Source organism: Haemaphysalis longicornis, unplaced genomic scaffold (genome assembly GCF_048455015.1).
Source record: "Haemaphysalis longicornis isolate Haplotype H1 unplaced genomic scaffold, Haemaphysalis longicornis Haplotype H1 scaffold_13, whole genome shotgun sequence".
NCBI classification, from domain to species: Eukaryota; Metazoa; Arthropoda; class Arachnida; order Ixodida; family Ixodidae; genus Haemaphysalis; species Haemaphysalis longicornis.
In genome coordinates this window covers 100,475,567-100,547,655 of record NW_027526233.1, presented here as the reverse complement: position 1 = coordinate 100,547,655, position 72,089 = coordinate 100,475,567, and the positions used below count along the sequence as shown (strand labels likewise).

The window sequence follows — 72,089 nt, the reverse complement described above, 5'->3', positions numbered from 1 at the left end:
TTAAGATGGTTCAACGCTGGTCGACCACTCTCCACATGTTGTAGACACTCCAGTCACGACCCGGGGGTTAAAAAGCTTCACCCCGAGTAGTCCGAGTGGCGCACAGGAAACAAAAATACCTAAACATAAATACCCCAGAAAGTTTAGGGGAAAATCGCCCCGCAGGTGGCGTAGTGGTTATCACACCAGACTGGTATTCTGGAGGTCGTGGGTTCGGTTCCCACATGGCGCCAGTTTTTCTCCACTTTCTTTCCAAATTCTTTATCTGTTTCAATGACCTACCCCATCCTCCCCTTTGCTTTACAAGGTTTTCTTGACTGCCAGCTCTTAGTCCTGTGTTATTTTTAAACAACCCCCTCATTTCCTCTTCTGATTAGCCATATATATATATATATATATATATATATATATATATATATATATAGGTTAGTAAGACAGAGACACACGAGAAGGACATGGAAAATAACAATAAAAGTTTACTGGAGTCCTCTCCCTGAAACGTCAGTAAACTTTTATTTTTATTTTCAATGTCCTTCTCGTGTGTCTCTGTCTCTACTAACCTTATTTTTTCGCGCTCTGTGTGAGTTTCTGATTCTAGACTATATATATATATATATATATATATATATATATATATATATATATATATATATATATATATATATATATATATATATATATTTATATTTATATATATTGTAAAGGGGAAAAGCAGTCACGACGGTAGTTCATCGTGGCGGTTTATTTAAGGGGTAGCGTAAGGCAACAGGCCGAGCGCAGGTCCAGCCGGTTTGAGCTCGTGAGCGTGAACGTCCGAGTCGGGCCTTCGTCGTCTTCATAATAATCATCGGGGCATACCCGATTGGCCAAATGGCGCTTCGGCATCTAAAAGTGTTGTGCAACGTTAACTCTTCTTGTTACAATGGCCCAAGGTGCAAAACGAGCCATCCTGGCTACTCAAGGGCACGAGAAATCTAGAGGGTCATAGTAGGGCTTTAATCGATCCACTTGAACAATTTCACGCCCTCGGCGGCGATGATCTGTAGTTTTGAGCAACTGGTTCCACAAGCTAATTGACGGGCGAAGTCCGCTCAATGACTCTGTACGGGCCACGGTACTTAGTGGTCAGTTTTGGGGAGAGACCGGCTGTTGAGCAGGACACACATAGCCACACAAGGGACCCGGGATGAAAACTGCGATCTTTGACGCATTCGTCATGACTATGCTTCTGGCGCTGCTGGTCGGTCGATGTAAACGAACGGGCCAGTCGACGGCATTCCTCGGCGCTACGACTAAGGTCTTAAATCGGCGTAAATATGGTGGCGTAGGGCCTGTAGGGGAGTATCGTGTCGATACAACAAGAAAAACGGCGAGAATACCGTGGTCTTCGGCGTTGCCGTATAGTAGGCGAATGTTACAAACGGGAGTGCGATGTCCCACTTCGATTGGTTGGAAGACACGTACATGGATAGAATGTCACCAAGAGTCCGATTGAAGCGTTCCGTGTTCCCATTAGTTTGTGGATGGTATGATGTGGTAGTCAGATGAACGACGTGGCACTCAGACAGAAGTGCTTCAATAACCTCAGACAAAAAAACCCACCCTCGACCGCTGAGAAGCTCCTGAGGTGCCCCGTGTTGAAGAACAAAGCAGCGAAGTAGGAAGGAGGCTACGTCGCTAGCCGTGGTGGCCGGAAGAGCATAGGTTTCAGCGTACCGAGCACGGCGTACCGATCCAGGGCGTACCGATCCACGGCGACAATGATCCATCGGTTTCCGGCTAAAGTAGACGGAATCGTTCCATACAGGTCGATGCCCACACGTTCGGAAGGCTTTGCTGGGCATGGTAGTGGCTGCAAAGGACTGGCAAGGCAGGGCGGCGGCGATTTTCGGCGTTGACATTCAGGGCAACAGCGCACGTACTTGCGCACGAAGGTATACATGCCACGCAAGTAGTATCGCAGACTAAGACGCTCATAGGTCACTAGTACGCCAGCATGACTGCGACTTGGATCAGCGTGAAAGCAGGTGAATATGGCGCTGCACAAATGACGGGGTATGACCAGCAGCCCCTTTCTGCCATCGGAGCAGTAGTTGCGGCGGTAGAGTAGCTCGTCACAGAGCGCAAAGTGAGAAACCTGCCGGCGTAGGGCCCGAGATCCCCCAAAAGGCCATGTACAAGAGAGCATCCCAATGATAGAAGCAATCCACGGGTCCTTGCGTTGCTCGGTTGACATGTTGCTGACTGCAAGAGGCGACAGACGTAAGTCACCACCACTTGAGGCAAGGCAGGAAACTTCAGCAGGCACTGGTGAGCGTGAAAGAGCATCAGCGTCGGAGTGCTTGCGACCTGAATTGTAAATGACCCGGGTGTCGCATTCTTGCAGTCCTAGAGCCCACCGACCAAGACGACCTGATGGATCCTTGAGGGCGGAGAGCCAACAGAGTGCATGATGATCGGTGATGACATCGAATGGGCGACCACACAAGTAAGGGCGGAACTTGCCCAGTGCCCAAATTATCGCCAAGCACTCCTTCTCTGTAACACAGTAGTTCGACTTGGCTGACGTCAGCGTATGGCTCGCGTATAGTACGACGTACTCGTCAAAACCAGGCTTTTGTTGGGCAAGCACAGCACCGAAGCCGATCCCACTAGCATCAGTGTGGACCTCGGTTGGGGCGAACGGGTCGAAGTGCCGCAGTATCGCCGGGGATGTGAGGAGACGCTGTAGCGTCAAAAAGTCTTCGTCGCAGGAGGGTGACCACGCAGATATGTCGCTGGCACCACCGAGGAGCTGCGTTTAAGGCGAAATTATTCTGGCGAAGTTGCGTACGAAGCGTCTAAAATACGAGCAAAGACCGATAAAGCTCCGAAGCGCCTTTATAGTGGTCGGCTTCGGAAATTCTGCTACGGCTCTCAGCTTCGTATCATCTGGGAGGATCTCGTCCTTCGAAACTGCGTGGTCCAGGATCGTCAGTTTGCGCGCAGCAAAACGACACTTTTTTAGATTCAGCAGCAGCCCAGCTCTTGCAAGGCACGTCTAAACTTGCTGCGAGCGGGCCAGGTGCGTTTTGAAGTCCGAAGAGAAAACAACGACGTCGTCCAGATAGCAAAGACACATCTTCCACTTTAGTCCGCTCAAGACACTGTCCATCATTCGCTCGAATGTTGTAGGACCGTTGCAAAGCCCGAACGGCCACACATTAAATTCATGAAGACCATCAGTTAACAAAAGCAGTTTTCTCTCGATCTGCTCCCGCCATCAGGGCCTGCCAGTAGTCGAATCGAAGGTCTAGCGACGAGAAGTATTTTGCTCCCTGCAAATAGTCGAGGGCTTCGTCGATGCGGGGATGGGATACACGTCCTTGCGGGTTATGGCGTTCAAACGGCGGTAGTCGACGCAAAACCGAATGGACCAATCCTTCTTTTTCACAAGAACCACGGGTGACGCCCAGGGACTCTTGGAGAGACGAATATTGTCACGCTGAAGCATGTCATTGAAGTGGTCTTCAATGGTGCGTCGCTCTGCCAGTGATAGATGATACGGTCATTGTCGAAGCGGGGAATGCGAGCCAGTATCGATGGCGTGGCTCACAACGAACGTTCGGCCAAGAGAACATTGCCCACTATCGAAAGACGAAGAAAAATGCCCCAGAAGTGCAGTAAGCTGCGCTCGCTGAGTGGCGTCCAAATTTTCGTCAATTGAGCGGCAGAAAATCTCGGGACATTGTTTGTCCAGTGTGCATGGCATAGTAGCACTCAGCTCGATGACTTGGAGATGGGGCGCGTCATCAAGAAGCTCCGTAACAGGACGGGGATCGACCGACTCTACAAGGCCGCCTGTTTTGCCATGTAAAAGAGCGCACGAAGTCGTCGACTGGTCCATAGCCATCGTTGCACTCGCGCCATCGCTAATTGTCAAAAGGGCGAGGGGTAGCGGAAGACATCTGCGGCGGAAGAAAATGTCGGACGGCATAAAAAGCACCGAGGCCTCAGGAATAGATGTGCAGCAAAGAGCAACAAGGAGGAAAGAACGGGGTTGGACGACAGTGTCTTCGGTGATGACCACCTTGGCGTTGGGAGCACTGAAAGAATCTTCCAAGAGAGGCGAAAACTCGACTTCAGGTTCACACCGTATGACGCCATGATGGCACGACAGAAAGTCCACACCCAGGATTACATCATGAGAGCAAGACAGCAATACGACAAATTCAACGGTGTAGAAAATATTCTGAATAACGACTCCGGCCGTGCAGGCTGCTATGGGCTTAATCTGTTGTGCACTGGCGGTGCACAAGGATAGTCCGGAAAGTGGCGTCAGAATCTTTCCAATTGAGCGGCATAGGTCGGCGTGACCGACAGAAACAGCAGCTCCAGTGTCTATTAGGGCAGTAGTGAGGATACCTTCAACAAACACATCAACAACATTTTCGGACACGACGTGAGGACTTTTAGCTTTCGAGGGCGACGCAGCTCTTGCCTCGGGAACTGCGGCTGTTAGTTCTCCTCCCCAGTGCTGGCAGAGCGGCGCCGCATAGGCTACATCGAGCGACGACCTGGAACAGGAGATCGGCGGTTGATAGACGTAGTAGAGCGGTCAGGCGGCAGCGACGTCATTAGCGGATCAGAGGCGAATGGGTACATTGGCTGCGGAACAATATACGGCTGGGCGTAAGCGGGGTAGCAGTACGGAGCCTGTTAGAAGGTGTTCGGAGGTGGCATGCGACGGCGGCAGTATCGAGCTACATGTCCAGCAATTCCGCATACAAAGCTAATAGGGTGATTGTCCTGCGTACACCACGTGCGCGTAAGAGGATTACCCACAGCCATTGAAAGACGGTTCACCGGCACGAAATTCGGAATCAGATTGGTCTGCAACGGATGCAGTGGCACGCGAGGCTACGCTGGTGGAGCAGGCGGGTGCATCACTCGAGGGTTGACCCAAGGAGCAGGCCACACAGGGGACCTCCCTGCAGCTTCGGCGTACGTTATGGCGCCGGCCACTGGCGCCTTGTAGTGATCAGTTTGTAGTGCCTCAGCGACATCTTCTTGTATGACTTAGCTCGGTGCAGGAGCTAGAGGGGACTACGGTTCTGCAGAGTACGGCAGGAGCGACACCTGGCGAGCCACCTCTTCCCGAATAAAGTATTTTATCCGGGTGAACAGCGTCGGGTCATTTGTGTAGGTCGCAGCCAAACTCGACAGGGGCTCGGCGTGAGCGCAAGCTTGCCGAGTTAGGGCCCGTTGCTTTTGAAGCTCGTGGAAGCTCTGACACAAACGTACGACGTCGGCTATCGTTTGGGGATCCTTGGACAGCAGCATCTGGAACGCGTCATCACCACTCCTTTAAGGACGTGCCTGACCTTGTCCGTTTCCTTCATCGACGGGTCGACCTGCTTGCACAAGTCAACCACGTCCTCTGTGTAACTGGTTAATATTTCCCCGGCTTGTTGGCCACGTACACGCAAGAGCTGCTCGGAATGGAGCTTGCGTACAGCTGGGCGGCCGAGTGCTGCCACAAAGCGGCTGCGGAAGGCAGACCAGGTAGTAATGTCTGATTCATTATTCGCGTACCACCACCGGGCGAGCTTATCAACGGCGTAAAACACGTTATGCAGCTTAGTCAGATCATCCCATTTGTTGTAGGCACTCACACGCTCATAGGAACACAGCCTGTCTTCTACATCAGTGTCGTCCTCACAAGTGAACATGGTTGAGTCCCGCTGTCGCATCACGCAAGAGCAGATCAAGGGTGCGTCCGATAGCGCAGGGTGCTGACCGGTCTCTCGGTGGTTCATCTTGGGCAGTGTCCAGTTGCAAAGCTCCACTGTGGAACCGAGACCCTTGACCTCCACTACTTGTAAAGGGGAATAGCAGTAACGATGGTAGTTGATCTTGGGTGTTTATTCAAGGCGTAGCGTAAGGCAACGGGCCAAGTGCCGGTCCAGCCGGTTTGAGCTCGTGAGCAAGAACGTCCGAGTCGGGCCTTCGCCGTTTTCATGATAATCATCGGGGCATACCCGATAGGGCAAATGGCTCTTCGGCATCTAATATTGTTGTCCAGCGTTAACTCTTCTATTTATACATATATATATATATATATATATATATATATATATATATATATATATAGAGAGAGAGAGAGAGAGAGAGAGAGACAGAGAACAAAAGAACAAAGTAATAATTTGGAGAAGGTAGCGGCCTCAGACCTCAACCAACATTTCGCCACGGCAACTTTTCTTTTTCAAGGCATCAGATTTCATCTCTGGCACACTGTTTTATGATAGAGATTGAGTTGGAAAGATAGGGCGGAAGTTGTTTAGAGCGGGGCTGGAAGGGGGACAGCAGAGTGGGTCAACGGTCGGTTGAAAGGAGCGAAATAGTGAGAGAAACGGAGGTGTGGTTCTGCAGTCATACTTTAGGTCTCCAAAGGACCGGAAATACTGAGACTCGTACTTAATCCACAAATCCAATTGCCTGGAGCAGGCAGGAATCAATGCTTCAAAAGGCAAGTCAGAAAACTTATGATGTCTGAATCGAATAGAAAAATAATGCTCTAACAAAGAGTGGGCATCCTGACTAGCAACAAGCCTGCCAATCGCCAAATCTGTTACTTGAATACAATTTCTGTCCTCTTTTTTTTTTTCTTTTCCCTCTTGCTTCTAAGCGATTTCGACATACAAGGCACGCTAGCCTCCCTCGACCTTTCGCATTTCGTCTTACTACGTGCTTTACACACACACACATGCAAAAAAGAAGTAGAAAAGATAGAAAACAGGAAAGAAGTCCGTGAATCTATCGCAAAGCTCGCCCTGGATTGCACCTACTCATACCCTTTCTATTCTTCGAACTCTGGCCTCCCTACCCGGAATTCTTCGTACTATACGGGCTGTTGTTGTTTACGAGTTTTCTCTCTTACACACAGACCACTAACCTTGCAATTGCACCCGGAAGACGCCCCTTTTCGCCCCAAACTTCCGCGAAGCCTCCTTTGAGGTCGCCCGGCACCACCGCAGCCCTGCTTAAACCTTCACCCCTGTTTCCACAGACCCTCTCGTAGTCTCCTTCCTTTCTCTCTTGCGGGGTCCTGTTTGTAATAACCACACCGCCGTTTCTCTCTCCCTATTTCGCTCCTCTCATCCAACAGTTGACCCACTTTGCTGTCCTCCTTCCATCCCCGCTATTAACCGCCTCCCCCTTCTCTCTCGAACTGAACATCTATCTATAAAACAGTGTTCCAGAAATTAACCCTGATATCTTGAAAAAGATATGTTCTTATTCGAAACGTTGGCAGAAGCCTGAGGCCGCTACCTTCTCCAAAGTATTATTTCTACATGGTGACAATCTTCGAAGCAACATATACATATGGTAAGTAAAGACAAAAACAAACGAGGAAAACATTCAAAGATAACTGTTTACTCACGTTTTAGGAAAATTACTTTGTTTCGTCAGAGACAGGGTAAGTGGTTTCAGTAGTGTAATCTGAAAGGTATAAAGATAGAGGGCTGGACAATAAAAGGGAGAGTTGGTAGAATCAGATCATGGTTAGAGAGCAGTGAAAAAAGTGGGGGAAGTGGACGAGCGAAGAAAAAAGGAAAACATACAAACATCACAAAAATAAATATCACGTGTTTCGAACTTGAGAAAAAAATAACTGAAACGGGTAATTGCCAGTTTCAGCATTCCCTGGCAACAGAGAAAAGGAGGCATCAAAAGAAGATATGCCCATGCACGCATATGGCGCCCATCTTACCATGCACATCCAGTCTAACGAATTTAGTATATTGAATAAAACATGAGACAGTACTACACTTGGCTTGTGGTGGAAGGAGGAAAGGGAAGCGCACACAAAGAACGTTAAGCAGGATGTTTCGACAGGAAATGAGCGCGCATTCCAGCAGCAAGAGAAGGGGGTGGCAAACACGCCAAGACAAGAAAGATAACAGTAGGCAGGTGCACGCACATGACGAGCCCCTGGAGGTACACATCTAGTCGGCACGTCTGCTCGGCTCCCCCGGCAAGAAAAGAGAGTCATCCTGAACACTCATGGCGACCATGGAACCACCGGATCATAATAGGGCTGTAGTCACTGCACATGCACATTCTTATGGCCTCGGCGCCGAAGATGCCATGAGGGCATAACTGGCTCGACGATATAATTCACTGCCGAAGTGCTTTTGATAACACGGTAGGGAGCAGTGGTATTTAGATATAAGCTTCGGAGAGAGACCTGGTGTGAGACATGGCACCCAATGCCAAACAGGAGAGCCCAGAGAGAAATCACGTGAAGCACTGGATGTGTCACAGCAAGACTTCTGTACGTTCTGGTGTTTATATGTAAATGAACGAGCAAACTGGAGAAATATGGGAACTCGGTGTGCACGAGGAGCGGTTAGGGTAGTGTGGAAGTACCGTGTCCAGCGCGCAGGTTGGTTCCCGTCCGTAGAGGATAAAAAACGGCGAATATCTCTTAGTCGTCTGCGTTGCGGTATTGTGCGCGTATGTTATGAACCGAAGGACCTGATCTCAGTTTGAATGATCTGATTAAATATATATAGACAACATGTCTCCAAGAGCGCGGTTGAAGCGTTTGGTTAGGAAATTCGTTTGCTGGTGGTACGCTGTGGTAGTGCGATGAACTAGGTTGCACTCGGCGAAGCGCGCTTTGATAACTTCAGATAAAGAGACGTGACCTCGGTCGCTCAGCAACTCTCGTGGCGCTCTGTGTCAAAGGAGGAAACGACGGAGGAGGAAGGATGCCATGTTCCGCGCTGTGGTGGCTTACATGGCTGCTGTCTCAGCGCATAGCGTAAGATGGTCAACCGGAACAAAAATCGAGCGGTGTACTCTGGATATGCACGGTAGCAGCCCGTAGAGGTCGATGCCCACTCTATCGAAGGGGCGCGCAGGGCACGGAAAAGGCTGGAGTTTGCTCGTTCTTGGTCGCGGGGGACACTTACGACACTGACAGTATGTACAAGAACGAAGTCATTTCGTGACGAAGATGTGCATTCCTCGCCATTAAAACGAAGGCGAAGTCTTCGATATGTCTTGAGGGCACCTCCGTTGGCACACTGCGCGTCAGCGTGGAACGAATAGCAGATGTGCAGGCGTAAAGGACAAGGGATGACGAGGGGGCATTAGTGACTTTCGGACGAATAGTGTCGGTGGCAGAGGAGTTGGTCTGGGGCAGCGAAATGGACAGCTTGACTGCGAAGAGAGCTCGGTGCGGCTGCTTGCAACGGTTGTGACAAAACTTCAACAATGGAAGCTATCCACGGATATTTTTGCTGTTGAGCTGTCATGTGGGTGATATCAAGGTGGCCCAGAGTGCCCTCCACAGAAGACAAATTCTCGGCGTCGACCGGTGGGGGAAACCGAGAAAAGGCGTCTGCGTCTGTGCGCTTGCGGTTGGACAGGTATACAACTGGTATGTCATGTTCTTGCAGCCGTAGATACCATCGAACATGGCGGCGAGAGAGACTTTTTAGGGAACAGATCTAACAAATGGCGTGCCAGTCCGTCACTACGTTAAATAGGCGTCCGTAGAGGTACGGGCGGAATTTTGCAATATCCAAAACGATCGCTAACCATTCCAATCGGTGGCGGAGTAGTTGACTTAAGCTTTTGTTAAGGTACGGCTGGCGTAAGCCACGACGTACTCTTCGAATCCGGTCTTGCTTTGTGCTAGTACTGCGCTCAGGACCACAGTGCTGGCATCGGTATGAATTACCGTGGGAGCGTTTCCATTGAAATGTCATACCACCTGTGGCGAGATCAGATCGAGGTTAAACATAACGAAGGCTTTGTCGCAGGCGGGTGACCCATCGCCGATGACATTGTTAACTCGAAGGATCTTCGTCAAAGGCGCAATGATGGTGGCGAAATTTGGGACGAAGCGCCGGAAGTCACAGCTAATTCCGACGAAACTGCTAAGTTGTTTCGTTGTCGTTGGTTTCGGAAAATCCGCAACGGCGCGAAGTTTTGCTGGGTCTGGGAGGGCACCGTCTTTGACACCACGTTGCCTAAAACAGAACGTTTTCTAGCAGCAAACCGGCATTTCTTCAAGTTTACCTACAGCCCGGCTGTGGTAAGGCTAGGTGGGTAAGATACGTGGCAAAGTCAGGTGAGAACACTACTATGTTATATAAGTAACACAAGCATGTTTTCCACTTCAGGCCGCGCAGTATGTTGTCCATCATCCTTTCGAAGGTTGCTGGCGAATTGCACAGCCCAAAGGGCATGACGTTAAATTGGTATAGCCCATCAGGTGTGACAAAGGCTGTTTTGAGACGATCCGCTTCTGCTATAGGGACTTCTCAAGAGCAGCCATACCTTCAATCCACTGAAGAGAGGAACTCAGCTCCTTGGTAGCAATTGTTGCTGTCATCTATACGAGGAAGCGGATATACGTCTTTTTGTGTTGTCTTGTCAAGCGCCGGTAGTCCACGCGGAAGCGAATTGAGCCGTCTTTTTTGTCCCAAGTACTACGGGCGAGGCCCAGGAGCTTGTCGAGGGGCGTGCGACGTCAAGATTGAGCGCGTCCGCGACGTGCTGATCAGTGACTTGCGCTCAGTGCGGGGCACACGGTATGGCTGCTGTCTTAGGCGTGCGTAGGAACCGGTGTCAATATGGTGCGAGACACTGGATTACCGGCCCAAAGTGACGTGTTGTGCATCAAAACAGTATCAATGCCCAAGGATGCCCAATATTTCAATAGAAAGCTCTTTTCTGTTCCCCTGACAGGCCATTGTAATAGAAAAGGAAACATCCCAATATAAGCCCGTCAAATTCGGAGTACTCATCCTCTGCTGTTTATTATTTTTTCTTTTTTATTATTACATTGTTAACATCGACGACTCTCGAGATTTTCTGTTTATACAGACGGAACCACCTTACGGTTTTCTGCTGAAGATACTACCAAATTGTGATGTAATGAAAACAATGTCAATGTCATAATGAAGATGAATACTTTGAGCACAGTAAACTCTTTAGCAATAAACATGACCAAAACACAGTTGGGATCTTCAATCAACAAAATTGTGAAGCAATAATTAGCGACTGCTATGCATTCGCTTTTCGAGGCTAGACATTCCCCTAATATGAAAAGCCTCGGCAATTATTTTTAGGACACCCAACGTAGAACAGGTCATAAACAATATTTCGAAGAGACTTCAACAAGACTTTAATATTCTCACAAGGTTACTTTTTTTGTACCTCTGAATATAAAAGTGTTCATTTAGCTTTGCTCTTTTCTTTTATGTGAAGTACGCTGTACTATGTGGAGACGTACAATCAAATCATTATTACTAAACTGAAAGAAAGCAGCGCGAACTGTCTCTAACGTTTCTCAGGATGTTCACAACGAACGTATTTGTCAAAACCGCGGTGCTTATACGGTTCAATGTCTACAATATAACAACCCATGAAAAGCTAGAAGGCTAAAAGAAACCAAATTTTAAGTTTACTGGAAAACTGTCCAACCTTACAACACGTAATACCAGTGATAACACGCCACCAGGAAGTTACATTTTGGCTCAAAGTACTAGTTCCGAAATACAATTATTGGGCGATACGTCAATATGTTGTTTTAATTCTGCAGAACTATGTTGGGTTTATAAATAACATATTTCCGCATTTTCATTGCTCGTTTCATTGCTTCTTTGCAAGCCTCTTGTAGCATTGAGCTATTATGCTAGTTTTAAGACAAGTCGGTTATTCTGTTTCTGCTAGGGACTGAATTTTTTAAACAACATTGCTTCATCTGTGCACTTTTATCACTGTAAAAGTGTACGCATTTGGAAATGAACTGATACGGGGGCACGCGCACTGTCAAGCCACTTTTGTTGGCTTTTGTCTGCTCTCGAGGCACCGGTGTTCAGTTGATATTGCATAACGTTTTACATTGAGTGCCCAGTGATGCGCCTTCGGCCTCTGCTCCACCTCTCACTACAGATGTGAAACAATTTACCTAAGGTTAATTTTTCTACTGGAAATAGGATGGAACAAGTGCCGAACAAATTCGACTTAACACAGTCAAAGATCGTGTTTGGATTGCGAATGCAAAACAGCAAAGGAGTATATTGGCTCGCACGCCCCCGCAACAAGGAAAAGGAGACCTATTTATTCATACAGACATACTGACACACATACGCACATGCAAACATATACACCTCCACGAAAGTGCATTTGAACAAACGCACTTGGACATATACGAGCGTACCTGCATATATGAATCCGTACAGGTAGCCACCAAATAAAGCGGACCGAGCAAGAAGTGTCCCAAAGCAATATGGCAGCGACACATTCAGGCCGACCTACTTCGGTCGAAAAAGCTGAGGCCGTATGCGGGCATAACGTTGATGATGATTTTGGTGTTTACCATAGCGACGCGATACCGAGGCTGTGAAACGAACCGTACTGCAGGCCGAAGGTTTCCTTTTGACCTCCTGGGGTTGTTTAGTGCTCGCGGAAATCCCGGCCCATGATTTGCTTGATTTTTTTACTCCATCAGACAAGAACCTACAGAGGTTGGTATTTAACCAGGGGCCTTCCGTTAAGCAGCACAACGCTTTAGTCACTCAGCCACCACCGCGAGTGTGGGTGTTATTGCTACTGAATGGATATTGCTTTTCTTAATTTGGGCGCCAGTGCTTCGCTTTTTTTGGATGTCGAGCCCTGACGTGTCGCAACCTGGTTTCTGCAGCGGGGGCAGGATTGCCGGTAGCAGCCGGCCGCTTACCGAGTAGGCCCAATACTTATAATAAATGGCTCTAAACTTACAGACATATCGTGAGCAGAAAGTCGCTTACTGGAAATATTTTTGATTCTAAGCAAAGTCTCCTCCAATAAACGAGACGGTCTAGGTGTAGGACGACGTAACCATAGCCTGTTTTTATATATGCTGTCTGCTTGTGCAACCAAGGCAGCAAGGATTCGTCATTGCGCAACCTTTACATCGACTTCCTCCAACGCCAAATTTGAGTACACTGAATGTAACTACAGTAAAATACACCTGACCAACATGCTTTATTGAAGGTAAACAGGATGGTCTCACGATTGTAACACGTGGCGGTCACTGGAAGCATTCACGGGACTTCTTGGGCGCGCTACAAAAAGAAACGAGCAGCTACGACCGAAAGCGGGAAAATGCAGATGCCTCAAGTACTACAGATGCACATGTCCACGGAGATATCTCGAAAGAAGGTGCTGCCACACAAGTTGTTGTAGCAATTGCCTCTGTGCGTCGATTCCTTTGCTGCGTTTTATCTGTGGTAACTTGCAAATAGGCACAAGGTATGCAAAAAGCTTTGGTGTTGGTAATGTAATATATATAAGTATTTTAGATCATGCAAGAACAGACATGAAAAATTTACACCGCACTTGGGGATTCAGAAATACCTAACTGTTCCTCCTACAAAATCTTTTATACTGCGAGTGCATAGTAGATGAGACTGCTGGAAATTAATTCCAAACTACTTAAGAATCCACAGAAGTAATCTCGAGGCTTCCAATTTCAGCTAGAAATACTTCGTCAATGCAACATTACAATAGCATCGATTATATAGTTTTTCTAAAAAAAACGCACTTTAGGCAACTGGGATTTCCTTCATAGGATCGGCGAATACTTTGCGTGGTAATATAGTAGGGCTTTGAAATTGCGATAAAAATGTGTGCTCCTCCGCTGAACTGATCTATGCCTGTGAGGTTTCATCCTTCCAGCGAACACGCAACATGCAGACGTCATTTTTCAGCTGCATACGAAGGCTTGTGCAAAATAACTCTGTAAAAAAGTACGAGGAAGGCCGCCTCTAGGTACAATACATTTTCAAATGAATGCTCCTAGTGGAAGTAAAATATCTATGTCAAAAACTGCTTATAGGTCCTAGAAAACGGACGTGAATGATTTTACATTCGAGAATTCCTTATACTGCAGTACGAAGAACCAGTCGTCTTTATACAAACCATCAACGGTGTTTTCCTGTTCTTTGCCACGAAAAGCCAAGTTCCTGTTTATCCTGCGAATGAAAGGAGCCGATATACCTTGTAGTATATTATGTAAATATATATAGACATATACTTATATGACAAGTTGTTTATGTGGAATTTCTCAGAAATAGAAATGAGTCCTGGAAGGTGCCCAGGCAGATGCAGTGCGATACCTACACGTTTCATGAAGCTAACGGCACAACTGCTTTTTAAAATATATCGAACCACTTGTGAAACAAAACGTTTCATAAATTTTCAGCATCCGACACATATGCTCCGCAAATGACATATCACAACACGCTAATTTATTGTCCTCTTTACAAGCGAGGTTACAGAAATGCTGCCAGATCTAGCCGAACAGTCCGCATTTTTGAGCAAATACATTTGCTCAATACATTTGCTCAATGCATTTTTGAGCAATGAAAAACGGGAAAACTGCGCGGTTCAGAAACACGATGAAAAGTCACAACAACACAACACTCCTGCTGGATAAATGCGAAGACATCACAAGCACTGTGTCTTTCTTCCTTTGCGTTCTGTGTTTCTCCACGACGTTTCGCCATTTATAGTTCACGCTTCCACCCAAAAAACCACGTAAATGTAGCATGATAAACGCATTAAGCGAACGTTGAGCCGAATTATTAATTTACCTTAATTTTTACTATGCACACAAAGGGCCGTCGTGAGTGTTGACATGCACGTCAGAGTACCTACTAGAAATCTGTCGCCTTGCTTTTCGGCATGCTACGTCTTTGTTACATAATTGGTCGACCAAACTCATAACATCAAAAGTTCCTATTCCGAAAGAGTATAGCATCAATAAAGAAACTGTCAGTGACGTCGTTGTTTTAGTACGAATAAATGATAGACCAAAGCAACCTTGTATTTTGCTTGTTACAGTAATTTGTTTATAGAGATTGTCATGAAGCATGACAATTGTCGGTATGCAAAGCCGTCACTGTAGTTGAAATTATTAGAAATCGAGATATTTTTGGTCTCTTCTATTTATGCATTATTGGCCATTACGGTTCGAATATAGACGCATCGAGATGAACCGAAATTGGTAGTTCTGGTCAAGTGACAAGCATTATTACAATGTTGAAGCGGCTTGATGGCAATTATTTTTCCCAGTAGACACCTATTTTCTCTTACAAGCCAAGTGCAGCGTAACGATTCCACATGTGTTATAATAAAATGATCTATGCTATTACAAACCTTCTACCAGTAAAGGCCAACATAGCCATCTCTACGTCAGTGCATGCTCTTCAGTTGGTACCAACTTCTGTGTATATTGTTTTTTGAGCTCACCTAAGGTAGACGTCCTTAATAGATGCCACGGTGATTCCAATAGACTGAATGCCGAGCCGCCGCGAATTGTTCTCCAGCTTCTTGAACATGGCTGAAAATCCAGTAGTGTCAAGAGTCTGCAGTGCTATCATTGCTTGTTCTGTGTTGTCGTCTTCTACTTCCGCATGTGGCACTGTTCGCTTAATCTCAGAGAGAGCTTCCTGAAGCCTCAGCCCAGTTGATGACTTGGCCAGAGTTATCTTGTATCCTACGCCTGCGAATAAATTTTCATTTATTGCAGACAAAGTTTGGGAATATTCTGGGCAATACTCGCGCAGAGAATGTGACGAAGGGCACAGTATACCATTTAAATGGGGTGGCTAGTTTTTTTTCTTGTACTTGAACCAATGTTGCACACGTGTGTGTAAATTTGAGCTTGTGCAGCTGCAGAAAAAAAAACAAGTCCATAAAATCGTAAGACAGGCATGCGCAGGCGTTTAAACCGTGCATACTCGGAATGTATTACATAGATAATGTTTATCCAGTACTGGAGGCGTATTGTGAGACCGCAAAAAATGCTTTTGGCCACCTGTGCAGCACACAGCTGTCTTGGTTCTCCTTTTACAATTACATAGGTCCTCTCTCACCCCTCTTGTTTATACTAAAGCAAAGGCAATCTGTGTTTGGTCAGTATTGGTTTACCGCGTTTGGTCTGCTGGAACAAGTTCTGTTAGTACCTTTTATTCTTAGTTATTCTATAGTTTAGGCCAAAATCTCGGGCGTGCGTTTTTTTGTTATTTTTCAAATTTTCGGCATTGTTTGTATCGAATTTTTATTTGGTATCGAAAAGACCACCACAAGTGTAAAAAATATTGAGCGAAGGGCTTGTATGTCGTGAACGTTTTTGCACTAAATATCCCCAATACTTTCTTCAGGCTGTGAGGTATTGGTATGCAAAAATCACACCGGCACATTGTTTACGATTGATCGTTCGTTCAAATATGTACACGGTATTAAAGCTTTTTCTCAATCATTTTTCCCCGGTTCTTCACCTGAGTTACACCAACAAACTAAGCTTTCCAGATTTATATTTTTAACAGAGGTTGCCTTATTTAAATAATGTTCATTATATCAATATCTTTACTAAAAGTACGAAATATTGGGACAGCTTGCAATAGTAGTGCAAGGCTGGCGATACGGCACAGCTGGCGGCTCTTGTACCTTCATCGGCAACCCAGCTGGTGCATACCCACCATCAGTAACCGCTCGGTCCGTTACTGGAGATAAGCCGCTCCCATCGACCTTGAACCGCTCCTGTCCCATGCTATTCGAGTTTCATCTGTGGTTTCGAATTTCATTATGTCGTGCCTACATCTAGTAATTGGCCGTCCTCTTTTTTTCTAAACTCGTCTCCCGGAGTTCACTCGGTCACCCTGGTAGTCCACTGAATGTCATTAGGCCTAATTATGTGGCCCGCCCTAGTTAATTCTTTTTTCATTATTTGAGGTATGATATCTCTTAGTCTAGTTTGTTGTCGTATCCAGTGACGTTTTTTACTGTCTCAAAGGCCACTGTGATCATTATTCTTTATTTGGCCCGTTGAACCACCCTGTTTGTTTTCATGTTTTGTAGGGCGCCATGCTTGCGCTCGTGGTGTCAACACTGAACAGTTATTTCTTAACTTCCCTCTGACACTTCCTCATGACTGGTAGGCCCGGATAATTTCGTTGGCTGGTTTTCACATTTCTACCAAAAGAAACCACGCTAGAATTCGCGAGAACTCGAGTCCAAAGCCAACGTTCCACTATGAACCCAAAGGAAATGTTGTGCGCCCAGAGTGCGACGACAGCTCAATTGGATCGCATCGATTTCATAACACGTGAGACTGACGCTCGATCCCCTCTACGCGAAACACTTTTTCTTCCATTGGCTGCTCTTGCTATCATCCTTCACCGCTGCTAACCTGTAAGCCTCAACCCTTTGCGGTTGGCCAGTGGTTAGGTTGCTTGTTTCATGACGGTGAGTTCACGGGTTCCGTCCCTGGCCCACTGTAAAGCAGAATATTATCTTGAGGCTTCGGGATTTTCTGTCTTCTACGTAGAGATTTGTGTATGCGTAGCCAGCTATGCAGTTAAAAGATACTGTTCAGGGACATTCTTGTTTATAAAGCTTCTTCCCCATTCGCCTTTCATGGGGCACTTCTCTACTCTCTCATTACTCTTCTTCGCACGTACGCCAGTGGTTCTGTCGTTTGTAGTCCCTTTCTTGACTAGTTCATGCGCTGCTCTGATGCTGACATCGTAGTCGTCTGTTATTGACATTACTCTAGTTCGTTTTTGTTTGTCTCAATTCTGCACGTTTTTGTCCTTACATTCCTATCTCGTTTGTTTTGGTCGTGTGTTAGAACCACAGGATAACACTCCTTTTCTTTCCCGGATCAGCATGTTAATTAGCAGAGTTCTTACTGCCTCTTCTTGTCCTTTGTTTCTCTTCGAACATGCTGCTCGGCACTCTCCGCTATCATTTGAGTGTTTTTCATAACGTCTGACGTTATATGTACTTTTTAATTTTCGCCAATCCAACTCCAGCTTCACTGCTCATTTGCTATGATCATCTAACGTGACCTCTCAAGTATCTAATAACATGTTACTCCCTTTAAACAAACTGTTTATTTCCCCCTCCTCCCATCTGCGATTCGTACTAGAATATTTGTCTGCTATTCCTTGCCTCCTTAAAACAAAATATTCTCTCACCTTACTTCCTCACTTTTAAGTGCGAATGCACTTTATAAGCGACCCCAAACCATCCACCGCCGGCGGCAGCGGCGGCGGCGGCGGCGTCCGCAGTGCTCCTCTATATTTAAAAAAGAAACAGCATCCGGCGCCAGGTTTCGATCCGAGGACTTTGCGGCCGCAGCGCGACGCTCTACCGACCAAGCCACGGCCGCGACGCTGATATCACTGTTAGTGACGCGCCTTATATCTTTAACGCATTCAAACTACGTCGTCAGCGGCGTGCGTTGGCGACTCAGCGGCGTTATAGCGGCTTGATAACTGCGTGGTGTACACGTGATACTACAAACCTGATGGAAGAGATGGAAGAGAAGGCGGCGAGGCGGTGGGCTGCGGGGGCCCAGCGCAAGCGCCGCAAGCGGGCCCACAACCGTGCATTCGCACTTTCACATTCTCCCCCTCGTGGAAATGCGGGGGAATTTTTTTTTCCTCCCAGTACCCGCAACTTGCCGCATCTCAATAGAGCAACTTCACACCAAATCGGGCCATTGTCTCCTTCTCGGCAGTTTTCTGTTCTTCCGTCCGATTCAAATTTCTCAAACACCCTTCGCAGTCCTTGTTTACATTTCTCATCACATCTCCCTCCGGTATTTCTAAACTACGTTCATTATAATATTCCTGCTCCGTCCCGAGTTGTGCTCGGTTTTATAGAGCTTAAAATGTGTCAACTAGCTGGTAAGTGCAGTTTTCTGCTTTCCACCCGTCTTCTTTCTTCACATTGGCATGCAAAAACGGGGGCACCTAAAACCATGGCTTCCAATCTCCAAGTATTATCATTCCTTCTATCAACTCCAACCTTGATACCACTCATTACCAGGCCATAAAGAGGAGTGGAGGGGTTATCTTAGCATATTATGGCAACGTCTTTTCGGGCGATTGCTGATAGAAGCAACAAATGAAAGACAAATGGAAAGAGTCCTACGTTTCTTCATATCAACTCACTTCACCTTTTCAATAGCTAAAGCGCACCGTGGCACCGGGAAATCAGTGATGCCCTTGCGCGAACTAAACAAACCCAGTGCTTGATCAAGCTCACAAGTTTGTATTCACTAGTTCATTCAACCACGAGTACACTACTCGCGAGTACAGTACTCACGAGTACAATTCGTGCGTACAATATGTGCGAGTACTGTACTTACAAGGGCATGCTCTCACGGTTGTACTCACTCATTACCCTACTCACATTTTGTGCCAGGGCCGGTAGTGTGCCATCCTCGTACTCCATTTTTTCGGTGTCCGCACTCACTCAACATCTCACGCACTCGTCGGTGAGCGCAGATGAGTATACCCACAATTGAAGGGGTCTAACTATGCTAAAGATCATGATGTGGTTAACAGAAGGTTACACACTTATCATAGCAGAAACCTCTGGTTAATATGCTTCAAGATGGTACGGAAGATAGTAACAGCCTTGAGCACCGCAAATAATATCAGAAATAACACTGCACTCAAGTCGCATTGAATTATATCTGCCGTAGTCTAACATTGCGGTTCTGTTGCGAGCGGGTCTCACTAGTCATTGCAGTGTTCTTAGAAGCTTGTGTCGGTGGGTGCTGCTTTTCATCCAATGTATTTTTGGAGCTTTGTCAAACAGTAGATGATTTTTTTTGTAGCAATAAGCAAAGCTGAAGACTGGCCTAGTTGGTAATTCTTGGTAATCATATGTAGAGCAGAAGAAACACACAGGACGGAAAAAATACACACTAAGTCAGCATTTTTTCCCCCTTTTTTTCTCCTGCGAATGGAGAGCTTATATATTTTTCGTTCCTCAAAAACAATTCACTTGGAATTTTAACGATCGTGCGTGTGTGTTCTTCCCTGCCCGTGCGTTTCTTCTGTGCTACAATTGATCACTGTGTAGTATTGTCGTGCGAAGAAAGTGATGGCAAAAAACTGCAAGGTGTACAAGAAATTTCTGGATTGTTCTGTGGTGGCGTTGTTCGCCTTCAATGAAATACCTCATATGTGCTGGAAAGGGTTGAGGATTTTTCTTCCATTAGGCGGAGAAGGTCTAGGTTGTTACCTATCACACCTCACACATGAATTCAGAGGTACAGTGTTTGTAGGGCTGCATGCCTGTGCCTAATTTGCATCGCACGGGCTCATTCGGGTGCGTCGCAACAAGATGGTGCATTTGATATTTGAAGCACATTGTTGCAGTTGGCAAAACCTTGGCGCCCATACTCTGCAAAAAAGGATTGCCAGCGGATGTGTTCTGCGGTACGTTAGAGTCGTCGTAGCGGCTACTTGTCATTTAATTTGTCTGTAGAAAGGGCCGGCCCAATTAGAGCAAAAGCCTTTTCCTTTAACTACCAACACCGCGTAAATGCTCATGTATTGGCAGCACACAGTGATTCTGTGCCGTTGAAACTTCCTTCTGAATTAATTATGACAAGTGAATAGCACTCATTGTAATGACATGGCCATCTTAGTGGGTAATTTTCAGATTATGTGCTTCAGGATACTCTAAAATAAATACGGTTGTTGAACCAGTCTTATTCAGACTTCTTTCGTAGATGACCATGCTTCGCTGTCCAACGTACAGTGGGGAAAAGGCAGCGCACAGAGGCTAAGAGAACAGTTATTCCCGAATACTCGGCTTAAACTCTGAACACATACTTTGCTGGGGCGATCTTTTGCGGGGGCAATATAGACTCTCTGATAGTAAAATATTAAGGCGTTAGGACGTTGATTTTATTTTATGTGTACGATAAATTTCTATTCGCAGAACGTTTGGCGCAGTTTTACGATCCCGGTGTTATGAAAAGGTCCTTGAGCACGGTGCTACACTCCCAAACCTTTCTGGTCTACATTGCTCTCTTTCCGGGGGTAATCTGTTGGAGTGCTGTCTTCACTGTAACAGTCCTGAATGGTGTTACTGGCGAAGCCTTGGCGTATGCGCTTTGGTAATGCAGAGCCGTTTAGGAACTCCAAACGGTTTTTATTCAAGGGACGACCCGGCACTATGCCTATTTCTTTTAGAGAATTAGAGACCGGCCTATTGACAGATGTGACTTTTTGATCTCTATCATCGAAAAACATTTCTCCGCCCGTGTACTCAAAAGGCATTTCGTTAATTTTTCTAGATGTCGTTGTGTGGGGACGCATTAGATGTGCCTAAACGTTCGAGCAAACCTGCTCAGTTAAGGCGAGAAGACGGTTGACAGCCTTGATTGAAAATACCATGATGAAAAGACAGCCCTACTTGTTGAAGCGATGTGTACGAACGCTTTCCTGCCGTACAGGCTGACATGCCCAGAAAGTCGGTATTTATCCTATATGAGGAAAAAGCAGCTCGATTGTTCTCTTCAGCTAGAATGGCGCTTACCGGGGTGTCCTGTTGTAGTTCCTCGGTGGCACGCTTTCTGAATGATTGCGGGTCATGTTCCTCGGGTAAGATATTATCTGGTAGTGCTAATGATGTACGCTGGTGTCATAGCTTTTCACACATAGAACAAGCTTCCAACATGGAGTCATGAGGAGCCAGTGATGGCGAAACCCCGATTGGCACCGGCGACTATCGGTTTTTACTGCCAACGACTTTTTGTAAGAGTGTTGATATAGGTGGCCCTCCTCAGAGGTTACAGCGGTCACCTTCATTTGAAGATTGAATTACGATTTTGCAATACCTTAAAATAAATTAAAAACCAGAGCGAGCAAACCGGAGAACAGGGTGGCGCTTGCATCGCATCCTTCTCAACGCAACTCACAGCTTTCATATACATGTCTGATGCCTTACCAGTAAACGGCCTCGGGTACTCTGCGCCACAATATTTTATTGGGTTTTTGAATTGGGTATAGCAGTAGCATATGCCTGAGGGTGGTACGGCGCCTTGGTCTTATAACGAGGTGTGGAGAGACATCGTTTCCTATACCCGGGTAATCACCCCAGCTTCTACAGCCAGTCAAGAGAAATCAACTGATGCGAAATCGTGTTATGCTACCATTGGAGCAAAGGTTGCCGCAACCGAGGCCCTCGCTATGCTAGCAGCCTAATGTGGTTTAAAGAAGGAACTGGTTCAAGGAATGAACAAAGAAAAGCCAGCCATATAGAACGCCGAGTAGAGCACAGGGCGATGTTTCTCAGTGTTAGACTTCCTGTTTTGCATAGGTAACCCTTTTCTTATTTTGTTAGGAAAGGAAATGCAGAAAACATGTGTCAAAGTGTGAACCGAACCCGCGCATTTGTATTACAGATGGACGCACGGCCACGCGCGCAGACAATCACATACAAACGCATACGCATACCCACACGCACTCGCACGTGAACACACACAAAAACATATATTTATAACAACTGGCAGGCAGAAATAAATAATATGCACAAACTAAAAAGAATGCCTCAAAATAGACTGAAGTAGGCTATTACGGTCGTACAATTAGGGCTTGGTGTTTTTAATATTAGAAATAATAGTCTAAGCACTGGACTACCGGAGAAGTAAACAAGCCAAAGGAGAACTAGCAGCAGAATTTCAATGGCGACGTTACAATACAGTTTCAGAAGCAAGAGTTTTAGCAAGCTTATCTCGGTTATAGCAGCGCCAGAGGGCAGGAGGGCGTTCGACTGATTTGCGGTCTCTTGAATCAACCAATCATAACATATATTTTTGCGGGCGCTAAAAACGCCGACTTTAAACTGATTGTTACTACATACACGACAGTTGCTGCAAGTGGGAAGGTTTACGAATTAAATAATTTGGAAAAGGCAACGGCGATTAAATAAATGGCACATTGCAAGATTGGGTAAAAGAAAATGGCCAAAACTCGGCTTCATGAGGTTATTCAGCCAGTTACTCTCATTATCCGGTTATGATGAGGCATGCCCGTAGTTAGCCCTTCAAAATTTTTTATGAAGAAGGGAGAACCATTTTTTAGTAAATTTTATGAAATTTTGTTGATGCTTTTTATTTCTGCCTTTTGTATAAGTATTTTATGTGTAACGTTTGGAAGAGAAAAAATAAAAGTGGTGCCAGTTCTTAACCTGGTCAGTTTAATTATGCCGGACTGGTTTGACAGACAAGAGGCCATGTAACAATAGCCTTTACATACCACACGCCTTTTTAAGGAAAGCTGTTGAACCACTGCACACGGCTCTTCCATTTGCCATGATGATTATGTTGTCAGCAATGGCTTCGGCTTCTGCCATGTCATGCGACGACATCAGGATGGTGTGTTTTTTACGGATGGCTTGAAGAACATCCCAGACGTTCCTTCGTGATTCGGCGTCTAATCCCGTAGTGGGCTCGTCGAGGAGGACAACCTTCACAAAAAGAGAAATATCAAATATAAAAAGGACCTATCTCCCCGCCAGGGGGACCCGAGTAAATGCGTCGCATAGGGGGTGGGTGTATTGCGTTAACGTTTAGTGTTTGGGGAGTTGTTGGTAGTGAATACGTTGTATCAGCAGCTTCTTGACGTAGTTTGAATGAGTCAAGGATATAAGGCGCGTTCGTAGCCTTTCATTCTGTGTCGGTTTTGTGGCGCGTGGGAAGAGCACCATGTACCTCGCCTTCCGCCCACAGGTAGTGAATGCGTTGTATCAGCAGCTTCTTGACGTAGTTATAATGAGTCAAGGATATAAGGCGCGTTTGTAGCCTTTGAATCTGTCGGCTTTGTGGCGCAGTGGGTAGAGCACCCTGTACCTTGCGTTCCGCCCGCAGAGTCGTGGGATCGAAACCAAGCGCCGATAAGTATTATTTTTTTATATAGTGTTGGGGGAGGGGTGCGGACCTGTTGTTGAGAGCGAGGAGGGTAGCGTGATGCGGGAGAGGAGGAGTGGGGGAGAGGGCGCACCTGGAACGGTTGTTGCGGACGCCGATGCACGCCAACGCCGACAACGCCGGGTGACATCGTGAGTTAAATAAATGCTCTGCATTTAAAATATGTTGTATCGCCTCCTCCAGTTGCAAATTTCGACGAAAGCCAATAGTCGAATGGCATCCTTGCCAAGTAAATGCCACTCTTGCTCTTTCCACGCACCTCTCATGCTGTTACTCTCCCTTGAAGTTCCCTTATGATAAAACGCTAGACGTTTGGTCTGGTAAAATTTAAATTTACCGCATTCTACTGCTCCACGTCGGGTTCCTTCATACGGGGCTGGCGAACGGCGGAGACACGTGTGAATTCAGGCACCCTAATAAAACGTCTATAGAGCCACGCTGGCCTACTCCACGACCGTTCCAAGAGTAACATAGAACCTACTAGGTGGAACGTTTTGTATGTGCTGCCGTTCGATTTCCTAAATGCCGCCAGGCTCTTTCGTAGCGCGGGAAACCGCAGGCGAGGGTTTTCTGCAGTTGATGTAGTATTACATTTGCCAACATAAAGGAACACTGCACGTATTCTTTATTTAATCATTTCCGGCGTTTTATTTTAGTAGTGTATTGTCCTTGTTTAACAATGTTGACAACATTGACACTTTGCTCATATATTTAGATTTGGCAGTGGGTATATAAGACTGCTGTGCAGCTTCTGTGGCACTACGGCCTGGTGGCTAAATCGAGTCAGACCGACAGCCCGACATAGATACCGAAAGACAGACAGACAGACAGACAGACAGACAGACAGACAGACAGACAGACAGACAGACAGACAGACAGACAGACAGACAGACAGACAGACAGACAGACAGACAGACAGACAGACCAAAATTTCTGGGTGAAAAAAGCCCAAGAGAGTTTATCGTCTTTGCAAAAATTCCTCGCAATCCACCTTGTGAAGGCGGTTAGAAAGCAAACTTATAAACGACACCCACAACGATTATCCATATGACGGCCACTTCAATTCACACACGTGGATCTACAAAAAGTGAAACCAAAGACAAGTGAAATGCACCTAACTACACCATTTATTACTTAAAAGATATATTCCTTGCTAAGGTTAACTGACTACATTATCCATAAACGGCAGTTGGTTGAGCAGTATTTGGGAAGCACGTAAGTGTAAACTTTTTTTTAAGAATTAAAGATGCTCAACAAGGTGTTAGACGATCTCACTTCTACTCCGCTCCTGCCGCTGCCAACAAAGGCGACGAGATCTGCGGCGCAGGGACACAGAAGTGAGATGCCATGTGTCGGTGTGACCTTCATTTAATTCCCCTAGCTCCTAGTGCATGCGCAAGGAAGGCATACGGCCGCCACACGTGGCGTCGGAGGGGCGCTCAGTTGCGCGAGAGGCGGCGTGACAAAAACACGTGGCATTCAGCAAAAACGCACGGGGAAAACCAGCCTATGTGCTCGGTGAGTGCACGGTCCGTCTTCCCCGTCTCCGTATGGGCTGGTAGCTCAATCGATAACACGACAGGCTCTCGTCCCGTTTCTCTGTGCGTTTCAGGTTCGATTACTGGAGGTGTTGGTGACTTTCTTTACTTGCGCGCGGAAGTTTTCTGTGACACCAATAGTCGCAACTGAACCCTTGGGGGCTAGATGTACCAAGCTTCGCCTTAAAAAGAGCACCAAAAATACGTTTCGGCTATTTCACTCCATCGAAATTTCGCTTACGTTTTGCTAACAAGATATCTCACAGACACTAGCAGAAACGTGTTCCATACTCCTATTTTGAATGACGCGGGTGCGCTTCCGTGCAGCAGCGTTTGCTTTTTTGATAAAGGCAAAAAGTGGAAATGCCCGTGTGCTCGAGATTTCGTGTCACGTTAAGGATCCCCAAGTGGCTAAAATATTCTCCGACCCTGCACTGCAGTTCGCCTCATCACCTGAGGAGCGTCGGTGCGTTAAACCCCGTACTCAATCAAGTTCCACTTTAGTTACAAAGCACGTCACTAATGACAGGTGCAAATACGGTTTTGCCTACCTCAATACACTCTCATAAAAAATTGCTCTAGGAGTGAACGTTGCCCATGAAATCCGTTCACAGTACCTATGTTGTGTGATTGATCACCATGTTTATGCACGTGGTTTGATACATTTTCTCGGTATCTCTTCTAGCCGTAGAACACTCAATGAATCGGTAGTGCCATTCTTGGTACACCTTTAAAAGGGGTGCTCCCCTGCTAGTCAATTATGTCGAGACCGTTTAAGAAACTTATCTATACGTAGACGCTGTTCGTGTTTGTGCCGCGAGTGTAACATATATGTATGTATGTATGTATGTATGTATGTATGTATGTATGTATGTATGTATGTACCTATGTATATATTAATGGATGGATGGGTGGATGTATATATGTATACATGATGCATGCATGTGTGTGTGTGTGTATGTATGTAAATATGAATGTAAGGAAAATTACACTTAGACCAAAGTAAGGCATCCAGTGCTTCAAATATTGTGTTAAGGAACTTGCCTTCGCCATAAAAATACTGTAATACCTTGCCCCGCTTGCTCAAGGGTAGTCTTCAAGTGGAGAAATGAAGTGAGAGAGAATGAGCTTACCGTGAGGGAGGTCTTGGTTGGGGGAGGATTGATTCGATGGTTTACGGAGTGGGATACCAAGAGAGAAACAAGGAAGGCAATATTTTGGCGCGACGACCGGCAGAAACAGAATTCAAATGTAGCACGTGGGCTGGATACATTTGGGAGGCACACGGGCAGTGGAACAAGACATACCGCCGGTTTGTCCACAAAGTAGCAGCAGCCTTATTGAAAATTTCCTCGTTACTTATAAGCATTTAGGGTGGGGTACAAACACATGGAAACACATTAGGCATAACTTTGTGCGCGTGCGCAAATGTGCCATCGAATTTTTGGTTCTTCATTATTGCTTTCTATTTATTAGTGAGTTCTTTTATGGGCCCGCAGATACATTTGTCAGGTGTGACTGAGCCGAGGATGAAGGCCTTAATCTCTGCCCGATTAAGGTTGCTTCAGCGTGAAATGAGAGTTGCCTGCTTCTACTGTGGCTTCTACTCGCCTTTACACAGTGGGCTGCTAGGTGGCCCTGCGGTTGTTGTTGACTGGAAGCTTTCATGTGTACCGTCAATCCATCATACAAATACTGGCCTATATGCTTGGTATAGGATGTGCCGCTGGGGGGAAAAATTTAAAAACTGAAATTTGCCTTCCACAACTTTTTTGAAGTTTTAAGGCCAATGGATATGCCCCTTTTGACTTTTTTGGACTAATTGTGTTTTTTCTCACCGGTTTTAAATTTGAAAACACCGAGAGCAGAATTTCAACACTGGGATTGTTTGTCACCTGCTAAATAATTGTCAAAATATTTGCACATACGGCAGCAGTAAGAGGTTCTGGTTGGTTTAATCTACCTTTTTCTCATGGCTCCCCATGAAGTTAGTGAGGCACATGACGGCCATGAAAACGAACGTCTGGTTGTGGTATTCACAGGACGTAAGGCAGTAAGTTTGCCGTGAAAAGCGTTCCAAATCGCCCTCTGGGCACCATTTTTGAAGGCTTCGCATCATCTTAGACACAATAAAACCTATTTTTCTTAGTTTTCTGCTGCATGAGTCAATTGGGTGCACACCCTTGTCGCTTCTCCTTTGAATGCGTTTCCATGAGAATCACGGGGAAACGGGGGAAGCAGAACCAATTCGTTACGCACCAGCAGACCTCAAGGCTCTCGCGAACGCCAGAAATGGAGGAGTTGGTACAATAACGCCGTTATCAAGAGGTGTATGTAAGACGTGTGTTGAGCAAGAAAACTATTCAATAGCACATACACGTGGTACAAACAGCAACTATACTGGGGAGGCTGGTTTATGAAGCAAGCATCTGAAGTAAGAAACCTCTGACAGAAGTGAAAAAACCGAGACTGACTGGTCGAGAAAAGGCTGTTGCTGAGGAGAGAAAAGAGATGGTTCTGCTACTTTTTGTTCACGGTAGGTCGCATGGTTTAAAAAGTGTTGCGGCCTGGCATGGGGTGAAGGTTGTTTTTGGTATCGCTTAAAAATATGGAGAGGATGCGCTGCGGTGCAGAGGAAAGCTTCAGCCATAGACACTCTTGCCCGCAATGGCTGCGGCATAAAATATCAGTCGCAGTTCGTCCGACCCGATGACGGCGTCGTGTATAAGATTCTCCTCAACCATGGGGCAGCATAATTGGGCAGATTGGAAAGCTTTAGTTGCGCCACAGCTATGAGGAATAAAACCACAATGTATTAAGGGAAGCAAAACTTCATTCAGGTGCAAAAACGCCAAGGAGCATTACACGTTTCAAGTTCTTGCTTTGCGCGAGCCACCCCTGCTCCCTGCCCCTGGTCCCCTGCTCTTGAATAGATCCGCCCAAGCCCCTTTCAAAAATTTGGCAAGTGGTGCGAAGTCTCAAGTACCACCCGAAGCAACTGTACCTTTTTCGTGCTTTGGCTCTAAGCACAGGAAAAAGCGAAGTAGAGGTAGCTGAAGCATATTGCAATATTCTTGTTGATGGATAACACGCTCTGCTCCCCTGTACATAAAGGCGTACACCGCAGACCACAGACGACCGCCTCAACGTTCCGTTCTCGATGCAAGATCTCGATGCCGCTCTTTCAGCCTCCTGCCGTTCATCTGCTCCAGGACCTGATGTTCTATGGTACTGCCTACTGAGAAACCTTGGCAGCGAAGGTCGGAAAGCTCTCTTATCGTGGTTTAATGCATTGTGGATCTCCAGCTCTGTCCTCAACCACTGGAAATGCAGTCGAGTGGTTGCTCTACTGAAGCCAGGAAAATCCTCCTTTGAGCTTTCCTCATACAGACCCATCGCCTTGGCAAGCTGCATCGGAAAGGTTATGGAGAGAATGGTGCTGGCCGGACACGAATGGTTTCTTGAGAAAAACAACATTTACCCGGATGTCATAACAGGATTCCGAAGAGGATGATCCTCTATAGACAGTGTCATCGATCTGGTGTCTTCAGTGGAGCAAGAAAGAAACCGTCGTCGAATCGCGGGCGCATTGTTTTTGACATCAAAGGCGCCTATGTCAACGTGCTCCGCAAGGCGATTATGGATACTCTAGAGATTGTGGGTGTAGGCGGCCGACTCTATGAGTCGATGTCAAGTTACGTTACTGGTCGGACAATCTTCATGTCCACGTCTGCCGGTGACACAGGACGCCACCAGGTTAATCACGGTGTTCCACAAGGAGGAGTACTGAACCCCACGCTCTTTAATATTGCCTTAATCGGTCTCGTGGACGAAATGCGTGAAGTCGTCAGAGTCACTATGTACGCTGACGATATCTGCATCTAGACTTCTGGTGTAACTCGACCGGAGCTGTGAGCCCGTTTACAGCTAGCCGCAACAACGACGTCTCAGTACTTGTGCCGTCCAGGTCTGAGTATAGCGTCAGAAAAATGCGCCGTTCTATCATTCACCAGAAAGTCGAGGCTCCGGTATTTTATCATTATTGAGGGAACGCTGATACTTTACGTCACGCACCACTGATTTTTGGGAGTGACGGTAGACCGCGATCTGTCGTGGACGAAACACATCGCGTCGTTGAAGACTAAACTTGCAAGCCTTGTACATGTTCTTCGCTTCGTGTCGGGGATGAGATGGGGTCTATCTTAAAGCGCTCTTCTCCAGTTGTACCGGAGCCTGTTTTTGGGGCATCTACGTTACAGCCTGCCAGCCATTTCAAACCTGCGAAGTTCTTCCCGGCGCACATTGGAGGGTTTGCAAGCACAAGCCCTCAGAATATGCTTGGGACTACCACGATGTACCTCCACAGTGGGCACAATTGCGAGGCACGTGTTTTTCCAATGAATGCACTTCTTTTGAGCGAATCTCTTCGAGTCCACCTTAGATGTTTCACAAGGCATGAACACCATCCATTATCGGCTCTTCCTACTACGTGTTCGAGAAGTAGCTTTGCGGCAGCCATTTTGCAACAGCAACAGAAGATCCCATCGGGTTTCGCCCCAATGGTGGATTCCAAGAATCCTCTGTGGGTACTATCCAAACCATCAATTCACCCTTCCATCCCGTGACTTGGGAAGAAGTCCTCTTTGCCATCAATAGCCCTCAAACACTTGACTCTAGCGTTCTTGACAGACAAGTACGCCCGAACAGTACATGTATATACTGATGGCTCTGTGACTGAATCCCGGGCTCCCGCGGCTGTGGAAATTCCAAGCTTATGCGTTACGCGATGATTCACACTAGAACACAAGACAACTTCTACTGCCACTGAGTTGGTTGCCATAAGGGAGGCGATTCGTTTAGTCTCCCGTGAATCACCTCAAGCTTAGATCCTGTTTTGTGATTCCAAGCCAGCACTCCAGCTCCTCAACGGAGTTATGAGGCAAGGACCCTATTCTGCCCTTGCTGCGGAAGTACTCGAATTATGCTCATTGGCACTGCACCAAGGACAAATCCTCACCATTCAGTGGGTACCAGGCCATTGCGGGCTAGCTGGTAACGACTGGGCTGACCAGGAGGCAAAGAAGGTTTCTGCAAATGCAGATGTTGTATGTCTGCCCTTCGCAAGGACGGACACGACCGCCCTTCGGTTTACCCTTCTCCGCCACGCATCGGCGAGTCACTGGTCCCACCCTGACAATCGTCATAGAAGACTACACCGCCTGGACCCCGACTGCAACTTTCGGTTACCTCCTGATATTCAGCGAAACTAGGCCACGCTGTTTCACCGACTGCGGCTTGGCGTAACCTTTACCCGTCGCTAAAAGCAACTCATTGACTTTAAGAGTGACCCTGACTGTGAGACATGCCATGTCCCAGAGACTATTTCGCATGTTCTCTGCCACTGTCCACGCTATGCGCATCGTCGAGAACAATTACCCAGAACATTGGCTCGTTCGGACTGTCGTGTGGTGTCGGAGGAAATGCTGCTGGGACCTTTGCCACACGCGAAGCGTTCCCACAAGGCATTTAACGCTGTGCTCACATTTCTCTGCAGCAGCGGCCTTTCAGAGATATTGTAGTTGAGGCCCGTCTGGTTTAACTTTAACAGATGCACCGTATCGGTATGGGCATCTTCTATACATAGCCATTTATTTATTTCTCCGCCACCTTCATCCCTCTCGTCCTCTATCCACGCTCTTTCCTCCCTTTTCCCTTCCCACACACAGAAGAGCTGGCCAGATATACTACCATCAGGCCGACCTTTCTGTGTTTTTTCATTTCAATAAAATTCCTCTCTCTCTGTATGCTCAAGTTTCGCGAAGCATTGCATGACGCTGCGGTCGCGCACATAGAAGTGGCAGTGGCAAAAGCCACTTTTATAGGGGGCGCAAGGGCGCCACGGAACGCTACGAGAGTGTCGCGCTGGAAAGCATGGTGAGCGCAACCGCTCGAGGTTCAGGTTGCGTATGCTGAGGTAAAAGCGATTAGCCTCTCATTGTGAGTCACAGAGCAATCATCAAATCTCACTTCTTTGGCAATAGGGCCTGAATCCATGATCATTGGGCAATTTCTTCCCGAGCTGTGCAGCCATTAATTTTCCGACACAAGACTTTTTTGGTGCCCTAATGTCGATGACACTGCTGCTTCTATGGAACGAGTGTCGGTGTTCGCGCACCATCTCGTCAGTGCCATTACCCATGTCTAGGAACAAAATTCAATGGCCCTACCACGCATTTGGATTGTTTGTGTAAAGTCGAACTGGGCGAATCGAGCATGACCGGCTCGAAAAAATCGTTGGGGAAACACCAGCTTGCGTTGACCCACCAGGTTGACAGCCTGGCTCTCCGCTGAGTCGCCGCTGCTCGGCGACGCCTCCGCTCGCAACTTCGCTCTAAGCGGGTCAAGATCTTCGCGCTGCGAGTAATGTGGCCTAAAATGCATGTGTTTGGGTTGGGATGAGAAGAAAGTTCGAATAAACCGATATTTCGTTAAAGCAATTTCGTTACAACGACGGATTACTGTACATATATCTATCCACCTATATATATATATATATATATATATATATATATATATATATAGAAATTTGGTTAGGGAGTCAATAAAGCCAAGAAAACAAAAAAGGGCAAAACGTGGTAGGTGAGATATGATTTTTGAAAGAAAGAAATAAAGTGGAGAAGAAATGACCGCGAGGTGTGATCAGAGCCCACAACCTGCAGAATAAGCGTGTGGTGCGATGACCACTGCGCTATCGGCGGCACTATTTGCCTGATTCCACTTTTTAGGGTATTTAGCTTAAGGTATTTTTTCGTGTGCTTGGGTGTGTTTGCCAGGTACACATTTTCTGCGTTTTCCCTTTTGGTTTCCTTGGCTTTCTTGATTTCCCATTCTTATTTCTGGCCTTAATCAACGAGCCCCTGATTTCCCTTCTAATTCGCTATTTGCATAGCGAGGGTTTCTGTTCTGGCAGAATTGGTGCCATAGAGAGCTTTAGAGGGTCGAACGCTGATCGACCACTAGTGACATTTCGTAGACAGTTTAGTCACGCCCCGCGGGTTAAAAACAAGATCCGCTTCACCCGGAGCAGTCGGAGTGGCGCTGGCTGACACGCCTAAGAACAGGAAAAATTGGCTTGGCCTAAATACCAAGAAAGTGAAGGGGAAAATAGCCCCACGGATAGCATAGTGGTCATCGCACCAAACGCGTATTCTGGAAGTCGGGGGTTCGGAGCCCAGCCGGCGCACATTTTTTCTCCCCTCTCTTTGTATATTTCTAAATTCCTTATCTGTTTCGGTGACTAAAAGCACCCCCCCGCTTTCTTTCCAGACATTTTCTTAAGTGTTAACCATTGTTTCTGTCTTAATTCAACGAGCCGCTCATTCCTTATTCTTATTCGGTAAATGCGTAGCGAGGGCCTCTGTTCGGGCAGTCATGCTGCCGTAGGGAGCTTAAGAGGGTTCAATACTGGTAGACCACTCTCGACATGTCCGGGACAATCGAGTCACGCCCTGGTGGTTAAAAAGAAGGTCCCCTATACCCCGAGTAGTCCGAGTAGCGCTGGTAACCACCCCGATGATGATGATGATGATGATGATTATGATTGGTATTGGTTTCCCCTTTGAAGCGGGTGATGAGAAGTCATCTTACCAAAAAGGACTAATATAACCATGTTTTACACTGTTGGTTTAATACTAGCGCTGCTTAGGGCAGGCACTAAAGCTTATTAGGCCCGAAATACTTTCTTTTCCCTGTTACAGGTGGTAATTGTCCTAGGCAATATTCCCCTCTCTGCTTTTCGTCCACCAGCATTCCAATCTTCTTTTCGTCCCCTCGACAGCCTTGAAGTTAACTTCCTCTCTGATACCCTTAAATCCTAAGGCTTCTAGAAGCCCAATATTCCCTTCATGTAAATTTGGATGGATACCCTTACATTCTAAAACTATGTGTCGCATAGCTTCTGTTTCTTTTCCGCAGACCACACATACCCCATCATTTTGTGAATACTTCCCCACAAAACTCTTAGTTCGCAGGCAACCTTCTCTAGCCTCAAAAAGCAAAGCACTGCCCTGGGAATTATCGTAAAAATTTTCCTTTCTGATGTTCAATTTCTCAGGCCTGTACATCTCTAACGACGTTTTAGCTTCCATTTTTTCCTCCATTTCTTCGTTTCAATCTGCCTTGCCTCTTTTTTGGTTACCTTGGCTGTTTTGGATTCTCCACTGTTCTTTCTGTATTTCATCGTTAGCCTTCTAGTCTTTCTTAACCACTGCGTGTCCACGCCTTTCAAGTATAGGTACCTAAAAACCTTAGCTGCCCACCTTCGTTGATCCATTTCCCTCAACCTCATCTCAAAGCATATTTTACTCTGAGCTTCTCTAACTTCAAACGACGCCCAGCCCATATCTCCCTGAACTGCTTCGTTAGTTGTTTTTCCATGCACGCCTAAGGCCAAACGGCCTACCGCTCTCTGGTTTACTTTAGGGCCTGATAGAACATCTGAATTTAAGCATAGTACAGCATTCGCAAACGTGAGACTCGGAACCATTACTCCTTTCCCCATTCCTCTTACTACTTCATATTTGTTATACCCAAACCCACAGCTCTATGCTTCATTATAGCTGCGTTTCGCTTTCCCTTAACATTAGGTTGCTCCTCGTGAGTTCTTAAGTAGTTATCCCCTTTGTTTATCCACACTCCCAAATATTTATATTCCTTCACTCTAGGTAATTCGCCTTGCTGGATAGACACTACGTCAGTGGTAGCGTCATTGAAAACAATTATTCCTGATTTTTCTGCACTAAAATTTAACCCGAGGTCAGTGGCTTCCTGGCCGCTAATATTTATTAGCCGGTTGATATCGGATTGGTTATCAGCTAAAAGAACAATGTCGTCTGCGTATAGCATTCCTGGAATATGCTGTTGTACCCTATCGCCTTGCAGCATACGGGATAGGCTAAACGCTACTTGACTTTCTTCCAGTTTCTTTTCTAACCCCTGCCATGTGAAGCATCAACAGTATTGGGCTCAAAAACATCCCTGTTTCAGTCCCCGATGGATGTTGACCTGCTGGGGGAATTTCTGTCCTTCCAAAGTAAGGTGCACTCTATTGTCTTTATAGTTTGCTACAAGGAATTGTACTAACTCGTCATCTAATCCCTGGAGTTTCAGCATTCTCCACAGCCGTTCTCTGTTTACGTTGCCATATGCCCCTTTAATGTCCAAGAACGTAAGTAGTGGTCTATTCTGTGCTTTCGCAATTTCAATGCATTGCGTTATCACGAACAGATTGTCAGCCAGTCGCCTGTCTTGTCTAACTCCATTCTGCTGTTCCCCAAGTGTTTCATTTTCTTCCAATCATGCTTGAATTTCAGATTTTATCGCCTGCATAACGAATCTATACACCACTGACGTTACTGTGAGTGGTCTGTATGAATCAATACTGGCGTTGTCTCCTCTGCCTTTATATAGTACAATCTTCCTACTTCCTAACCAGTCCTCTTGTATTTGTTTGGTTTCTATCACCTTATCTATTGTCCTCATAAACGATTCCGTACTTTTATGTCGAAGTAGATTTATCAGTTGCATTGGTGTTGCGTCCGGGCCACTGTGGTCAAGGGGGAAACCTTTTGCTCTGCTTTTTTCCAATCAAGGTTACTCAAACTTTTTTTTCTTTCCGCAATCTTTTGTGGCGCTGTTCTTATCGGTGCAGGTTTCCCTACCACCATTGTCCTAAACTTCTCACTAATCACTCGATGAATATGCGCCAACGCGTGCTCTCCTTCTAAATGTTCCTCCTCCACATCAATCACTAGTTTTTGATGGTTGTCGTTTTCTGAGCTTAGTGATTTTACATGGTTCCAAAACTTCTTGGATGCGCCTTTGTCCTTCTTCGTATTTCTGCCATCCATTGTTCGCTTTTCTGCTTGATCTTTGCATGCACTATTTTCTGCACTTCTAGTTTTTTCCCACGGTAAATGACCCATTTCTCCTTCACTACCTCCGGTTCCATAACAGTTCTTTTTGCTTCTCTGTGTTCTCTCGACGCCTTTCTTTGCTGGTCAATAGCCTCTTTTATTTCCTTATTCAACCAGCTTCTCGGCTTTCTCTTCCCTTTACATCGGTTTCGTTGCTTTGTTTCATTCATTTTACCCTTTATGAACCCAATAATTTCGTCGTAATCCCAATTTTTGCCTGGGTATTTATTGATTTCATCTTCCAGTCTATCAGCGATGATTTTTAACTGCTCATTATTCAAATTATTTCCTCCTATTGTACCTATTTCTGCATTTGTCCGGGTAGCGCCTCCAAAGCGTAAGCTAAACCGCTTGTGGTCGCTTTCTAAGATGTCTGTTCCATTTTCATCTATCCTCATTTCCCGCAGCCTTCCGTATACTGTCTCGGATACTAAACTGTAGTCTATGCTGGACTGTCTGTTACCACTTTCCCACGTTATTTGTCCGTCACACTTGCTTTCCGTGTTTACTAGTACAAGCTGGTCTTCCTGACATAGATCTATCACTAGAGAACCATTGTGGTCTGTGTATCTATCCAAACCTTCTATAGGGGCATTCATAACTCCAACTATGTATATTTCGCCCAAATCTTTGAACTCGTTTATATCTCTTCTCAAACAGTTTACCATTTCCTAATTTTCCTCCCTAGCACTACTTCCGGTCCACAAATGCACCACTCCTAACCATGTATTTTTCCCCTCTATGGTGCCTCTAACCCATACATGCTCATTACAGCTTTCATGCACTCTCTGCCAGTCGGTCCCTTGGTTAATGAGCATGCCAACACCTCCCCCTTTCTTCATTCCTGTGGTCCTGTTGCAACCTTCCCGGACTCATTGTCTATTATAGGTGGGGCTTCTAGGTCCCGGACGTGAGTATCGGCTACAGCGTACACGTCTACTTCTTCCCGTTCAAGTTGCTTTTGAATTTCCGCCCACTTATCTGGCTTTCTGCCTCCCTGCATATTTATGTAGCTGAAGAAATATTTATTGCATTTGTTTTTCTATTTCCGCTTACGGGGTCTGTTTTTGTCTTTTACAGAATTGTTTGCTCCATTTTTTCCACTTAAATGGCTTCTGTCAACGCTCACAGTTACGTCTGTAGGTTCTTCGTTTAGCTCTAGGCCTGGCTGCCTCCCAGCGTTGAGTGTGCATGTGTCACATGCTTCCCTTTTGTCTCCTAGTTTGCCTTCCTTAGCTGCGCGGGGCCCCCTAAAAAAGCTACCGCTCTCCCACCTAAGCGCCACCCCACCTTGTTTCCTAGCCTGGGGCTGAAGTGAATCCCGTCCCACTGAAAAGTTTGCCGATGTCCGATGCTGCCCACTACCCTGTTCACGTCTATCACTTCAAGCCCAAGTTCCCTGCCGCACCTCACGGTCTCGCTGTTAGCAGCGAGTACTGCCCGTTTGGTATGCACGCCCTGCTTCATCACCTCCGGCATGGTGCAGACTGCAATGCGCACGTTTGGGGCCATCGCCCGCAGGTCCTTTACCCCCTTCGCAATCTCCTGGCCAAGTTTTTCCTCCTCTCCCTTTCGAACATAGTTAAGCCCCGCGGCAATCACCGCAAGGTTTCTAGCTTTACTAGACAAGGTCAGCTGCCCCTTCGCTGCAGTCATAACCGTCTGCATCGTTTTACCCGGGAAACACCCCACCTTCACACGCTTACCCCCTTTACCCTTTCCACTATGGCAGTGCTGTTCCCCTCATGTTAGAGTCACCCGTGATGATTACCACGCTACCATCTGCCACGTGCCGCTCTTTACGCGTACCCGGGTTATCGACTGCTTTTTCTGTCCTATTTTGCAGCACGTGGGAGTAGCTGTTGCCTTTCGTTGCTTCCACCCCCCGTGTCACCTCGGGGCATACCTCCGATTCGCTGCATGGGCCGAGGTTTTCGTCATCTGTTGGCGAAATGACGCTCCTTTCTAGCTTCCTCTCAGCTGCTTCTAACTTTCCCTCAACGGCCCTCCTTTCATTGCGTTCGCTACTTAGCGCTGCCTCCAGTTCTACAATCCGCTGAGCTAACCCCGAGTTATCCGCTTCTACGCGTTCTAGCCGCGACACCACTACGCTTAACCGACACGTACGTGCCCCTTCGTCTGCCTCGCCGCCATCCCGCTGCAACTCCTCTGCGTCTACGTGCCGCGGACGGCTACCACACTGTACCAGCTTTCTACGCGTCATCTCGGCTGAAGCCCCGACACAACGAGAAAGAAACCGTGCAGGTAAATACTCAGCTTCGGCTGTCCTCCGCTGTCTCTGCCGTTTCGCTGTCTCTGCCGTTTCGCGTGTGTGTGTGTGTGTGTGTGTGTGTGTGTGTGTGTGTGTGTGTGTGTGTGCGCACGCGCGTGCGTGCGTGCGTGCGTGCGTGCGTGTGCGTGTGCGTGTGGGTGTGTGGCTGTGTGTGCGTGCGTGCGTGCGTGCGTGCGTGCGCGTGCGCGCGCGCGCGTGCGCGTGTGTGTGTATATGTGTGTGTGTGTGTGTGTGTGTGTGTGTGTGTGTGTGTGTGTGTGTGTGTGTGTGAAATTTCAAAAAAGGAGAGCAAGAAACCAAGAGCACCAAAACTTTGAACACGTTAGCGGCGTCAGTGCGGAGAATGTTTTGGCAATGTATTCTTTATATATTGCCACTAATTATTCATGGTGATTCGATCTCATTGTTTTGCTGCCAGCCCGGTACTACGCCTTATATGTTACCCAGTGTTTCTACTATTGCGGCAACTTGCTTTTTCGCCTGATGACACACAGGAGAATTTTCTTATGTATAGAAAGCTTTTTATTTAGTAGTAACTTACTGGAATATTATTGTGTTATGGAGAATGCTCTGGAAAAAATGGATGCTTCCTTAAAGGCGGCCTTTCTCGATACATGCATGAGAACTGGACGCTGGCCTCACCATGATACTGAAACAGCACAAATGAAGAATAAGCAGACGACGCCACAGCCTAATGATGAGAATTTTAAGGTGAGGCAATGACAGGCTCAGTAAACATGCAAATGTTCCCCAATTTATATATATTTTTTACAATACGTTACAGGGCCATGAAAGAGCATTGAGTAAGGGCGCTTTTATTTCGGAAAGAGGGCTAAAAAAGTGGTCAAAGCAAAAACGAAAAGAAGCTGATAATATAAAGTTTCATGTTCATCGTACAAACCTCAAGGAAACACGTTTTCCATCTTCCTAATTACCAAGTATTACAAACACATAGGCATTTCTTGCAGTCAAATGCAACAGAAGACACGCGATAAACCTCCATAAACTTAAAAAATGTTGTTCTCGTAGTTCATAATTGAAGCATTACTGCGAAAATTGTTGGTGGAGATACTGGGTAAAGCTAACATAACTAGATGTGGATGCAATTCGGTCAAGAGGATCATTCCAGTGCATGATTGCTGGAAGCAATGTCGGTGAACTGAAAGCAATCGTCTTGCCAAAGATGCGCATGATGCTGCGATTATGAAGAATGCGTCGTCACGTACGTACTGGAACGTTGAAGGGATAACAGATGACAGATGGCGCGATAAGTCTCGTTTGTTATCGGTAACGCTAAAATGACGGTCTTACTTTCGTTTCCGTGTAAGAAATCTTGCAGGTCTGCTTTGAATTTTCGCAGCATGACAATCACGTATTTCTGGGGAGGGGACGAGATAACTGGCGGCAATTGTAGCTGCGGTGAAATGAACGTTACGTACGCATGTTTACGGAGAAGAGATGGAAATTGGCTTGCCTGGTGTGCTAAGGCGACCATCGAGCCCTAGTCAGCCCGGCGTTCGTCCAAACAAACCAGAATTTAGTAGCTCGGTTAGCTTCCTCATTTTCTCACTCACGAAGTTCACAGCACAAAAGTCAGAAAATTTTAGGACACTTTCACAGTTTCTACTTAAAAGTGCCTGCAAGGGCATAATAGACGAAAATATTATAAAGAGCTTTTTACTATCCCAAGCCCTTGATACTAGTATAGCGGCATAAACAAACGGAACACGAAGAATGAATACGTCCTGCAGTTATACCCCCTGGGGATGGTATCATGAAGCCCCCAGGATGAAATTAAGGGTTAGCGAGAAACTGGCTTTAGAATTGCCACTACACCTTGCGCTGTTTATTAGCGGTGCATGTGGTTGGGAAATCAGCAGCAGTCTTTTGGGATGACCGCTATTTATATTCATCTAAGTTGTACTTTGTTTTTACGGTGATGTTCATCTAGAAACACAAGTTCTTCGCTCTCATAATATTGTCATTCATCGCACCGGTTCGCGAAATGAACCAGTACGCAGTAAGTAGAACCGGAACTCAACCGCAACGGAATTAAGTAAAGCTAATCCCAACAGACGGCCACCCGGCATTTGTTGGTTCAAACGTTCTTTTACATAAATTTGCTTTGATATCGGACTGCGTAATTTGGTACGCGATAAAGGAAGCTCTAAGGCAGGAAAACAGCTCGAAAAGTTGCCAGTTTTTTATCACAATTCTTCTGGGACACAGAGCTCCCGTTGTGCTTAATACCATACGACAAAAATTCTTAGCCGCTGTGGCTGCCGAGGAAATCAAGCAACTCAGCCGTTCTCCGCACTGGAAGTTGACAGATACCACCGAATAAAAAATGAACTGACTGAATGCATAAGCAAGGCAAAAGCGCACTACGAAAGCATGTGAACTGAAGTCCAGAAAAAATAACCGAAGAACAGTCTTGCTATGCATTGGTGTCTGGTGTAATGAGGCTCAACAAGAAGCCTTTATTTGCTATTTAGAGACGACCCATGACCAACAGGCTTCATGCGGGATACAAATGCTGCCCCATGAACCCAGCTGCACCAACATGCAACGGTAGGAGTTTACGGAACATGCGAAACAGACACGGTACCTGGCGCGTTTGCGCACAAGGCGGCAACAGCGCTGTGACGACTACAGCTACAACGTGATCCTCACGACTGCCATTTAAGAACATGGTTACAAAGTGTGGGTTGTACTCCTGTCCTACGTCTAGGCCCCGTGAAAAGCTGTCTAAATGAGACTTCGAACCGTACAGAGTGTTGTACTACCTTGCAGACATAAGGTACATTCCTGCCGATCATAAACACGCTTCTCAACGCCGTCTTAACCTTTTCGTCTATGCGTACGAAACTCCAAAAGCACATGTATTTGGTTTTTCTATTATGTGTGTTCTTTCGATTATGTGTGCATCGGGACGATGCACGTTTGATACGAGCAGGGAAGGAAATGCGGCCCGCATATTGGAACCTGGTTAACACGAGCAATCCCCTGTTTCGAGTGCTTACTAATCGTAATATTCTGTACCATTCGAGACATACCGGCCGTCTTTCTTGCTGAGCCCTTAATCCTAAGATAAAGGCGGGAATTTGGGTTCCCCGCTCACGTGCAATAGTCCATCCGCCATCTTCGCCTATATTCAAAGGGCCTCGGCAATGCAGTTAAATGTAACGCCTAATACCCAGGTACATCACCGTGTGGTGGAGTACGACAGCATGTGTCGCGGCGCAGCTATCTTTCACGGGAGCGTTGTGCCGTTGCCCATGGTGCGAATTGCCGGCATCAAAGGCTGCAGGGGAAAGGGTGCCGTGGGAGGAGCGCGGGAATTATGAATAAATGTACCATGAAACTGAACGTCCTTTGATGATGACGGAGAGAAGAAATGCCCATTATGCATTTACCGAGGCTCCGTAGGTCGTGTAGGGCAGCCCCCAGCGCCACCTCACGTTGACCGACCACGCTGATGTCGCAAGCCGACTGTCTGTCTTTGACCCGACGCTTAACACGAAATGTGGCCTATCGTTACAAGACCACAACACCTTTTTGAGTCCCGCTGCCTTTTCGTAAGACGCGGATACTCGGTATTTAACCATTTTTATCCGCAATGGTGTGACACACTGTTTTTTGGCGACGTTTTAATAACCTCATCTTAATCCACGGCACCAATAACTTATGCAACTTTTTGTTGTCATATTGCCTGGTATAATTACAGCAACCGTTAATAGCCCGCATCCGCTCCGCCAGAGGGCCTTGGATTCTAGAGCTATTGAGTCAGCCCGGTCAAGAGGCATGCTTGACTAGGAGCGCTTCACCAATACCCTTTTCCCTTTCCGTTTTGCTCCAATAAACGTTTACTGCTCCTACTTAAGCTACAAAGCGCTAGACTGGGACGGCAGCATTAGAAAATAAGGTGACTGCATAACAAAGGTCAAGGAAGCAGGGGCGCACTTCATGTTATCTCCACAAAGAAAACGATTAAGCCAAACTTCTGAGTAGGGGCAGTCACGTTTGCCCCTTATGGGTATCTTGTAATCTATAATTTGTGTCCTTCCTCTCGGCGCTGCGTAATAAAACAAATAGAACGAAACTACATGACCATGTAAAACGTTGATAAAGGGCGAGTGACGTAAATTATCAACGATGACAATTACATTCATGAACACAGTTTCGTGCGAAAGATTTGCTAGAAATTTCAATGTAACCTACAAAATGCCTTGTACGGCTCGAATGTTCAGATGGTTCAAACTAAACCCAGAAAAAATATTGTTCTGCTGGTATTAAACGAAATCACGCTGTAGTAATGCAGTAAATTGTATTGAACTACGCTGTAATCAGAGACATTTTTCCGAAGACCATTGCCACAATTTCCAAAAACCAGAGCGAATCAAGGCACACGTGATCACCGCAAACACACGAGGAAGCCGCAGCCTATCAGCATCACCTCGTCGGCCAATTACCCTGTGACCGCTGCGCGCCAAGAAGGGACCCGGCGAGTAAACAGGGAAAGCCATAATGGAGAAGACCGGGCCGCCGTTTGAGGGGAGAGAAGCGAAAGAGGAGATGAAGGACAAAGCTATGCGGGAAAGAATCGATTGAGTGGCCTCAAAATTTGCGGAACAGACCCGTGCCACTTTCATTTTGTCCTCTGATCGACGGCGGCCTTCGGGTGGGTCTTTGGATAACGCGGGTCACGAAAAAATCGTGTCAGACAACCTAGGTATAGAATGCATTCCTTATACGCAAGACTTCACCAGGACTCGATTAGGCCATCGTAAAACAAGGGTTGTTGTAAAATCCGGGCCCATAAAACTGGGAACTTATCGTACTTTTGTGGACGCATTCCAAATTACTCGACGGTAACCTGATATTGTATAACTGAATGTCCATTTATCCTAGAATTAAAAACGGCACCAATCTTGAAATTTGTGGAATATTTCAAATTTCCGTCACGAGGGAACGGAATAAACGTCGAGATTTTATCCCAAAATTGTCGCTTTTATTTGGCATTCAGGTAAACAACCCGGTCACTATTATTCAGGTGAATGCATTGCGACAGGACCACTTAACAATGAAAACTTTTTTCCAAATAAAATACTAAGTTCGAGATTACGACAACGCATAGAAAAATCTTGCTGTTGGCAGCCAGGGAATGATTGATGCGAGTTTTGCTCAGCATGTAGCAACATATTACAGCAGTCTTTTATTTAAATATTTATCTTGCAGGTTGTGTTAGAGAACGAGAAATTGTGTCTATAATAAGGGTGAACATGTTTGCAAAAGAGTAAGGTTGCCAAGCATAGACTGACCAAGCACATTAAGTGACCGACCATGCTTCGCAGTAAAACAATATTGGTATAAATTAGGAAAAGCAAGTCTCTCACCTTTGGTTCAGACACGATGGCGATTGCAAGGCTGAGCATTCGCTGCATTCCTCCGGAAAGCTTGTCCGGGGTGTTATCTGCCTTGTCCTCAAGATGAAACAAAGATAGCACCTCGGTAATCCTCGGTTTTAGCTTCTCCCAAGTTGCTCCTTTAAGCTGCAAAAAATTGTTCATGATTTACCGCCGGACTATCATAATAGAAGTTTTTTACTCCCTATTTTTTACACTGCCGCTGCTAACCCTTAGCTACTATGCGGCGGTAGCATGCACATGCTGGGGCCCACTGCGAGAAAAACGATGCCCTGATTTACGCTCCAAGTTCCGCATATATTGCTGAAGAGTAAGCAGCCCCGCCCGTATTTGCTGGTGTTCATTACTCGGTTGTCACGAATAGCAAACTCTTTTTATGGGGGGCGTGCTTCAGAATCCCTTAAAAATGACTCCCCGCTCGACGCACATGGTATCAGGTTCCTACCCACTGAGAGTGATAACGGCGTACCATACGACCTTTTCATGATCCTGGCCCAGCACGTCTTTTGAAACCCGCGTATGGCGGTACTTCATCTTGCCGTTGACGCCAAATGCTCGAAAGAGTATTTTGCTGATAGAAGGCGAATGATGATTGAAGTGTGGATTGTCCAACCTGACCCTCCAGAGTGGCTGTGCGTGATGCAAATGTTAAGGAACCTCAAGCACTTGTCGCTGCTTTCTGCTGGGAAGGTTTTGGCTAGCAGACTTTTTCGTTATTGTGTTTGGCGTTTAGGGTTCAGTGTCAAAGTATGGTAAAAAAGTCCTGATTAGCAGACCCACAGGTGATAGCGACTGTCCGTATTTTCTTTCGGCTTTTGTAGTGTCGGTAGACCCCGTGAGAAAACGATTTTAACACGTACCAAGAACTGGAGATACCATTGGAATGCGCGTTGCTTAGTCGCCGTTTGGCATAATGTTTTTGTCTGGCAATAGGCATGTATAACTAGACCAATACTACAGAACCTTCGATAACGCTTTGTAATTGGCATTTTATGTTGGGCCCCCGATAAAATGTATGCGAGCGTAACTTGGTTAAAACAATCCCCTGCTTGGAGAAATGTCCTGGCGCAATTCGCAAATTTCCCTGCGGCTAACGTATAATCGAATTCCACTATGCATTACCGGTTGCCATACGTATTCCTCAACCTTCCGAAGAGTTTCGTGCTGTCCGTTGAGTCCTTAAGAGTTGTTATATGCTCAGATATGCCCAGATGATATGCCAAGTTGCAGCACTCTTCAGCACGCCAGGCGATTTCCGTGACTGCTGCACACGTTGGAACACCGGGGTGTTAAGGATGTGTGGTGTCGAGTGTACACAATGGTTCGTGTCCATTTAATAAGAAGAATGGCGAGAAGCCCGTGGTTGTCTGGGTAGCCGTGGTGTAAGCGTTAGTGATGGAAGCAGGACTAAATCACGTTGGAAGGGTGCGGAGAAACATACATTGAAATCATGTCGCCCAATATACGGTTAAATCGCTAAGTCGAACAGTCAGTTTGCGGGTAATAAATGAACTCATCTTGTGAGTGACTGGGCATTTGGTGAGTAGTACCTCTACAATATCCGACAAGGAGACGGACACCCCGTCACTGAACTATTCTTTCAGTGCTCCATGTCCGACATCGCGGAGGATGACAGCGGGAAGTGCAGCTATTTCGGTATACCTCGTAAGGTTGTCAACTGCAACTATTATCCAGCAGTAACTTGAAGCCGTAGTGGGGAGCGGACCATATATGTCGCCGTCAACACGGGCTCAATGTTGGGGCGGATATTGTAGCGGCTGCGGTGGGCCGATTTGGTGTTTAGGGGGGTGATTCGCGACGCTTTCAGTGAGTGATATATAAATGTGTACATCCCGGACCGATAATACCCAAACGCTGACGCTGGTACATTTTAGCCTCCCAGCCTGTGCGCACTGTGCGTCAATATCGCAATGCAAACAGAAGTCTTGGCGCAGGTGACCAGGGACGACGAGTAACCACTTCCAACCTCCAGGTGAAGAGTTGCGGCTGTAGAGCAGATCGTTCCAAAGGGCACCTTGGCGAAGCTTGGGGATGCAGCGTCCGAGATACGGCAACTATTGAAGGATTTGAGTAATATTGACGAACAGACGTGATACAGGGATCTTTACGCTGTTTTCTGCACGTCAGTGGTGTTCAAAGAGGATACAGCACTGTCTGTCTAATGAGAACTGCCAGCGTCCGACACCACGGGTGATCTGGACCGATCATCAGAATCGTTTGCTTGCGCTCGGACCGGTATACGACCCGAAGGTCGTGCTCCTCCAGGCGAAGAGCCTAAAGACTGAGCCTGCCGGAAGGGTCTTTGGGTCAAGAAAGCCGGATAAGAGTGCGGTGGTCCGTGACGAAGCAGAATAGAAGATCGTAAAGGTAAGGACAAAATTTTTGATTGCCAAAACTGTCTCCAAATATTTATTCTCTGTTACAGAATAATTGCGCCCCCTCTTTGTCAGAGTGCTGTGGGCGTATGCGACGATGTATTCACAGAATCCGACTTTGCGCCGAGCACGAACGGCGCCACGAGCGATCCAAACAGAACCACATCGAAGCACTTTTCTTTGTAACCAGAACCACGGGAGGGTCCCACAAGCTGGGTTAGGGCCGGACGACGTTGCGGGTAAGCATATTAGGCACTTACTCATCAATCACGCGGCGCCTCGCAGGTGACAAGCGGTTTGGGCTCTTCCGCATTGGGCGTGGGAGGCCATGTAAATCTCTTGTGAAACGGTCAATGTGCATGCCAAGGTGTTTTGCGCATAATAAAAAAAATTGGGAAAACTTTGGTGGAAGGCGACGAGCTTGTCGCTTTGCTCCTAGTTAAGATTCTTGTCTACAGGACTAAGTGCGCTAATGGTTCGGCAGGTACGCCGTCCACGTGTGAGGTATAAAAAGCTTTCACGCACCTTAGACATCATAACCATCAACGGCGTCTTACGCCCACCGGTGGGCAAGGGCCTCTCACATAGATCTAAAACTTTCCCCGTTCTGTGCCAAGAGCAACAAATTTCTATCGCGAACTTCCTAATCTAATCCGCAGACCTACCTTTGTGCCGCCATGAGCCGCGCTTGCGTTCGATAAGGATGCGCTATGTTATACTTGATACTTAATGACCAACGGTTTTCTAGCTGTCACATTACATGGCCTCCAAATGCTGACTTTGAATTTTTAATGTCTAATATGTCTTGAACACGCATTTGTTCCTAGATCCCCGCCGCTGTCTTCTTGTCCCGTTAGGTTAAGTCTACCATCTCCGTTTTATTGCTGGATGAGTCGTCATCAATTTAGGTTTAACCATTTCTGTGAGCTTCTAAGTTTCTTCCCCGTAAGTCAGTACTCATAAGATACACCTGTCATACACTATCCTCTGAAGAGACAATGGTACTACGCCATTTATTATTTGTGTCTTCCGAATGCACCCACCCCCATTCTTAGCCTCGTAATTATCTCTGCGTCTATATTCGGATCCTTAGTCGCTACTTGGCCTGAGTAAATATATTCACTAACCACTCCCACTGCCTCGCCACTTATCTCAAACCGCTGTGCTCTTTCGAGGCTTAAGCAATCTGCATATTAATTTTCCGGTCCATCATTTTTTGCGGTGTTTAAGTGGAGTATTAATGTTTTGCAATTTGCCCCCCGATTTACTTTGAAAGAAAACGTGATAAGACAAATCTGTTGTTGCTAAAGAATTGTGCATCCTTTCGCCCACCCTTGTCGAGTCCAATGTCTGAATACATCCTGTAAACGGGCTATTTAAAACATTGGTGATATTGTTTGTCCTTGTCTGATGTGCCTTCCTGAGACTTATTTGGCTGCTGTCCATGTGGAGGACTTCGTTTCTTCCTGATTCTGCAATGCCTGCATGATTGCTCAAGTTTGGACCAAGTCAAATGATTGATTGATTGATTAATTAATTGAATGATTGATTGATCGATTGAATGATTTACTCATTGATTGATTTATTGTAGTGTTTAACGTGCAGATTCAACGCAGGCGATGAGGTGGGCCGTAATGGAGGGCTCCGGGTTATTTTGACTACCTGGGCATCTTTAACGTACTCCGAAATCTCGCACGCACGGGCGTTCTTGCTTATCGCCTTCCCAGTAAAACGCTTTCTCAATATCCAGGAAGGCTAATTATAGGTGTTCAGTATACTACACCTATTTGCCTCTAACCTGATTGCTCGTGTTAATGCGGTTCGCTACAAAACCCGGCTTGTTCATTATGTTGACTTAAATCTGGGGTGGCAGGAATTCTGTTAGCCATTTCCTTGGTGCGTACCTTGTAGGCGACTGACAGTAAGCTTATCGGCCTGTTTTGTCAAGTTCTTTACGTCTGCTTTCCTATCGATTAGGTTGATTTTGGCATTCCTACAAGATTACGGTGCACTCGCGGTTCCAAGGCATTCGCAATATATGGTTTGCCTGTTTTTAACGTACAATTTGAGCACCATCCTTCAAGAGCTCTGGGTATATCTTGTCCTCACCAGGTGCTTTGCCTACTTGCATCTTTCAAAAGTGTTTGCATGTCCCATTAATGTACTTCTTCCCTTCCCAGGTGCATCGGTGTTATTTACAAATATTATACTGAATAAACGGGGTGGCGAAAGCAATACTCCCAATAGAAAATTTGAGCACACAGAGAAGTGCATTCCTCTCGGGGAAAGTCGATTGCGCATCTGGACGCCGTGAGCCTCTTCGCTAGCAAATCGTATGAATGCAGAGTCAGACGAAGCTCTTGGTGTCAGGAAGTGACCGCTTATTCGGCGATAATACGACAGCGCGCTGCACTGACGTTATCTCTTAGCGGTTCACAGCCGCGGACAATGCCTCGCGGAGCACCTGCACCAGACCATTTTCTTCTCGCACTTTCGCTCTAATCTCCTCCTCACTAATTTCTTCGCTATTTTCTGTCGCCTTTGTGCCCTCTGATACAGGGAGTGGCTAGAGGGAGGGACGCTGTGAAGCCACAATAGTGTCTGCCTATGAGCTCTACTGTAAATAGTTATGTAAATATAATCGAGAAAAGGGTATTTTGAACGTGCTTGTAGGTTTATTTCGTCGTTAAACAAGATTCGCCGAATACAATTTTTTCTAAAATACCATCTCACAGTAAACAAAAACATGTCGGATGGGCAGTTGCATTATGTGATATTTCCGCTGAATGTTCGAGAAGTACAACATTTACTGCGAGTGTATCCAGAGGTATAGGCGCAAGCGCTTCGTCAACCAAGTCGTGGTTTAAAAACGCTGTAATAATATTGCTGCGAACCATGCATTGTGAATATTTGTGTTTTGCTTTTGCCGCCCGGCTGCGCCGGTGTGTGTTATTTCTGTGCCAAGGCAAGCTCCTGTTGCATACTTTCTTTCTGTGCCGCATGTGTTATCTGTTCTGATAAGGAGAGCATTCGATGTAACGTGAACAGCCCAGAATAATCTTCTTGGGTCTACAATATTCTAGACGTGAATCGACGGTTCGAGAACCACGGGCGCCGAAAGATAAAAAGCCTGCAGAGCAGACGCCGGGGTATTCGACTCGCCGTAGCTCGCATGCGTACGTCACTTTGTTAACTGCTGTTTCGCCGCCTCTGTATTCTTTGAGTTGTTAGGGGAGCAGAAGATCGCTGCAATAAACGTGTTTTCCTCGAAGACAACAGCGTCGCCTGTGGCTTCGTTACATCTGGTGGGGGTGCGGGGAACATGCACCTACGCCCTCGTAAAGCCGACAAGCAAGTCCCACTCGTGCCAGCCGTCGACAGCAAGGTCTTGAGCCGGAGTTTGGACTGCTTCTGGATAAAGTGAAGAAAGAAGACGTCGTCACCCCCAGCATGATCAACGAAGGCACCATGACCAGCACTACCAATCCTTCCTCGTTCTTCAACAGCCCCGGGAACCACCATCGTTCCGCGGATCCCCGGAGAAGATCCTGAGGACTGGTGGGAGAAAGTGGAGCGCGTCCGCAACTTTAACAGGTTGGATGACGAAGAGACTTTCCGCAATGTTTTCTTCTATTTCGAAGATACTGCCCGAACATGGTTTGAAAACCTAGAAAGCTCCCTAGGCGGCTGGCCTCTCTTTAAGAGAGAGTTCCTCCAAACATTCGCCACCGCCGCGCGGAAAGAGGGAGCCGCCCTTTTCTTGGAAACCCGCACACAACACCCCAACGAAGGGGTCGTGATCTTCGTTGAGGAGATGAAGCAACTATTTCGCCGCGCGGACCCTGAAATGACGGAAGAAATGAAGTTGCGCTGCTTGATGCGCGGTGTGAAGGAGGAGCTGTTTGCTGGACGTGTCCACAACCCGCAAAAAACCATCGCTGAATCCGTGACCGAAGCCAGCAGGATTGAGAAGGCTCTCGAAATGCGTGCTAGGCAGTGCGCCCGGAACTTTGTTGGCGCGGCCAATGCGAACTTCGTCGACAACATGCGGATTTCGGCTGATAGCCTGCGCGAGACCATCCGCGCAGTAGTGAGAGAGGAGCTGCGGAAACTTTTTCCCGACGACGCCTCAACCCCAAGTCGCTTGCCTAACTGAAGTGATCCGGGAAGAAGTTCAAAACGCTTTGGGAACTTCTGTGGAATCCGAAGTACACTGTGAGCCCCAAGCTATGACGTACTCCGCGGCTGTTCATCGACCCAGCCCTGCTCCAAAACTTGGTCAAGAGGCCCCGCCCTACCGCCGCCCACTATCGCCCCCCCAACCCCCTGTAGCACGAAACCAGACGCCGAGAAAGACTGACGTATGGCGAACACCGGACAAACGTCCTCTGTGCTACAACTAAGGAGAGGCCGACCACATCTACCTTCGCTGCCTATACAAGAGACTCGGACTTCGTTATTTCTCCGTCGACGCTCCACGCCCCCGACCCAGCCAGCGCCCATCTGAGATTGAAGAATACCTGCCGAACACCAGCCGTGGACCAGCCCGTTTCAACCGTTCGCCGTCGTCCTACCCGTACCAGTCGCCGGACCGCCGTAGCAGTGCTGACTTCGCACGTGGAAGGTCTCCCAGCCCACGCGGGGGAAACTAAAGGCGGCAACTTCTGCAGGTGAAGTTGCTCTACGGCGAAAAACTGGAAACCCTCCAACGATGCAAGGACGCGCTGAAGACAGTGATTCACGACATGCCCTCATCCCGACGACCCGACCTAACCCTGACGAGACTCCCGAACACGACGACAGCTACACGGCGCGACGCGTACCCGACCTGACCAAGACGTCCGTTGAGAAGACGACGACAACGACGATGCACAGTGCCCGACCGTCAACACGTACAAGCAGAGATACGACGCCCCGACGCACCCGGAACTCGAGGAAGACTGCATCTGACCTCCAGTTGTTCATCGACGGCTTTGACATAGTCGCCCTCATCGACACGGGAGCCGACTACGCGGTAATGAACGGGTCATTCCCGTCTAAGCTGAAGAAAGTTACGACAAGATGGAACGGTCCGCATATACGCACAGCAGGAGGCCACCTCGTGACGCCAAGTGGAACGTGCACGTCGCGCGTCACCATAGACTGCACGACGTACCCAGCGGCGTTCTCCATTTTTGCCTAACTGATCCCGCGACGTAATTCTCGGAATGGACTTTTTGACAGACAATGGCGCAATAATCGATCTTTGGACGAAGTCGATAACTTTTTCATCCAATCACTCCATGACGCCGGAATCGAACCCCGCAGACCGTGCAGCTGTAAGGATCGCCGATGATCGCGTCACCCTGCCACCCCGCGCAAGCTTGATGGTCACCGTCTACTGTAAAGGTGCTGCTCCCGACGTCTACACTATCATGGAGAGTGACCAAAGGTTGCTTTTCGACCGCGGTGTGTCTGTCGCAAGGGGCATTGCGCGGTTTAAGCAGCGCAAACCCCACGTTTTGGTCACCAACTTCACCGAGGACTACCAGAATTTAAACAAGGGCGCTTCAATTGCGTTCCTCAAAGAAACGCAACACGCAAGTGACGTGATCGCAGTCGCAGACTTTGTACGCGCACCCGACGATACCTTCAAGCTGCCGCATCCATTCGACACGAATCCGGCGCTACTGCAAGAAGAATGGAACAAGTTATTAGCTTTGCTAGGTCGCTACAGCGAGTGTTTTTCGTCGAACTCAAAGTTACGTCAGACACCTCTGACCAAGCACCACCGAATAATAACCGAGGATGGTGCCCGACCTATCCGATAGTCACCGTACCGCGTCTCTTCACACGAGCGCAAAGCCATTTGGCCTGAAGTCGATGACATGCTCAGCGACAACATTATACAGCCATCGAAAAGTCCGTGGGCTGCTCCGGTCGTACTCATTAAGAAAAAAGACGGCACTTTAAGGTTCTGCGTTGACTACCGGCGACTGAACAAAATCACCAAAAAGGACGTGTACCCCCTGCCATGAATCGACGACGCCCTCGACCATCTCTGCCATGCGAAGTACTTCTCATCGATAGATCTGAAGACAGGCTCCTGGCAAATTGAAGTGGACGATAGAGTCGAAAGAAGACTGCATTCATAACCCCGGACGGCCTATACGAGCTCAAGGTGATGAAATTTCGGCTATGCACGGCACCAGCAGCGTTCCAAAGAGTCATGGACACTGTGCTAGCTGGGCTGAAGTGGCACACCTGCCTCGTATACATCGATGACGTTGTGGTATTCTCCCGGACTTTCGACGAACACCTTGCAAGGTTTCAGTCTGTACTTGAGGCCATCCGTACGTCAGGGTTAACGCTGAAGCCTGAAAAGTGCCGCTTCGCGTACGAGGAACTCACGTTTTTGGGCCATCTCGTCAACGCCGCGGGAGTCCTGCCTGACCCGGCGAAAACTTCAGCCATAGTGAACTTCCCAAGGCCGAAAGATAAGAACGGCGTCCGCAGATTTCTCGGACTCTGCGCATACTACGGGCGGTTCGTCGCACACTTCGCACGCATTGCAGAGCCACTCACACGCTCGACGAAAGATAGCACGCCTTTCAGCTGGGAAATTTCCAAGAGGAAGCGTTCTGTGATCTGCAACAACGCCTGCAAAGCCCGCCCGTACTCGCTCATATCGACGAGAACACCGAAACGGAAATTCACAGGCATGCCAGTGATATAGCTTTGGGTGCCGTCCTCGTCCAAAAGCAAACAGGGTGCTAAAAAGTAACCGCCTATGCCAGCCGTGGTCTTTCCAAGGAAAACGAAAACAACTCAACTTCTGAGAAAGAATGCCTCGCGATTATATGGGCCATTTCGAAATTCCGCCCGTAACGTGTATGGAAGACCCTTTAAGGTGTTGGCAGACCTCCATGCATTGTGTTGGCTAGCCAATCTGAAGGGCCCCTCTGGCCGTCTTGGTAGGTGGATCCTGCGCCTGCAAGAATTCGACGTTACAATAGTCTATAAATCCGGGAGGAAACACTCCGACGCCGACTGCCTGTCCCGCGCCCCCATCGACCCGCCATCACAACACTCTCATGAAAACAGCGCGTTCGTCGGAGTAGTGACGGAGAGCGACCTAGCCGCCCAGCAGCTTGCGGATCCCGAGTTACACGCCATGATTGACTACCTCGAGAGATACAACTTCGCCGTTCCTAGGACCTTCAAATGCAACATACCAGCATTCAGCCTGAGAAACTCTGTCCTCGTGAAGAAAAATTTCAACCGCGGAACGAGAACGAATTACTTTCTCGTCGTTCCCGCGGACCTTCGCGACAAAATTTTTGAAGTGTGCCACGACGACCCGTCTTCCGGACATCTCGGCACAGCCCGCACTTTTGCAAAAATCAAGGCGAGGTACTACTGTCCCCGCCTTACCTCTGACGTCACCCACCGCGTCCGGAGCTGCCGTGACTGCCAGCCACGAAAGACGCCACCGACGAGACTCGCCGGACTTCTTCAGCCGATCGCCGTCCCATCAATGCCCTTCCAACAGATTGGAATGGACCTTCGTAGCCCGTTCCCTACGTGACAATGCGATAACAAGTGGATTGTCGTAGCAACAGAATACATGACGCGCTACGCAAAGACCGTCGCTCTTCTGAGGGGTACTGCACAAGAAGTCGCAATTTCTTCATAAGACAGGTTGTGCTGCGTCATGGAGCCCCTGAAGTCCTCATTACGGACCGCGGAACGGCCTTTACTGCGGAACTCATGCAAGGTATCTTACGCTACAGCAACACGGATCACCGAAGAACGACGGCGTACCACTCCCAAACTAACGGAGAAACGGAACGTTTGAACAAGACGATTGCGGATATCCTGTCCATGTATGTCGACGTTGAACATAAGACCTAGGACGAAGTGCTTCCGTATGTCACGTTTGCGTACAACACGGCTATCCGAGAAACCACACAGATGACACCGTTCGAGCATGTCTACGGAAGACGGCCGACTACTACACTTGACGCCATGCTGCTGCACGTAGAAGACGACGACGTGAACTCCGACGTCCAAAGATACCTTCAGCGTGCGGAGGAGGCCCGCCAGCTCCCTCGAGTTCGTATAACGAACCAGCAGCTGGCGGATGCAAGCCGCTACAACCTCCGACGCCGAGCCGCCGAGTACCACCCAGGGAATCGTGTGTGGGATTGGACTCCCATCCGACGACGCGGACTGAGTGGGAAACTTCTGCGACAGTATTTGGGATCCTACAAGATTCTACAACGTGTTGGCCAACTTACCTACGAAGTGATCCCCGATGGTGACTCCGGCACATGACGACGACACACGCTGCCCGAAGTCGTCCACGTGGTTCGCTTAAAACCTTTCTACGGACGATGACGACCTTTTATTTTTATTTGTTCGGACTGTGGCTAATGTTAGCATCGGGTCGATGCACTTTTAGAGGGGGGTAATGCCGCGAACCACGCATTGTGTTTATTTGTGTTTTGCTTTTGCCGCACGGCTGCGCCGGTCTGTGGTATCTCTGTGCCAAGGCAAGCTCGTGTTGCATTCTTTCTTTCTGTGCCGCATGTGTTATCTGTTCTGATAGGGAGAGCATTCCGAAGTAACGTGAACAGCCCAGAGTAATCCTCTTGGATCTACAATGTTCTAGATGTGAATTGACGGTTCAAGAACAACGCGCGCCAAAAGATAAAAAGCCTGCAGAGCAGACGCCGGGGTATTCGACTAGCCGTAGCTCGCATGCGTACGTCACGCTTCGCCCCCTCTGTATTCTTTGAGTTGTCACGGGAGTACAATTTCGCTCCAATAAACGTGTTTTCCTCGAAGACAACTGCGTCGTCTCTGCCTTCGTGACAATATAGCATTGCTCGAACCGAGAACAGAATAAGGCGCATAACCTCGAAAAAAAAACTGAGGATAAACCGATTCGACACGGTTAAAAGAGCCGGGTTGAGGAATGATCCTTCCGGAAATATCACGATGCAAACTAAAGGGCAGTCATCATAGTGGCTGGTGCTCCTTGTGGACGTACATAGTGACGGCGAGCCGCAATCTAAAAAACCTCGGCTATCACGTGCGTTCTCAAAAAGTGGCAAGCTTGCCACTTATCATTATACAAGAAACCAGAGTATCAGCAGTATCAACCAATGTGGTTCCCGCAGCATCATATGGTGAACACGCTTACTTGACTGTGATAAATCTAGTGCTTCGTGCTTGCGTGCCAGAGAAGGAGCAGAATACTTCATGTGCCGATCAGAACAAGAACCACAGTAGGGCTGATAGAAGCATAAAAATGTTGCTCTTTAAAAGAAATCAACGGTTCCAACACAGTAACGGGGGTGTTAAAAACGGTAGGAAGGCTTCCTGGCATAACGTTCGCACTATGGTAGGCGCATACTCGGCGTTATCGGCTAACGCGGCGTTGTTTTTGTAGCCAGGATTTCAATAATATTTAAAGATGCAACAGTTGTCGACCGTGATGCAGATGTCATGGCATGGGAATGAGTGGGTTTATATCTGGCTGCAACAATTTGCTGAAAAGGACTTGCCAAATACCCACGTTTTTCACGTATGCATATTGCGGGCACTGCACTTTGCCACAAACCTTCGAGCTTCTCCTCCGTGCATTACCCTTATCGTGTTCTGCGTTCAAACCACACATTTTCTTTGTAAGAAGTGCTTGATTGTGCAAAGTAGGTGTACATTTTTCTTTGTTGTGATTTTTTCTTGGCCAAAAGTCGCCCTTCCCTTTTTCCCCTTGTATATCCAATTTTCCAGAGCCCAAAAAGCTCTATTTACGCCGTCTACCTCATCGCCGCCCGACTTGAGTAAGAAAAATCGCCCTGTCATTTTCGGAGAACTTTTGACAATGTCATCCCAGTACATACCAAAGCTCTGCCGGGCAGCCGCGATGTTCAGGGACAGCTGCTAAAAGAACGAAGGACGTACGCACACATAGCAAGTCCAGTGGCACCATAAATACAAGGTGTTTCAGCGAACACTTTCAAGAAAATATAATAATGGGCTCTTTCAGAAAAAAAGAGACCGTCTTCAGAAGAAGACCGCTAGCTGCGGCAGACGCCACGTAGTATCAAGGGCGTGCAGATTAGTTAGCCGGGTAATTAAACTCCACTAATAAACTTATCAATTACCGCAGTTTGGTGGGTATTGTCAATGGTGATTTTGCAGCCCTGGAAAAGACGATTTTATATCAGTTTCTTAAACAACGTAGAAGTCGGTGTTTAAAGCACTGTAGCGCAAAGAAACATGCCGTTCTTTTTCGCTCAAAATCGAAAGTCAGCGCTCCAAGAGCGCTGGAAGTCTTGAGCGAACGCAACATCCGCTGCTGAACCTTCACGTCCGTGAAGGTTTTAATGAAGGTGGTGGCCAATTCCAAATGTAAATGCAATTATTCCTTGCTACGAAGCCTCGACACGAGGCACAGGCAGCAGTGAATCCAGCGGTATCCTTTACGTACTCACTGGGGGGAACGCAGAGGCTACTCATCGCCAACTACGTAGCTGTCGGTTTTGAAATGCTGTTAGGAGCCAACCTGGTGCAGTGCCAGTGCAATTACCTCCGGAAGCAGCCTTTAAATTCTATTTACAATACAGCAGCTTTGTTCAAGGAATTAAGGCATGCTTTTGGGACAGTGAAGAGCTTCTTTGGTGGTACCGGTATTGTAGAATGCAACAAGCGAATTATTTCTACCTTGTATCAGCCTGACATTTATAATCGTTGTTAACAACTTTATGGAAGTGTAGCGCGACGTTGTTTTGTACCAGATCTCGACATATTTGTTGTCAGAAGTGATGGAATAGGATTGGGAAACCTTGACTTCATACTATGTTGAGCTGTTTTGAGTCATGTAACAAATATTAATGACCAAAACTGGTTCACTTCAACGTTTCCATTGTTTGTAGGCCATTTCGGGCACTCCAAAAAAGTAATATTTTGGACGACAACGTATAATATTTTGTATGACGTGCTCAAATTGTTTTCCGTTCATTGCAATACACAGATGGAGGCGCTCTTTCACGGAGTTTATAGTGGTTGAAAGCATCTATCTGGGAATGTTGTCGAGGGAGATCCCCACATGTCGCTTTATATCATCGAGGTTGCCAATCCCAGTCTTTAAAACATCATTTTTAACGTATTCCCAGAGGAAAAAGTACAAGGGTGACCAATCGTATGACCTAAACGGCCATGGCGAGGTTGCACAATGCCCAATCTACTGTTTGAGAAAGGACTCGTCGATGAATTTAGAGCCAGTGAAGAAAAAGTCGGGTGAGCTCCGACATGCTGGTACAACATGTTTTTCAGCGCAGCCAGTGACAACTCTGAGGCAAACTCGGAGAAGGCGCCCTTTTAGACGCACTCGCTGTACTACTTTGTGGTAAGGTTTCCGTCGATGAAGTAATGATCGCACCAATATTTTGCGTTGCGCACATTGACATTCGAATTCCTACAAAGTTGGTCCTGGTCAGTTAAAAGCACTCTGTTGAGAAATTCCAGATGTTCATCGCATTGAATAAGGCACCAGTTGCAAAAATTGGCACCAGTCGCTTGGTGTCAGCTCTTGGTGAAGGCACACATAATATGGGTGGTAGCATGTCTTAAAAGTGACCTCCAAACTGAAGCTGGGCTCCCTTCATATGCGCTGGCAATTTCTTTGACGCTTGCTTCCAGCCTGAGAGTGACGTATGCCAGCACATCGATAAAACATCGGTTGCACTGGCTGGCCGCTCAATTTGAAGAGCATGGACTTCATGAACTTACCCAGTTGTCCAAAAACGATTAAATATCGATATGTATGTGTGGCGAGCGGGCAGACCATGGCTTGGATTTTGGGCAGCATACAGCAACGATGCCGGCTGCGGGTCCCTATGCGCGCTCGCATAAGCCAGTACAATGTCCACTTTCTCGGCAACGGAGTACTGGAGGTGGGCTGGAGCAGTCATTTTCACAATAATAACACTCCGGCGTTGAAACCTTGATGCTCAAGTGGACGATGGGACACCAGTGGTACGGTCTTGGATATGTCGTACGCGCATGCCATTGAAGCATTTAAAGGGAAAAGCCACAAGAACTACGTATAGGAGCATGCAACCATAGCCGCAAAAGCTCTCCTCGCCAAGAAAACAAACCTTTCCTTTGACTGATGCGCTTTCTAACACGCAGCCATAACAAACAAACAACAGATAAATCCAACAAAAAAAATGAACCGATGGTGACGTTCCGCATCTTGCACGTCTGGTAGCCAGGTCGGATGTAGACGAGACAATAAAAAAAGGAAAAAAAAACTGTCGCGAACGCCCACTAGGGCTCCCGAAACAGGCGACCGTGTAGTGGGGGATGGCTAGCCTCTCTCTTGGGCCTACCAAAGAAAGAAACACATAATGCAAGCAGAGGTAGAAGGTGAGGGTTGATCGCTGAAAAATATAGGAGGCGATGGCGATATCAGCTGATTCCCTAGCGTGGAGAATCACCAGAGCCTTCTTGAATTGGGCGACACCGTCCCTGCAACACCTCATCAGCGGATCTGCGTTTTGCACTTGTCTTCTGGCGCAGCATGTGCGCTGGTTTTCGGTTTCATGCGGGACAAATACTTACGTTTTGCGGGCTGCGGGGCTATACAGAGTTTCTTTTTCTTTGCTTTAAAAACTGATCAGTTTTCGTCGGCTCTGCGCGTACAAACTCGCCATTGGCAATAACCGCCAAACTTCGCTAAGTAAAAAGTTCTTTGGACGATTTTAGTTATTTAAATAGGTAATTCGCCCGTTCTTCATCACTGCTGAAGTATGCCGAACACCATAGCTTCTTACTTAGGGAATTATTAATTTTCATGAGAAGCCTACCTACGGGTACTTTTGAAAGTATTCACTGACACACTAGTGAGGTTCCTATGCGCAGTACAATGTGCCATCTCATTTAAATGTTTCTTTCTTCTTTCCGGAAATCGGGATGTTTTCAAAGTTACATGTCTGAATACCTTGCTTATTTTTTAACTCTCGCTGAGTTCTTCGACATTGTTACTATAGTCGTGCTATGTGGGTGGCCTGGCTTTCCCGGGGATGGTTTTTGCTCGGTTTGCAAGTGACAGCATTCTTATGAGCTGTGCGAGAAATTTGGTACTAACGGTGCTCGCCAAATATATCTCGATTTTTCATTTGGTTTTGTTTTAAATGAACCACAAGGTTTCAACACGGCACAAATCTTATTTCCGCTTTGCATTGTCCAGCCGCTTTCTCTAACATTTACGCTAATACGTGAGGGGCCCAACTACTATGACTTCGGGGCCCGCCATAGTGGATCGATTTTGGTCATCCACGGCTGGTTAGTGTCCACATAAATATCGCCACATGGGATTTTTCGTTTTTCTCGTCCATTATAAAAACGCCTACCGAGGCCAGAATCGTACCAGCATTCCTGAGCTAAGCAGCCCAACCTCTGAGCAACCGCGCGCCCTGGCAGCTGCACGTATTTTCTATCATATTACAAGTGTACTTCAGCGATTGATGTATGATTTTAATTATTGAAATTTATTTCTCTATGTGACTTTTTCTGTATTATCGTGGTTATTTGTGTTGCGTTTAAATGCTAAGGTATATGCTGATTTTCTTGGACACAAATATTTCCTACCGTAAAATTGACGTGCCCCTACTGGGGTGAAAAATAATTATTTTTTTTTTCGTTGAAAGTGTCTCACAAAGTCCGGCAATGTTTCGGTTGCAAATGTCAACACTGCCCGGTAAGTGGGGTCCTACAAAAACACAAAATAATTCACTCGACTATCACGGACACTCGTATTGTGGTGAAGCTTTGGATAAAATCAACTGCGCTCCCAAATACATAGGTACCCCTTCCTTCAATGGTGTTCTGAATGATAGTATATTCTGTGCTGAATGGCAAGGAAATATTCAGTCGTCAACGGTATAATGAACAGATAAAATACTCGGTTCAATGCCTGCAAAACTCCTTTCCCTAAAGGAATTCATACAATAATTCGTCTCAGAAGAGGAAGGTAAACTCCGTATACAGAGAGCCCCAAGAGACAAGCCATTTTCTCCGTATCCGCAGCATTTGCGTTTAATATGCTGTATATGTTCTGCACTGTAGTCCTAAAAAACGGAGTTGTAATAATTTCGTGTGCACAAAACCATCGTACCGATCCGAAATACAGCAGGTTATCGAAGCATGTCATGTGGTTAAAAAAGATGTCACTCTGCTCGCAAACACTGACAACCTTGCGCACTTCGTCTTGCTCAGTGCTGACGTCGTAGTCCAACAGGCGGGCTGTGCCACTGTTCGCCACATTGATTCCTGCAAATAGCAAATGGCTGGCATTAATCTCTCATGAACGGGAGCGCATTCAGCTTTATTTTGTCTGAAGCGTGATGCAGCCTATTGACTTCGCGAATGTTGCAGCCAGTCCTTCAACTGAACAGATGCAAAGACCGTACCCACCTACACCTCCACCTCTACCAAAAGCCGCAGCCTCGCCCACCGCGGCCCCATCAAGCAGTCCCTGTTTTCCTAAAGTCGTCCGGGGAAACGGCGATACTGATTTTCTAACAAGCCCCAGGTCAACCCACCACCCATCGAATGTCGAGAGAAGTGCTGAAGCTAAAAAGTGTGGAACACAGAATTTGATGTGAAAGTCACGTTAACACTTTGTTTGTACGCAGGACATCTGGTATTGCCCCCAAAGGCTTGAGATTTAACCTCAAACCGGCCACATCTGCCCCTTCGCCAACCCATCAGTCAAACTGGCACCACGTATGACATAAGGCCTCAATGCATATTTTGGTAATACTCATAAAACATGATCAGTGTTGGCTTATTGCAAAAAAAGAAGCCTCTCTTAAAAATGTTTTGACTGCAGAAGACAAAAGTGTGGCAGAAAAGTTTGAACAGGCAAAAAATGTCATTTTTAAGCCCTTAAGACAAAATTGCTAGCCACGGAGGTATTATTTAGCGTTTGCTTTCAGCCATGTCGGATTTCCGCGCGTCGTCTCCAAATAATTTCTTGCTCGAAATGGGCATTGCTAATAACGTGTTAAGCCTCTCCGGGATAACACTTTCAGATGATAAACTGAGCCCCTTGTCTAAGGGTCTTTCTCTCGGTCCATCCAGTAGAAAATGAAATGAGCTCCAACTTTACAGGAATATTGAAAATTTTTCATGTTTACTTCGATGAAAGAATATTATGACCACCTAAAAATGATAGCGTAGTTCCGAGGTTCCATTTGTTACCCATTGGATGCCACCACCACAACGTAAGAAGTGTATGGATAAGTACATTGAAACGGTTCAAAACGGCATGATAGCGGAACATAAAAAACTTAAACCATATCGACCGTATCTGACAGGAAAGGAATAGGAGGCACTGTAAATTCTTAGCACCCGCTTTTATGTAATATTAAACCCCGATGATAAAGTTGGAACCATTGTTGTTATCAAGTAAGCGAGATATAGCATTGAAGCAGAAAGGCAATTAGGTGACACGTCTTTTTATCGGGCTCTTGCGGCCGGTCCGTCATTAGAATACAAGAACGAGCCTGCAGTACGATCGTTTAACGTAGGGATAGATATTTAAACAAAAAAACTCTGCGCCGAGTTTTTATGTTATGAGACTGCGCTCCATGGCGTTTGACCTTCTTTCCAACCTTCACAAATTGAACAACTCGGGCCGGACAAAAGTCTCTGTTTTTGTTACTCCGACTGAGAACATTTTTATGTTTATTGGCAGCATTATAAGAGAAATCCCGCCTAAATTTTCCTATTGCATTAAGTGTATAATTCATGATCAGAGTTCATACCTCGGCAAAGATGGCGCGGCTCCCTCAAACTCACTCGCAAATTTTTTTCGAATAATCACTCACTAAAACTCACACTCAATGCTGAGCAGCACATCTGCGCTCACTCAAACCAAACTCACAGTGAGCGAAAAACTCAGAGCTCACTCGGACTCAAAACTCAAAATGTACTGAGAACTCAAAACTTGCTAATTACTCAAAATGTGCTCCAAACTCCAAATGTACTCAAACTCAAAATGTACTCAGTGCTCAAAGAGTACTAATACTGAAAATGTACTTAAAACTCAGAATGTACTCAAACTCAAAATGTGCCCTGTACTCAAAACGTACTCAAAGCTGAAAATGTACTCGTACTCAAAATGGACTGAAAACTAAAAATGTACTCTAAAATAAAATGACCTAAGAACTCCAAAATGGACTGAAAAGTCAAAATGATTTTAGAACTAACATGTACTCGCAACTCTCTCGTGCTACAAATTTACTCGGGCTCAGATGGACTCTCGTTTTATTGGCATTGAGAGTTTTAAAATTCACGCGTTGGAAAAATAGTAAGGGAGGAGATTCGTGAGCTCCAGCCCTTACATTAGGTACGGCATGATACCATAACTTCTGTGAGGTCGGAAAGAATTTTAAATGCGAATGCATTTATTAGCCGGAGGTTGTCTTGCTCCATTGGCCGGCGTGCGCCTGCATTCCTCCAGCGCGAGCGAACGTGAGCGCGCGCCTCGTAGTTCTGCCTTCGTCGTCGTCGTCGTTTCCTCCAGCGCGAGCGCACGTGAGCGCGCGCCTCGTAGTTCTGCCTTCTTCGTCGTCGTCGTCGTAATTGCGAATGCATTTCTTAGTCGGGGGTTGTCGTGCTCCGTTGGCGTGCGCCCGCAGGTGTTATCTCTCCGCGCTCCTCCTCACCCCTAGCAACAGCTGTGGCGCGCCTAGCAACCGGAGCAGGTGGTAGCTCGGGCGGGAGTAGCGGAGGGCAAGGGGAGAGGAGAAGCGCCCTCGGGCGTGTGAGGGCGCTCGCATCGCGGAGCTCGGGCGGAGTACCGGAGAGTGAGTGGAGAGGAGGAGCGCGCTCGGGCGTGTGAGGGCACTCGCATCGCGGAGATCGGCGGGAGAGAGAGCTCGCGCGCGGGGCGGGCGTGTTGCGCGGGTCTCTCTCTCCTCTCCGCGTACCCTCTCTCCGCTCGCTGCGCTCGGAAAATGTATATAAGTGCAGTGGAGCGCACGCCTATCTCCGTTACTGCTTGCCGCAGCGCACTCATCGGTGCACCCAATTCATTCGCATTTCCGCACGATCCCCTTCGGGGAGGTGGGGGGCGTTTTTTTGTTGCAGATTTACTACAGCTGTACCTGCTGGCCATGGTGATTAGCACTGCTCGCAAGCAATTGTAGGAATATATTTGATACCAAACTCGATGTGGGCTCTGTGTTTGTGTTCATAACAGCGGTGGTCCAGACTCGATGGTGTGGTGGGGCCCTGGGGCGAAACAAACAAGCTTGGGTGAAGGTACGTGCGCTGACGGCTCAGTTCATTAACGTCGAAGCTGGTTACGGTTACGGTTCCTTGCGTTCTTGCTCTGAATCCGAAAAAGCACCTTGTGTCAAAGTGAACTGTCCCGAAAATCTTATTTTCTTCTTTTTAATTTTTCTATTTGAATTTTGTTTCATTTTCGCGTGCTGACATTTTTGACGTTGCGTACCACACGTTGCAAACATACTCCTTCTCGTTAGATATCTGTAAACAGGGACCCGACAGTGTGTAGCACTTTTATTAAGTGTCCTGCTGATTTTCTTGTTCTTGTTTTTGTTTTTTGTTGTGATTTATGCTGTTACGTGGTTTCTGTTATCGCAACGAACGCCTTTGTGCACTGTTTTTGTTTGGCCCCTTGACAAGGCAAGCTTGCATAAGTCGATTGCGGATTTCAACGCGGTCCACCCTTCTATATATATTACACCTAATATCTCAAGGACATCGGTAAACTTTGTCGACGTCAGCATTCAGGTAGATGGCGCGACCACTATCACAGCCCTATATAGAAAAAAACCCACAGATCGCCAGCAGTATCTCCACGTTAAAAGTGACCATCCACGGCATTGCACGATGAGCATTCCCTATTCCCAGGCCCACAAATACCGCAGAATTTGCTCTGACAATGCCGACTTTAACCACAATTCCCAACAACTAAAAAATGCCTCATTCGTCAAAAGTACCCAGCAGCAGTGGTCGATGACTCCATCAACAAAGCTCGTAACCTAAATCACGAGGAGATTCTACATTGAGGGAATCCCTGGAATGAAGGAAGCCAGACAAATCTTGTCCTCACCCACAAATGTGCGTTGCCTAAACCTAATAACATTCTTTCGACACATTTAAAATACTGAAACAAAAAAGCCGACTATCTTAAATATTTCTTGAGCCCCACCGAGTTGTTTATCGTCCCGGAAAAAACCTGAAAGATACGTTAGCCAGAGCCAAGACGAGTACCATTGAGGGCACTGAACGGGAATGCCAGCCATGCAAGAAAACACGTTGTAAGGTCTGTTCACACATGACAACCACCACTACCGCTAAAGGCAGCTCCTCAGATTACGTATTCCAAATAAATTCGCATCTAAACTGTGACAGCCATAATGTCGCCTAATGCTTCACTGTGACATCTGTGGCATGCAGTACATCCGACAAACAGACACCGCCTTCCGTAAACGCTTTAACAACCACCGTTCTCACGCTAAAACACAACCGAACCTGCCCATTTCAAGACGTGTAAGCCTTCCAGGGCATTCATTCGACCGAAAGAAAGTCACGCTGCTAGAGACCGGTTTTCACACTAAATGGGAGCGCGAACAGAAAGAATGGTATCTTATTTTTAAGTTCAAAACGCTGACTCATGGTATCAACGAGAGCTCTGGCAGCATGTCGTGCCTCCGGAGGTCTATAGACGTTGATTGACAACAGTAGGTGGATGTACATTGTTCCACCCCCTTCACCTATAACATAAGTTTTTTTTAAGTATGCAGGACCACCCCCCATTAGCTGAGACAACGGGAGCATACTGAGGGGTAGCACCACCCAACAAAGCCGCCTAAGCCCCGCGCTGGCCGTGCTACGCGATAAATGCTGTTCACGTTGGGACAACTAAGAGGAGTAAGAAGAGAGAGGGCGGTGACGTTGAACGGCAGTGCCAGTCTTGCCGTACCTTGAATTTGTCGTGTTCTGTTAAGCATTGCTGTGGCGTAATTCAGTAGTTTTCTTCCTCGGCCCTCCATTGAACTTCACGCTTCTCGCGCCGTATGTGTGGCTTTACATGGCCCTACGCTGCGGCCGAGGATGGACGGGGCACTCGTAGCCTTCTCCGAACTCGCCGCGAAACTGTGTAACTTGATCCCTGTCTTCCGCGTGGTTAGACCGCTGTGCGGCTCGCCGCTGGCTGCCGCTAGTGCCTTTCTCTGTCGCAATGTCGCAGCCCTTCAAAGGGCAAACAAAGTAGAACTATTACCGGTTTCTTCGGAAAAGCAATGCCTCTCCGTTTAACGGTCTGTCCTGGGTTAACCCACGGAACAAATTCCGGGACAAGACCGCGTCCTTAGTTACTACACCGCCGCCCCGCTCTTCCCACCTGCTGACATGCGTTGTCTGTATTTTGTTTGTCAGTTCTCTTTCATCCCAGCCGCAGCGGGCCGATAGAAAACTTTGCTCCCGCTCCCTTCCCCCCCCCCCGTGCCTTTTTCTCACTAAATCCAACGCCTTCCTTTTTTTTTACTTTTCACCTTCTCCCAATCAGCAACAAGCCTCGCACGTGCCGTGTTGTTACCGGAATTTTTACGTATTCTGGCGTATTCCCCTCCTTGAAGAGGGAGACGAAGAGAAACTACCTCGCATGCAGTGTGCATAAGGGTTCTGTGTTTATTGTGGGATTGTCCCTGAGGAAGGAAGTTCCACTTCCGAAACTGTTGGACTAATTTAATATAAACAAGTTAACCGCAAAGTTGCTCTTATCTTTTACCTGAACGTTTCTTCTAGCCCGTGCGCAAGACATCAAAATCTTGGCCATCAATGGCTGCCAGACACTATACAACGGAGCGGTTGACGAGCCATTTTCCGAGGCACAGCATTCGGAGCACTATTGGGTGGGACTCTCTCATCCGCCATGTCCATGGCCATTTTTACCCGAATGAGAGAGGTGCTCCCGGATTCATCTCATACGGCTGCATGAAGTTCGAGGACGTCACCGCCGCCGTGGAACCTACCCCCAACCGTGGAGACACTGGTGCTCCACGTCGGAACTGCTGATATAGCAGAAAGTGGATCGTCCTCATCCCTGGAGAAGTTAAGAGGAATGCTTGCCAGGGTTCGCCTCCACCGTCCGGCCTTGAGAAGGATATGCTTGAGCCTGCCCCTGCCCCGCAGCCTGAACCGGCGCTGACGAGGCGGAGGCTGGCGGTTTTTCAGATCTTTCTACTGCGAGGCCTTCCATTTAGTGCGCCTGGTCCGCCGCCTGTGCCAGCCGAAGGAGTTGGGGGCAGACGTGCGCTACATCGATCAAGCCTTCCACGAACTACCGGCACGGAAGGTCTTTGCTCCTGACAGGCTCCATGCAAGTTTTGAGGGCGTTGCACTCCTGGCGGAGCACTTCCGCAACGCTATGTCGTTCAGGGCGTTTGGCTGGCAGCAGAGACCCTTCAAACCACGGGCACCGAACAACCCAACACCAGGTGCAACGCCGGCACAACGGGAATTTCAGCGGGCTCCTCTTCTCCGGAGGTCTCTCCAACCACAGCTGTGACCCCGAAGACTGCGCCCCGCCGGCCCAACGGGAAACGCCAGACCTCTCCTTAGACGACTGAAGCAGGTGTTCGCAAAGACTGACTCCGCCCAAGTAAAGGTACGGCCCGAACGACACGACCCTGGTCGCGCGCCTTCCTCTCTCTTCGCAAAAACATAGATAAGCGCGTGCGCTACAACTTGCAAATTGCTACTTTAAAATCATATTAAAAGCGCGTAAAATACCTAAAGGGTTGCGGCTAAGGCTGATACCAGCAATGACCGATCTTAACGCAGATGAAATGGCACGGTTGAACAATATTCTCGACGACTCATCCCTGCAGCTAATGCAGGTAATAATAGGACACGGAGAAAGAAAGACATTAGAATTTGAGAAGTTGGAAACGTCCCTTCGGAGCAGTCCGGAGATATCTGAAACGGAAAGAATGGAACTCAAGAGATACGAATCCCAAAAAGAAGGAGGTGTAATGAACCAAAAAATTTACAAAGATGCGGAGAGACAATATCCCCATTCCAGATCACTCCTTTAGGAAGCAGGGAGTTGGATTCTCAGGAAGCCACACCAGAGCTGAAAATTCTTCTATTCCAGATAATGCGACTGCTGTACTCTTGGGTGAGGAGAAAAGTGAATGGCCTGTGAGTCAAACCCCATCTGAAAGTTCGGCGCATCTAGGATCCAAAGTTGTCAACCTATCGGACGTACCGATCATAAAATCGGAACTTAAACTGCTATCAAAAGATCTCACATTCTGCCCCTTTTCGGGTAAATGTAATGAATTTCAGCTGTACCAGGACTTAGACAATTTTGCGAAGAACTTGCGCCTTCGTGAATACTTCTTCGACCAGGAAACGAACCCAGACAACAAAATTCCTGGAGCATCAGACAAATGTTGGACACCCAGCGATGGTTGGGACAAACATCCCGATATGTACATTTCGGCCGTTCAAAAAGCCGTGTTGAATTCAATAAAGAAAACAAACCCTTTCCGCAATAACCTATCGACTGATAAGCGCAAGGCCCTTTTCTCCCTCCGCCATCGGGATGACATTTTTATAAAGCCGGCGGACACAGGCGGAGCAATATACGTAATTAACAAAACCGACTACATTAAAGAAGGACTCCGACAACTGAGTGATCACAATTTTTATGAGGAACTGCGTGCGGACCCAATACAACAGTTCGTATCGAAAATCGCCCGTGAACTCACAAGGCTTCTTGAAAATGGCGATATAACTAAGGACATGTTTAAAGCAATGACGCCCAGCCAATCAGCACCATGACGCTTTTACCTACTCCCCAAAATTCACAAAACTGGCAATCCAGGCCGCCATATTGTCTCTTGCAATGATACTCCAACAGAATGAATTTCCAGCTTTCTTGATTTTGATTTGAAAAACGCAGTGCGCACAATTCCGGCATATATCAAGGACACAAACCATTTTTAGAGAGGGATGTCTGGACTGGTAATCTTCCCTGGCAGCTTCCTGGTTACAATCGATGTCTCATCGCTTTACACCAATATCCCCCATTCAGACGGCATCAGGTATACCGTGAAGGCCTGGCGAAACTCTGATATTGCACTAGAAATTATTGAGCACGCCCTTACTTCCCTACTAGACCTGGTGCTTCGTTACCATTAATTCCAATTCGAAAACAAACATTACCTTCAAATTAGCGGCAGAGCTATGGGCACAAAAATGGCACCAAATTACGCGAACTTGTTCATAGCGGCACTCGAGGGACCCTTCTTGGAAGCTGAACCCGTTCGCCCGCTCATACAAAAGCGATTGCTGGATGACATCTTTTTTGTCAGGCCGCATGACGAGGCAAGCTTGCATAAGTTCATTGCGGATTTCAACGCGGTCCATCCTTCTATATCTTTTATGCATAATATCTCAAGGACATCGGTAAACTTTCTCGACGTCACAATTCAGGTAGAGGGCACGACCATGATCACAGCCCTATATGAAAAACCCACAGATCGACAGCAGTATCTACACTTTGAAAGTGACTATCCACGGCATTGCAAGAGGATCATTCCCTATTCCCAGGCCCACAGATACCGCAGAATTTGGTCTGACAACGCCGAGTTTGACCACAATTCACAACTAAAAAATGCCCTCATTCATCAAAAGCACCCAGCAGCAGTGGTCGATGACTCCACCAAGAGAGCTCGTAACATAAATCACGAAGAAATTCTACATGGAGGGAATCCCAGGAATGAAGGAGGAGGTGGAGCAGGAAAAACTTTATTGTGAGCCAGGTGATGTGGGAGTGGCTCCTCAGTCCAGGAGACCATGGGACGACCTTGCTGTCTCAGCCCTGGACACCAAGAGTTGCTGTGCATCCAAGATGGCGCTGGTCGTCAGGTTCTCCCACAGCTCAGGAAGGGGAAGGGAAGTGGGTAAACGAGGGAGGGCTGGGTTGTGTGCGCACCCCAAGATCATGTGTATGAGGCTACATGGGTTAGGGTAGAATTTACATGTGGCAGAGTATTGGGTGGGGTGCATCCGATGTAGCCAAGTTGGGGGAGGAAAGGTGTTTGTTTGAAGCCTCAGGAGTAATACTTCTTCTGTTTTAGTAAGATGTGGGTGAGGAGGGGGAATGTTGTCTTGATGTGCGGTAATGTTGGGTGATGTCTTGAAATGTGAGCAGGGGAACGAGACTTGGTGGTTCCTCAGAGGCCGGGAGGAGAGTTCGCAGGCTTGTCTATGGGTAAAATTATTGCCCGTTAGTGAGGAGTGTCCCGGGGTCCACACAATGTCGATCTTCCTGTTGGGGGCGTGTTGAGCCACGAGGTTCCACGTAGTTGAGGCCACGTAATCCGATAAAAAGCTGCGACAGACGGCTTGACGGTCAGTAATTAAAATTGTGGCGGGTGTTTGAGTGATGGCGAGGGCCAGAGCAAATTCTTCGGCGGCCCAGGTAGATGTGGTCTTGATTGAGGCGCAGGTGATGATCTTGTCTTTAGTGGTTGCTACGGCTAAGTAATGGGACGGATTGGAGTAAGGGCTGGCATCTGTGTACAAAACGTTAGGATTTTTTCCGTAGATTCGTTCTTGGGCTTGGCTACGGGCGTGTCGACGACCGGAGTGCAAAGTGGGATGCATATTTTTGGGAAGAGGGCGGACACGAATGGATTGACGCCAATTATGGGGAAGAGGTTTTCTGTCTGTGGTTTGAGGAATTGACATTTTGAGCTCCTGTAAAAGTGCCAATCTTGTTGGCGTTTGAGTTACACAGAGACATTGACTGGAAAGATGACCTTCCATGAGTTCCGTGACCGAGTTGTGAATGCCTAATTGGAGCAGTTTAGTTGTCGCGGTGGACATAGGAAGGTTAAGAGCTTTCTTTATAGCTTTGCGGATGAGGCGATCAATGGCTTCCGTGTCACTTTTGCTGAGAGTGAGGTAGGGGGCGATGTAGATGACCCGTGATATGAGGAAGGCGCGGATAAGGCGGAGAAGGTCTTCCTCCTTCATGCCGCGATGACGATTGGAAATGCGACGAAGCATGTGGGTAATTTGAGTGAATACTGTGTTGAGCTTGAATAATGTCTGATCGTTCCGTGTATTGGCCTGGATTGTAACACCAAGTATCTTGAGTGAAGGTCTGGGACGTATAAGCTGACCATCGAGGGTAATTTGAACTGATTCTTTGTTGGATGCAGGTGGACTTTTCCGTACAATGATGAGGTCCGATTTTTGAGGGGAACACCGAAGGCCAATTGATGAGGCATATTGGTTTACAGTGTCAGTGGCTTTTTGAAGGGTATCTTGAATTTCACCTAAAGAACCCGTGTCAGTCCAAATGGTAATATCATCCGCATACAGTGCGTGAGGAATGAAGGAAGCCAGACAAATCTTGCCCTCACCCACGTTGCCTAAACCTAATAACATTATTTCGAGACATTTTAATATAGTGCAACAAAGTAGCCGGCTATCTTCAACTTTCCAAAAGCCCCCCGTGTTGTTTATCCTTGCGGAAAAAACGTGAAGGATAAGTTAGTCAGAGCCAGGACGACTGCCATTGAGGGCACTCAATGGGGATGCCAGCCATGCAAGAAAACACGTTGTAAGGTCTGTTCACACATGACAACCACCACAACCGCTAAAGCCAGCTCCTCAGATTACGTATTACAAATAAATGCGCATCTAAACTGTGACAGCCATAATGCCGTGTACATACTTCACTGCGACATCTGTGGCATGCAGTACATCGGAAAACAGAAACTGCCTTCCGTAAACGCTTTAACAACCACCGTTCTCACTCTAAAACACAACCGAACTTGCCCATTTCAAGACATGTCAGCCTTCCAGGACATTCATTCAACCAAATTAAAGTCACTCTGCTAGAGACCGGTTTTCACCCGAAACTGGAGCGCGAACAGAAAGAATCGTATCTCATTTTTAAGTTCAAAACGCTGACTCATGGTATGAAAGAAAGCGCTGGCAGCATGTCGTGCTTCCGGAGGACCACGTACGTTTATTGACAACGGGACGTGGATGCACATTGTTCCACCCCCTTCCCCCAACATATAAGTTTTTTTTTTCAATTATTCAGGACCACCCACCTTTGGCTCAGACAACGGGCGCATACCGAGGGGGAGCGCCACCCAAAAAAGCCGCCTAAGCCCCGCACTGGACGTGCTGCGCGATAAATGCTGTCCACGTTAGGACAACTAAGAGGAGTAAGAAGAGAGAGGGAAGTGATGTTGAACGGCAGTGCCAGTCTGGCCGTACCTTGAAATTGTCGTGTTCTGTGAAGACATACCGGTGGCGTATTCGAGTGGTTTTCTGTCTCGGCCCTCCATTGATCTTCACGCTTGTCGCACCGTATGTGTGCCTTTACATGCTCTACGCAGCGGCCGAGGATGGACGGGGCACCCGTCGCCTTCTCCGAACTCGCCGCGCCCGTGTGTAACTTGATTACTGTCTTCCGCGCGGTCCGACCACTGTGCGGGTCGCCGCTGGCTGCCACTAGTGCATTTCCCTGTCGCAATGTCGCGGCCCTCCAAAGGGCACACAAAGTAGAATTATCACCGGTTTTTTGGTAAAAGCAGTGCCTCTCCGTTTAACGGTCTGTCCTGGGTAACGCAAGAAACAAATGCCTGGCCAAGACCGCGTCCTTAGTTACTACACCCCCGCCCCGCTCGTCCGATCTGCGCACATGCGTTGTCTGTATTTTGTTTGTCAGTTCTCTTTCATCCCAGCCGCAGCGGGCGATAGAAAACATTGCTCTCCCTCCCATCCCCCACCCGTGCCGTTTTCTCACTAAAGCCACCGCCTCCCTATGGCACCAAGACTGCCAGAACAGAGGCCCTCGCCATGCATGTAGCGAATCAGAATAGGAAATGAGGGGCTCGTTCAAAATAAGACAGAAAATAAAAATTGGCAGTCAAGAAGACTTCGGAAACCCAAGGAGAGGATGTGGCATCTCCAGATAAAGAATTTGGAAATAAAGAAAGTGGAGAAACAATGCCCGCCAGGTGGGATTCTTTATCTTGAGCTACTTTATCTGGAGCTACTACATCCTCCCCTTTGCTTTCCGAGGTTTTCTTGACTGCCAATTCGTATTTCTGTCGTATTTTCAACGAGCCCCTCATTTCCTATTCTGATTCGCTCTATATATATATATTTATATATACATAGTTAAGAAATGAGGGCTCGTTGAGGAAATACAGAAATATAGGCAGGCAGTCTGCAACGCCAAAGGAGGCATAGGGGTGTTGTTAGGGTCACTTTTTTACTATGGGTAGTGAAGTTAACACTTTTAAATGCCTTACCAATTCGAATTCGTAAGACATTCGAAATCTAATCGAAAGGCGTTCGTTCGGTCCCCACTCTGGGCTCGTGTTTTTCTTTCTTTCTTTCTTACGTATAATTAAAATGTTAACTTCACTAACCATAGTAAAAAAATATCCTAACAACACCCGTATGCCTCCTTTGGTGTTGCAGACGGCCTACCTACATTTCTGTGTATATACGCACACATACACACACACATATATATATATATATATATATATATACAATATATATATATTGTTACGAGGCAGATGCGAATAAGCTG

General features: G+C 47.1%; 1 long non-coding RNA gene across 1 annotated transcript; it reads right to left on the bottom strand.

Moving 5' to 3' along the window:
• Positions 1–23,074: 23,074 nt before the first annotated feature.
• LOC144164157 (uncharacterized) lies at positions 23,075–53,824 on the bottom strand. Its single transcript, XR_013321084.1, has 3 exons — positions 53,695–53,824; positions 42,990–43,145; positions 23,075–23,328 (listed from the first exon to the last, which is right to left on the bottom strand). It is a non-coding gene; the product is annotated as an uncharacterized LOC144164157 (long non-coding RNA).
• Positions 53,825–72,089: the final 18,265 nt, after the last annotated feature.